Source organism: Diabrotica virgifera, chromosome 2 (assembly GCF_917563875.1).
Source record: "Diabrotica virgifera virgifera chromosome 2, PGI_DIABVI_V3a".
In the NCBI taxonomy this organism is placed as follows: domain Eukaryota; kingdom Metazoa; phylum Arthropoda; class Insecta; order Coleoptera; family Chrysomelidae; genus Diabrotica; species Diabrotica virgifera.
Window position 1 is genome coordinate 111,702,776 of NC_065444.1, and position 72,089 is coordinate 111,774,864.

The 72,089-nt window shown below is 32.5% G+C and overlaps 1 protein-coding gene across 1 annotated transcript; it reads right to left on the reverse strand.

Annotated features, from left to right (window-relative positions):
• Positions 1 to 8,679: 8,679 nt before the first annotated feature.
• LOC114329690 (uncharacterized) lies at positions 8,680 to 48,925 on the reverse strand. Its single transcript, XM_028278877.2, has 3 exons — positions 48,712 to 48,925; positions 39,524 to 39,652; positions 8,680 to 8,953 (listed from the first exon to the last, which is right to left on the reverse strand). The coding sequence occupies exons 1-3, from the start codon at positions 48,806 to 48,808 to the stop codon at positions 8,856 to 8,858; spliced, it is 324 nt and encodes a 107-aa protein (XP_028134678.2). The 5' UTR covers positions 48,809 to 48,925; the 3' UTR covers positions 8,680 to 8,855.
• Positions 48,926 to 72,089: the final 23,164 nt, after the last annotated feature.

Here is a 72,089-nt window from a genome sequence, read left to right on the forward strand (position 1 = left end):
TATGTTGTGATGTAGCCCTTTATAGGGATTTTAACAAATATACCTTTTATAAGGGATTTTATGGTTTTTTTGTTTCATTTAATACGCTTTCACCCATCAGATGTACAATTTCCTCATATGGTTGATGAAAGATAGTTGGCATGTCCGCTTCCAGGATTTAAATATTTATTAAGATGGTGCTTCAAAAATTCATCATATTCAGCTAATAACTTGAATATTTAAAATAATTTCGATTTTGTGATGAACCCGACAACTCATTTTATGCCGCAAAATGCCAAACCTCGTTCACAAATAAACTTTATAACATTAATTAGTTTTTGAGTTATTATTTTCCAATAGTTCTCTATTTCTTCACCCTGTTTTGCTATTTCAGTAACAATACGCCCCAATTATTTCGCACTACAGGCCGCTTTAACGACTGCATTAAGGTGTGCTTTAGACATTTCGTGATCCATAAGACTACTACTTACATATTTCCAAAAATCCTATATACAAAATCCGCTGTGGCTAAAATGTATACGAACACTGAAGCTAAAAAACATAACCCCGGAATGTGGGGGCCCCTGGCAGCTGCCCAGTCTGCCCCCCTTAATTTCGCCCTGATTCGAACCAAAAATGCCGATAAGGGTATCAACCGATACTCAAAAAACCATCGTACATGTGCTGCTAGGCATTGTTTGCAACTGAATAAAAGGAATGGTATAATCCAATGCGAAAGAGATCCTGTCGATAGATAGCTAAACAAACTGAAGCTTCTTCAAACCACCTATCTCAATAATATACAAGCTATACTGTATGCCACTGTGCTCACAGACCAACCAGTGGCCGGTTCGTCTGTGTATGAGACCGGATCTCATACTAGTGAATAAACTTAGTCGAAAACCAATACCAATGAATGTAATATTTAGTAATACATAACAACAATTGCGTGTTCAATATGCGAAATCCAGAATATTTTGCGATATATTATACATATAATATATTCCATTATATCATCATAATATAGCTCGACGACATGGACACAGTTGATAGTCAAGATCCGAATATGTATACGTTGACCTGCACTTATCTGCTTTCCAAATGAAACAAATTTTTTATTAAATTTTATACATACACAAATACGATTTGCATGGGTTGCCTATCAAAATCGTGTAGTGGGTATCCTAAAGGGGCCGTAGGGGTTGAAATCAATATTCAAGCACATTTTTTTAAAGTATGATAGAATTATTTTATTTTTAAATTAGCTATCCTTATTCAGGACAATTCATAGATTATTCAAGAAAAAATTCAAGGAAAAATATTGAAAAATAAGCCAACGGTGGCAAATTTTTAAGGACACCTCAAAAACAAAGAATTTTTCGGTGGATATCAGAACTCATCATTGGATCATGGTAAACATGATATCACTCAGAAATCAAAACAAAGAAATTTTTTTTGCAAAAAAAAGTCAAAAACAACATATATATTATTGTTGGACAAGAAGTAATCATAAAACAAAAAATATCTCGACAGCGTTATCTCAAAGAATGCCTAAAGAAAATATATACAAAATTTCAGGTGGGTCGGTCAATAGTATAGTATAGTTGATCCAAAAGATGGCATAACCCAGACATCCAAAGTGAAAGTTATCCTTCAACCCCAAATTGTTCTATATGGTCCACACAATGTCCAGAAAAAAGTCACACCATTTTGAGCGTCGGGTTTGGGGGGGGGGAGAGAGGGGGAGTAATCGGTAAATTCGTAGTTTTTAAGTTTTTCGCCAATATTTCTAAAAATATGCGGTTTAGCATGAACAACCCTCTATACAAAATTGTTCTACATTAAATTTGAAATAAAAAAGGTCCTATGCATAATCTTTCTAAAATGAATGGTTCCAAAGTTACGGAGGTAGTATATATAGTATAAATCAGGGGTCGGCAACCTGCGGCCCGCGGGCCGCATGCGGCCCTTTGCAACTTTTTGTGCCGCCCGCCAAAGCACTAATACAATTTTAGGAGAAATCAACAAATCTATGAAAAATAAAAAATTAAAGATAGAAACACAACAGACGATTAAGGACAGAAGTTGCATGGACCGAAATTCACTAGAACATAAGAAACTTAATAAAGCAATAAGAAAAATAATAAGACAAGACATCGTTGACCAGGGTAATAACCTAGAAATAGATCATGTTCGGACACTCAAAGATCCAGGTAGCTGACTACTTTTTTAGTTATTGTATACCTATAGGATGAAAACCTACCTGTTTCCTGTCTAGAGTTCGCGTCCGTTTTTTAATTATTAACAATTTAGTGCAAAAATCGCGATTTTTTCGATTTTTTGCACCCCCTTTCAAAAGCTAAATAGTTGACATAAAATTACAAAATTTAATTTTTTAGAACATTAAAAAACCTTCAAAATGCCGATTTTTGAAAATTACAAAGTTAATTTGTTGCTACGCAAACTGCGAAATAAGTGAAAACCGTTATTTGTTAATAACTTTTACTAAAACTACCTTAGAACTTTAGTATTTCACCCAAAGTTGGGTATTGTGGCATTTAACAAACCCTCAAACTTTGAGACCGATCCATTAATTAGTTTAAGAGATATTCTAAGTGTTTATCCCAGAGACCTTTATTTTGCAATAACATAAGACAGAAAATAATGAAGATAGGGCAATTCTAAGTATGCCAAATGAAAGTATAAAACTGATACTATCAAAATATACTAAAAAACGATAAAAAGATTATCTTATATAGTCAAAAATCCTAATGCCAAATTTGTGAAATTTTGTAGTTTAAAAACATTTAGAATAACTTTAAAAATATTGTCTGTAAAAAAAGTCATTTTACATATTACAAAAGCTGGTATTTTACACGAATTTTTAAAAATGTAGTTTAACTGGTGACTAGTCGTGGTAAGTGAAGGGGGACCTGGGAGCCGACAAATGCACGAGTTCAAAAACTAAAAAAAAAAACAACTTAAAACTACTATCATTTTCTATATCTCGGGATTTACTGAATATATTTTGATCGTTCTTTTTTTTAATTTGTATGTAATTTTTCTGTACATTACAAATATGTAATTTGTCTAGACATTTATTAATCAATAAACACTCTAATTTGTTTAAACAATTTTTGAAAAAATAATTTTCTCCCAAAAATCCATGATTTTAATCATACTATCCCTATTAATCATAGAAAAAGTTAAGGTATACTTTAATAAATAAATTATCTTCAATAAATAATTATCTAATAAAAATCATTTATTTATTAAAGTGTACTTTAACTTTTTCTGTGATCATTAATGATACTATGATTAAAAAATAGATTTTTGTAAAAAAAATATTTTTTCAAGAATTGTTTAAACAAATTAGACTGTTTATTAATTAATAAATTTATAAACAAATTGCATATTTGTAATGTATGTAAAAATTACATACCAATTAAAAAAAAAGATCAAAATCCATTGAGTTGATCCGGAGATACAGCAAATTATATTCGTTTGAAATTGCTTTTTTCGGTATTTTAACTCGCTGGATTTTTAGGTTCCCCCTATTAATCGTTTGCACTACATTTTTGAAAAATCGTAGAGGGGGCTGTGAAGGTATAATGTTTGTGCAAATTTTTTAAGAAAAAATACAAATCCCCTTCTTTAGAATGGCATTAATGAGATTTCTTAATTATTATAAACAAATTAGCTGTGAATTAAAAAAAAACATATGGCTAACTTTGTCCCAAATGAGCCCAGGCTAAATTTTTTTATTTGAAAATTCGTGTTAAAATACTATCTTTTCGAATATATAAAAAGATTGTTTCTACGGACAACATTTTTAAAGTTATTCTAAATGTTTATAAACTACAAAATTTTAAAAATTTGGCATTAGGATTTTTGACTATGTTAATAATTTTTTTATCTTTTTTTAATACATTTTGATACTATCGCTCTTCTACTTTCATTTGGCATACTCAGAATTGCCCTATCTTCATTATTTTCTGTCTTATCTTATTGCAAAATAAAGGTCTCTGGGATAAACAAATAGTATAACTCTTAAACTAATTAATGGATCAGTCTCAAATTTCGAGGGTTTGTTAAGTACCCCAATATCCAACTTTGGGTGAAACACTAAAGTTCTAAGGTAGTTTTAGTAAAACTTATTAACAAATAACGATTTTCACTTATTTTGCAGTTTGCGTAGCAACAAATGAACTTTCTAACTTTCAAAAAATCGGCATTTTGAAGGTTTTTCAATGTTATAAAAAACTGAATTGTGTAATTTTTTGTCAACTATTTAGCTTTTGAATGGGGTCCAAAAAATCGAAAAAATCGCGATTTTGGCACTAAATTGTGAATAATTAAAAAACGGACGCGAACTCTAGGCAGAAAACAGCTAGGTTTTCTTTCTATAGGTCTACAATAACTAAAAAAGTAGTCAGCTACCTGGATCTTTGAGTGTCCCGAGAAAATCCTTATTACCCTTGACTACAGGGACAACAACACCGAACAAATCGAAAATATTATAGAGAAAAACAAGAGTTTGAAAGTGTTAAAACCTCTAAATAAGTAGTAAAGACCGACAACAAAAATACACCAGATAAAAGATAAAAATGGAATCACTAAAACGACAAAAATACGATAATAAAAAATATTGTTGAATATTACTATTTATACAGAATTATAACTACTCATTCAGCGTAGCAAAACCAGAAAACCACGGTATGGGAATATTAAATGTAGGATCTGACATACTACCAAAATTACTAAAGAGGAAGTTATAAATGTCTTAAAACATATGAAAAATGAATATACAGAATGAGTTTTATGTATGGAACGCCTCAATTATCTTAGAAACGGCTTGCACGATTTTTATAAATTTTGATGTGTAAAAATCTTGTGATACGACTGATATTATGGTGGTATTTACATTGTTGTCAGATTTTCGGTTTTTCTGAAAATTTAATGAACTTTCTTATTTCAAATAGGACACCCTGCATATTTTTTGCGTTTTAAAGTCCTTAAAAAAGACTGAATATTTTTTATGTAATATTTCCTATACCGAAATGTGTCAATTTCGGAGTTATTGCTACATTTATTTAACAAAAAATGTTCTTCAAAATTCTTCTCTAAAGTTATAAACAATTTAATTCTGAAAACAACGAACCTTTTTGTACGTTTGAACATTTTTGAGTTATAAACAATTTAATACTGAAAACAACGAAAAATGACGATTTTCAATGTTCGAAAACATAAATAAAAAACATTATTTTTGAAATCACGAAGAGCCTAAATTAAATTTGAAGCCTTCTTCTATCAGCTCCTCATGAGAATTTTTGTCATGTTTTATTCTAAAATATTATTTTTTAAAAAGAGTCTAAATAAATCGCTTATGAGAGAACGCCGCATTAACAATTAAAAAACAATCTTTTAAAATTAAATAAGCCCAAACTGCGTATAATAAGGTTTGAACTTGAATTTAGGTTGTAATTACAAAAGTAATATTTTTTACGTGTGATTTTGAGCCTTGATAACCGTCATTTTTCGTTTTTCAGTATAAAATTGTTTATAACTATTCAAAAACGATCGACTTTAGAGAAAAATTACAAGGGACCTTTTTTATTTAAAATGATCCAAAGAACCTAAAATAATGTCTGGTCGGGCCGAGAAAATTAATTTTTATAGCTTGTTTTATAAATATAGCATATATATTTTGTTTAATATACACTCTGGACCAAAATTAACCGACCACCTTAAAAATGGGTTATTTTTGATGTCTTATATCTCCTAAACCTGTTGTCCGATTTAAGTGATTTTTTTAATATGTTATAGCCTTATTCCTTGACAATATCGTTATACTCGTAATAATATTGTTACTAAACGGGTAAATTTTCATTGTATACCGGGTGTACGAATCAAACTGTGTTTTTTTCTTAAAGTTGGCATCACCCTGTGGAATATTCTAGCATTTGTAGAATACTGAAATTAAAACCTAACTATAGCCTCATGCTTTCTCAACATTTTATTGTTGGATTGATTCGCTTATGTTGGATAATAAAAAAGTTAGATGCTTTAACAATTAGACATGTCGTTTATCAATACAGGGTGTTTACGTTTAACAAAATGTTGAGAAAGCATAAGGCTATAGCTGGGTTTTAATTTCAGTATTCTAAAAATGCTAGAGTATGCCACAGGGTGATGCAAACGTTAAGAAAAAAACACAGTTTGATTCGTACACCCGGTATACAATGAATATTTACCTGTTTAGCAACAATATTATTATAACGATATTGTCAAGGAATAAGGCTATAACATATTAAAAAAATCACTTAAATCGGACAACAGGTTTAGGAGATATAAGACATCAAAAATAACCCATTTTTAAGGTGGCCGGTTAATTTTGGTCCAGAGTGTATTTTGTTAAATAAATATAGCAATAACGACGAAATTATGGCATTTAGGTATAGGGATTATTACACAAAAAATAATCAGCATTTCTTAAGGACTTCAATACGCAAAAAATATACAGGGTTCCCATTTCAAATAAGAAAGTTCATTAGATTTTCAGAAAAACGGAAGATCTAAAAACAATGTAAATACCACCAAAATATCGGCCGCATCACAAGACACTTACATACCAAAATTTATAAAAATCGTGCAAGCCGTTTCCGAGATAATTGAGGCGTTACATACATAAAACTCACTCTGTATAGATTAAGAAAAACACAGGTTCATCGAATGAGCTATGTTACGAGTATCTCTGAAAAAACATATACGAAAATAAGGACATATGAAGCAGGACGAAGGTGGAGGATGTAATTGGAAGAATTGCGCAAATGAAATGAAACTAGGTAGGACACGTGACATGACAAAACAACGAAATGTGGACAAGAAACATTATACATCGGAGACCAAACGAGCAAGCCTTAGTAGTAGAAGACCACAACAACGATGGCTAGACGATATCAAAGCACAAATTGGAAGTAACTGGCACTAAATAATACAAAACAGAGAGAAGTGAAGAACTCATTGGAGGCCTTTGTCCAGGAGTGGATGCAAACAGACTGAAGAAGAAGAAGACTATTTAAGTTATATTTGAATAGGCGGCCCGCATAAAAGGTTTTATTTGGAACATGGCCCGATATTCGAAAAAGGTTGCCGACACCTGGTATAAATGGTCCAAAAAAAGGCCTAACCCAGACATCCAAAGTAAAAGTTTTCCTTCAACACCAAATTGTTCTATATGGTCCACATATTGTTCAGTAAAAAGTTACACCATTCTGAGCGTCCGGTTTGGGAGGGAGATGGGAGAGAAGCCGGTAAATTAGTAGTTTTTTTACGTTTTTTGTTAATATTTCTAAAACTATGCTTTAGCGTAAACAATGTTATATAAAAAAATGTTCTACATGAAATTTAAAATAAAAATGTTTTATACATAATTGTTATAAAATCAACGGTTCCAGAGTTACGGAAGGTGAAATTCGAGGTTTTCGATACTTTTTATATTTTTTGGGCAATATTTATGATATAACTATACCAAAAACCCAGACATGCAAAGTGAAAGTTATGCTCCAACACCAAATTGTTCTATATGGTCCACATAATGTTCAGAAAAAAGTCACACCATTTTGAGCGTCGGGTTTGGGGGGAGTGGGGGGACAAATCAGTAAATATAAAAAATATCGAAAACCTCCAGTTTCACCCTCCGTAACTCTGGAACCGTTGATTTTGTAACAATTATGTATAGAACCTTTTTTGTTTTAAATTTTATATAGAACATTTCTCTATAGAACATTCCTTACGCTAAAGCACAGATTTAGAAATATTGACGAAAAACTTAAAAAAACTACTAATTTACCGACTTCTCCCCCATCTCCCCCCCAAACCGGACGCTCAAGATTGTGTAACTTTTTACTGAACAATATGTGGACCATATAGAACAATTTGGTGTTGAAGGAAAACTTTCACTTTGGATGTCTGGGTTAGGCCTTTTTTGGACCAATTATACTATAATACCTCCGTAACTTTGGAACCGTTCATTTTAGAAGGGTTATGAATTGGGCCTTTTTTATTTCAAATTTAATGTAGAACAATTTTGTGTAGAAGGTTGTTCATGCTAAACCGCTTAGTTTTGGAAATATTGACGAAAAACGTAAAAAACTACGAATTTGCAGATTTCTCCCCCCTCTACCCCCAAAACCCGACGCTCAAAATGGTGTGACTTTTTTCTGAACATTATGTGGACCATATAGAACAATTTGGTGTTGGAGGATAACTTTCACTTTGGATGTCTGGGTTTGGGTCTAACTATACCATACTACAAGTAGTTTTTGAGTTACAAGGTCTACAGACTTTGAAAATAGCAGTTTACAACTGCATGCCATGCAACTCATGCCGCAACTAGCAACCCATGCCAGTCGTATTTGTTTATGTATGAAATTTAATAAAAAAAATGTTTCATCCGGAAAACAGATGGGTGCAGGTCGACCTATATTCGGATCCCGTACTATGATATCTGGGATAGATAAATTTTCCGGTAAATTTAGAGGAACTAGAGGAATTGAAAGCCATATGGCTTAAATATGGATGATATAAACAATTAAATATGGCAGTATGACGGTAAGTCTAAGCCAAAAAACAATGAAATAAGTCATCTATATCAATCTAAAAGGACATTATATCAGGGATACAAAGTAAAAACAATAATAGTATTAACTCTTTTTGTTATAGTATTATATTATACAATGCATTTTACATTAATTTACAGTTTTATTTTTAAAATGAAAAATCTATGCAATTCTACAATAAATATATATTTAATTGGTAACAATATTTTTGGTAGATTTTTAGTATGATTAGTAGCTCAGCTTTCAAAGTGATGTTTAATTTTCGTACTCCGCTTTGGACACTTGTTTAACTGTTGACACATCAGAAGAAGGCTTAGATTTTACAGCTGGAATAGGTTTTTTCTTGGTATACACTAAAAATTAAAATAAAAAGTATGTTCAAATTATTGAAATTAAAAAAAAATAATCATATAAATAAACGACTATTTTAAAATTTAAATTATTGATATTCTAGTTATAAGTCGGTAAGATGAAAATTATTTCTCTATTACATTAAATATTTGTAGTGAAATTAATTTTATAATTTCTAATTAACAGTGCCATGTCATTTCCGCTATGATATAAAGAGTGTTTCAATAAGTATATGTTTAAGAAACTTTATTAAAAATTTGATTTAACAGATACCATTTTAAACATAATATATTGGACGATGTCATGATACTAGAATATCTGATATTAATTTCATATTTTATGTATAGCAAAACTGGCAGGATTATCAACCGAGTCGCAAATAACAATAATAATAATTATTGTAGTGGAATATCAGGTATGCGGTCTGTTAATTGCAAATAAAACTCTTTGTCTTTATTGCTCAATATTTCGCTAATTATTTGTTAGCATCATCAGGAGGAAACTAGAATATTATTATAATTTTGTATTAAGATAAAAAGAGACAAGACTATGATTATGAATTAAGGCTCAGTTACATGAGGCTAGTAACTTGTACGAGTCACTAACACCAAGTACTGAGTACTGACTTTTAGTACTCTCCTTGTGTAAATTGGTATTTTATATTCCAGTAGAGTAGTCAGAGCTGGTTCTTGAGTGTAAGAGAGCACTGGATTATGTTGCTCTGGCCAACAGAGTTAGGTTGGTATAGGTACCGGGACATACAGGTGTGAAAGGTAACGAATGGTCTGACGCCATAGCAAGACGGGGCTCATCCTCTCTGCCTGTGGGACCTAAACCTGTGATTTGTGGGCCCTTCAGTACTGCGGGCACCAGGTCTCAGGGAGGTACTTTTGCGGAGGGGCTCCTGAACCAGTTAAGGAGGATTGAGACAGGCCAGGCTCCACGTAGTGGGGCCATCCAAATTCTTACGTTCAACTGCTTCTTCTAGATCTAGAAGATGCTCCCTGGTGGTCAGTATGCTCATCGGCCACTTTAGACTCCGACGGCACCTTCATCTGCTTGGACTGGCGGATGGCTCACGGTGTCGTCTATGTAACGAGAAAGAGTAAACCTCCTCATATGTCCTCTGGGAGTGACCGGAATTGGCCTATCGGAGGTGACAGATCCTGAGATGGGCGTCTATGCAGCCGAGCCAGGTAAGGGAGTTGCCTTTTAACAAACTTGTGGCTTTCTGTGAGGCCATAAAATTTCTGGGGGACTAACATGGGAGCCCTGTGCAGCCTGGGCCCCAGAAACGCCAAAGACCAGGTTCTTATGGACCTGGTCCGTAAGATAGGGCTGATACAATGGACTCGCTGTAGGAGGTTTAAGTGTCTGAAGGGCTCACAAGTGGGCCCTGCCCCGATGTACCATAACCATAAGAATACTCGCTGCGAGTGTTCATTACACTCGAGTTAACAGAAAGCAACTTACATGTCAGAACAGCGTCAAGGATTAAAACCGAAACCACTTTTTTTTATTTGTTTTTAAATACAATCTGTTACATCACAAAAAAGAGGTAACACTAAGCATTTTTGTTGAACGAACAAATGTGAGAGGAGGTTTAGTCCAATGACTATCAACTCCTAGTAGGTTTGTTACTAATAACTATACTAAGTCACTTATTTTCACTTAAAAACCTTAAAACACTTTAAAAACACTTATGTTCTAAATGGCAAGTCAAGAAGAGTTCTAATTTTTAGTCTATTTAGTTGTGTAAAATTATCCAATCAAATCACTGCTAATTCGTTGGGGTGCTTTTCCAGTCGTTTGAAATATTTATCACTGAATTTGATGATAATTTGCTTCACTGTTTCGATCTTCAAGTCCCTGTAAATGTCTGCATTTGGAATGAACCACGGTGCATTTGTGATAGCACGAAGAACCTTGGATTGAAACCGCTCCAGTATTGCTAGGTTGCTGTCTGCTGCAGTTCCCCACAGTTCAATCCCATATGTCCAGATGGGCCGGATTATTGCTTTATAGACTAATATTTTGCGATATAAAAATAAGGTAGATTTTCGGCCGAGTAACCAGTAGTGTTTTTTGTATTTTATTTCTAATTGCTTCCTCTTCATCCAGATGTGAGTTCTCCATGTTAGTCCCTTGTCAAGGTGTAATCCGAGATATTTTACAGTATCATCTTTAGGAATATTCTTGTTATGAATTAGGACAGTGCTTTCCAACCTATGGGGCGCGCCCCCCTAGGGGACGCGAGACTGTTGCAAGGGGTCATCCAGATGAAGACAAACCAAAAATGTCAGAATATGTGTCAAAAAAATTAATCAGCAAAATATACGTAATCCACAATTATCGCCGCGAATTTTTCGTTTGCAAATGTTAAAACATTCAAGATAAAACATATTGTTAGAAAAATTAAGGTACAAAAGGTTGGAAACCAATGCATTAGGATATTCGGTGTTTCTTTGTGACATTTAGTGAATACTACTACGTTAACTGATTTTGCTTCGTTGATCTTTATCTTCCATTTCTTAGCCCATATTTCAATTGGATGTATGTTTTAACCGAACCAAATACAAGCACAAGCCAATTGCAAATCCTTTTCTACGCATACGCGGTACGAATGGATTTGTAAGTATATTGTTCGTATATTATATTGTTCGTCCGCTATAACTTTTCCCATGCGTCACGATCCATTTTTAAACAAATTAAGTCAAAACTTAAAGTGAAACGTACGCCGATGTGTGTAGTATATAGTATACAGTATACAAAAAGGTATACAGGGTGAGGCAGATAACTGGCCTATTAGAAATATCTCGAGAACTAAAGGCAACAGAATCATGAAAATTGGAATACAGAGGTTTTGAAGGATGATCTATTAAATGAAAATATTTTCATCTCTTTGCAACTTCCGGTTATAACTTCGTTTTTTTAATGGGACACCCTGTATATTTTTACATTTTTGGATTCTCTTCGATGTCTTCTTTCTTAAAATATGAGGATTTGTAATGTTAACAGGGTATTTTAAAAGATAATTACGTTTTTTATTAATTTCGTAGCACTATTCACACCCTGTAGAATTGTAGTAGTTTGACAACTAAAACTTTACTTACGTTCAAATGATTTTTAATATAGTCTACTATTGTTAAGAATCATTAATATAGCTAAATTATTAATTTTAGTATACAAGGTTGGTCGAGACTCGGAATGAGTATTTTCTTAAGTTTTCTTAAATGGAACACCCTGTATTTTAGTATTGTAATGAAATTATATTTTATGGTACATTTTTATTTCCTAAGCATTCCCTATACCTAACTGCTTTAATTTGTGCTTAATTGTTAGTCGCACCAACAATCTTAACTACGTCGGTATTTTTATAGCTAAACCATCATTGGTAATTTTAAGGATCAGTCTGGATTAATACGTATTTATTTCTGAAAAATTATTTGTGATTGAATATTTTCACGGTTAACCTAATAAAATTTTACGTATTTGTTGTTGAAATTAATGTTTAGCTTTAATCACCAATAACTCACAAATTAAAGCAGTTAGGTATAGGGAATACTTATAAAATAAAAAACTACTATGAAATATCATTTCATTTCAATACTAAAATACAGGATGTTCTATTTAAGAAAACTCATTCCGACTCAGAAATATTCATTCCGAGTTTCGACCAACCCTGTATACTAAAATTTCAAAATTAGCTATACTAATGTAGTCCAGAAAGCCACTGCGCATCCGCTAGGAAAAATATTCTTATTCGGATTTTTTGCACAATCTTACTCAAAAAGGACTCCTATTAACAAATTTGCATGTTGCCAGCACCAAAAGGTGGTCAAAAATCTTTTAGACGTTTTTTTTGTTTTTTTCCTAAAATAATTTTTTTTGCATGGAAAAAAGTTGTTTTAGGTTTTTTGGATCATTCCAAACAGAAAAGGTCTTTAGTGACTTTTCTCTAAAAATGATAGTTTTTGACATATAAGCGATTAAAAATTGAAAAATTGCGGAATCGGCCATTTTTAACCCTCAAAAACTATGTGAAAAACTGAAAATGTGAATGTTGCCAAGGTAGGTAGATATTCTTTAAACATCGATTGATGAAATCCCGAAGAGTTTTTTGCCATTAAATTTTCAAAACTCCTTTGTTTTTTAATTGCTAATCAAGGTCGATTTTTATTTTTAAGTTATGATATTGTGGCATATATGGTATACTAGTGACGTCATCCGTCTGGGCGTGATGACGTAATCGATGATTTTTTTAAATGAGAACATTGGTCGTGTGATAGCTCATTTGAAATGTTCTTCAATTCTCTATTCAGTAACGTAAACATTTACATAATTATTTATACAGAGTGTCCTTCTACTTCTTTTTTTTTTGTCAAATTTAATAAAAAAATTTTGGACACCCTGTGTCGTAAATAAGTGTGTGGTTACTGCCTTCTAGGTCCCAATTAATTAAAACTCTCCTGTTTGGTTCAAATACATTATATTTACAATCACCTCCATCAGCCTAACCATAACAATGTGTTTACATTTAACAGTAACGACCTACTACAACAATAATAATAATGATTATGATATCATCGGGCGTTTACTTATATATTAGAATGAACTTTCCAACCTCACGCGTCGGCCTTGGTCAAGGGCGGACAATTTACTTTCAATCAAACATCTTTTGTACAGGGTGATATTATAATACCACACCTGTATAAATAATTATGTAAATGTTTATATTACTGAATAGAAAATTGAAGAAACTTTCAAATGAGCTAGTACACGACCCCTATTCTCATTTAAAAAAATCATCGATTACGTCATCACGTCCAGATGGATGACGTCACTAGTATACCATATATGCCACAATATCATATTTTAAAATTAAAAATCGACCTGTTTCGGGATTTTTCCGTAAAGTCGCCTGTTTACGAAATAACGAATTTATTCCTTTCATTTGCACCATACTGACGGTGGAAAATAGTGTCGCGCACGCTTGATTAGCAATTAAAAAACAAAGGAGTTTTGAATATTGTATTGCAAAAAACTCTTCTGGATTTCATCAATCGATGTTTAAAGAATATCCACCCGCCTTGAAAACATTCAAATTTTAAGTTTTTCACATAGTTTTTGAGGGTTAAAAATGGCCGATTTCGCAATTTTTCAATTTTTAATCGCTTATATGTCAAAAACTATCATTTTTAGAGAAAAGTCACTAAAGACCTTTTCTGTTTGGAATGATCCAAAAAACCTAAAAAAAATAAATAATCCATGCAAATTTCCATGCAAAAAAAATAATTTTTGGAAACAAACAAAAAAAAAACGTTTAAAAAATTTTTGACCACCTTTTGGTCCTGGCAACATGCAAATTTGTTAAAAGGAGTCCTTTTTGAGTAAGATTGGGCAAAAAATCCGAATTAGAATATTTTTCCTAGCGGATGCGCAGAGGCTTTCTGGAATAATGATTCTTAACAATAATGGACTATATTAAAAATCACTTGAACGTAAGCAGATTTTTTAATGTCAAAGGGTCATTCCATATCAAATCATTCAATTTTGGAGCAAAAAAAAATTTGGACCTCCGATTTGTTTGAAAATTGGTATATAGCTTCTGCGGGACGTAAAAATAAGATATTTAAGGTCAAAAAATCTTCTTCTTCTTTTTTTCTCAAAATGTTATTTTATGCGATTTTACAGTGATTTGGTGTTTATTTATACAAATTTGTATTTTCTATCGTAAAGTATCAATGGAAAACATAATATTTTAATAGAAGGGACTCAAAAATGTCATCATATGGCATTCTAACAAGTTACTTTGATTCAAAACAAGCTTTTGATCAAATTTTATAGTGTAGAAAACGTTAAAATACCGTTTTTTACATTTTTCTCCATTCCCAAAATACATTATAATCGATTTGGCTGAAAATTTGCCCACATATAGACAAAACACAGGACTTTAAGTGGTAAGAAGGATTTGAATTATATTACAATACCAAAAAAGTTACATGCAATATTATGGTCAAAAATATAGGCGTCAACTGTAAGTACAATTAACTCGAAAATATCGACCTCGAGACAAAAATTGTTAAAAAGAAATTGTAATAATTGCAAATATGATTTATTTGGAATAATTTCAGTTCCTACCATTTTTGTCGAAAAGTTAAAAATGGCGGAGGTATTGAGCAAAACAAGTTCTCCTTTAAAATCAAGATGGCGGCTAACGTAACGGAGGAATTCATTCGTGATTTTAAATTTAGGCTACTATTGACTCCCCTAAAGATCAGAAATATAAAATTTTGGGCAGCTCGGCATTCAAGGTCAAATGCTATCCCGACTCCCGACTGGACTAATATTATACTTTTGAGTCTGATATTACTGCATGTAACTTTTTTGGTATTATAATATAATTCAAATCCTTCTAACCACTTAAAGTCCTATCTTTTGGCTATCTGTCGGCTAATTTTCAGCCAAATCGATGATGATGTATTTTGGGAATGGAGGAAAATGTAAAAATGTATTTTAACGTTTTTTATACTATAAAATTTGATCAAAAACTTGTTTTGATTCAAAATAACTTGTTATAATGCCATACAATGACATTTTTGAGTCCTTTCTATTAAAATATTATGTTTTTCACTGATACTTTACGACAGAAAATGCAAATTTGTTTAAATAAACACCAAATCACTGTAAAATCGCATAAAATAACATTTTGAGAAAAAAGAAGAAGAAGATTTTTTGACCTTAAATATCTTATTTTTACGTTCCGCAGAAGCTATATACCAATTTTCAGACAAATCGGAGATCCAAATATTTTTGTCTGAGTGATTTGACATGGAATGTACCCAAACTATTACAATTCTACAGGGTGTGAATGTTGCTACGAAATTAATAAAAAAACGTAAATATCTTTTAAAATACCCTGTATAGTATTACAATATCTCATATTTTAAGAAAGAAAATATTAAGGAGAATCCAAAAATGTAAAAATATACAGGGTGTCCAATTAAAAAAAAGTTATAAGCAACTTCTGGTATAAACGGAAGTTGCAAAGAGATGAAAATATTTTCATTTAATAGATCATTCCTCAAAACCCCTTTATTCCAATTTTCATGATTCTGTTGCCTTTAGTTCTCGAGATATTTCTAATAGGCCAGTTATCTGCCTCACCCTATATACACATCGACGTTCGTTTCACTTTATGTTTTGACTTATTTGTTTGAAAATGAATCGTGACGCATGGGAAAGTTATAGCGGACGAACAATATAAATTTATGTATATGTACTTAAAATATATAATTTCAAAGTAAGTTATTAATCGAAGTAGCACAGAAAACGAAAATAAATATTGTTCCCATAGCATCAGATTGACAACAGGTGGATTACTTTCTTTGGTTACACCTCCTGAGATTTTCAAAATTTATAAATCAAACAGGATGCCGAGGAAATTAAGATGAGAGAATTTTAAATAATTCACAACTCATCTGCTCAGCGTGGTAAAAGTTCCAACAGAAAGATTCCTTAACACCCCTGCAAAAGAGTAAATGAATCAAAAATGTATAAACATTTTCAATTTCTTTGTAACACGAAAATGCAGCAGCTGCATAATACTCTGGTTAAATCGGAGAGTGCAGGAAGAGTCTATACCGGTTTCGGAGGTCTTTTCCCCCTCATCAGTAGTCCCATATTATCTTCTGTCCGATTTCTCCAGGCATCACACTTTGGATCTTTTCGATATTTTCACCTAAAATATATCAAAATTTTAATAATTTTATATATGTAATATAGGTAGTGTGACCAACTCCAATTCAGCCGAATCCGGGACAAGGCTGAAAAAAATACCTGAAATCCGGGACTTTTTAATGAAAATCGGGCCATTTTTTTTTTCAGAAGACGATAATTAAAATACAGAAACGAAAAAGAGTCCACCGTTTTAGTTTTCGTAGAACTATAATACCACGATATAAAATGCATGCGTTTTGGATGTAGTATAAGTATTACACTCTAGAAATTGTCCACTTTTTTTCATCCCACCAAATCAATTTGATGTGAATTCTTAGAAGAATAACGTATTCAAAATTTCAAAATAGAATTTTACCTAAAGCACACTAAAGGTTGAAAATTCGGATGGCCCGGAAGCCTTGTCCGGGACGCCGGGACACGACTTCGTAATTCTGGCCATGTCCCGGATTTTTAGGGCTAGTTGGTCACACTAAATATAGGGTACATTGACTCTTTCAATTCGCCGATCGTCGCAGATCTTTATATAATTATATGAAACTTCGTAAAAAGTCATGTTAGTAGATTGAAATCTTTATCATTTATAAAAACAACTTATTTACATGGAATATTGATCAATACTGACAACTAACATTTATGAAAATATCTTTTTACGTCAGATTTGATTAATACTGACTAATCTATTACATGACTTTTTACGAAGTTTCATATAATTATGTAAAGATCTGCGACAATAATTATGACTGGCTGAAGATGTTAATGTACCTATACTGGATTCTCTCAGCCAAGACACAACTGTCTAGTGACGTTGGTAATTTATTTTTTGGGAAGTTAGGTTGCTAGACGTGACTGTAAATTAGTACACAACCAAAGATACCTGTTCTTAGCCAATATTATTAATGGTAAAGAGACACCAATAATATAAACCTTACGCCAATCAGTAATTATTTATTTACACCATTATAATGTATTGATATCAAATAAGAAAACTATTTATTGTTCAAAATAAAAATATTTTGTAGAAATAAATTCCACAAAATTTTATGGGTTTAGTATACACTCCCACTATTTCTAATATAATTCTTCTTTTTTTGGTGAAAGATAAGTAGATTTGAGCAGTTAATAGTGTGAGGTAGGAATTTTTGTGCTGTATGTTTCCTATTCCGAATGTGTCAAAGTGAATCTCGGCTGAGCAAATTCAGTACACCTATATTACAGCACAATAATATATTATTCAAATTTTGATGTATTTTAGGTGAAATTATATGTTTTAAGTAGGTACTGTTATATTTCTATTTGATATGAAAATTAAAATTTGATAATTATAAACAAAATTCAATTTAATATAAAATATTTTCAATTTTCTCAACCACGGGCATATAAATTTAGAACAACCTGTATACAACAAATTGTTATATTTAATTTTAAGAAGTGATTAGAATAAGCGTACGAAACTCGGAACAATGTGCTTAGAATAAACAAAGTGAATGACGCGTACCATTATCGTTTCTTCGCGGAAGGTCGATCATTAGCCTATGCTAAATAAAACTCAGTGAAATAGATGATAGTTCATTATCGTTTTTCGCGGAAGGTTTCGATCATTAGCCTATGCTAAATAAGACTCATTTGAAAGAGAGAATAGGTCATTAAAATTTGTAAATAGTTAGAAAGTATTTTAGAATGGGAATTAAATATTTTCTTTTGAAATCCATTAAGCATATTTAGAAAGATTAAAAATTGGTTTTGAGAAATATTACGAATGAGAGTTGGTGGTGGAAGATTGATTTGTGAATTTGGAAGGGATATTTAGAAAGGAGGGGAATGAATGACAAAGTGAGAGCAGAATGTTTTGAGCTGTGGAGAAGTGAAGTCGAGTAGTAGACGGTAGTGTTCGAGGAGTGAGAAAGCCGGTGTAGTTCCGTGAGTGTGGAGTATCTATCGTGGAACGAGAAGTAGGCCAGGTCGAGAGTAAAAGAACCTCCTTGAGCCCAGAGTGTCCCGGTAGCTGATAGCAGTTTCGAAAAAGGTAGAACACAGCATCACGACAAAAGCAGGAACGAGAGCTATTCGAGCTAGTTTTTCAAAGGAGAACATCACTGGAAGCCAGGACGAGGTTTGATCGCAGCCAAGGATAGCAGGAAAGGGTTTTGTGTGAGGACATTTTCAGTTCACCAGGAAAAGGTCAGTCTCATTTGTTTGGACATGAATGTATGGGTTTTTCGTATTAAATTCCACATAAAAAATTGAATAACATAATCAATAATATCAGAAAAGCTTCATCAAACTTAAATAGAGTTGTTCCTAATAACTCCTAATAGTTAAATGTTAATAAAAACTTTCAATTGAAAACCAAAAGGAAATAAGATTCCCATTTGTAAATGTTATGTTTAAGAATAATAAGAAATAGCAAATATTAAGCATTGGTTGCCTTTTAAATAAAATAAAAAATATTTTGATTATAATTGTAACCCATATGTGTATTTTTTTTTACTCTTTTCTTTTCTATCCCGATTAGGAACCATTAAGAAATATTTAGAAGCCACGGAAGTAAGTAATTAATTTATAATTCGCCCTGAGATTGAAAACATATTGATATGTGATCTGGTTAATTAATTGGATTAGTATTAATACATTGATTAAATTAAGTAACATATAAGAATATTATCTCATATCAATAATCAAGATCACATCAGTACATATCCATAAACTTATCATAATCTATTCGTACCGCGTGTGCGTAGCAAGCTAGGATCTACAATCGGCTTGTGCTTTTAGTAGGTTGGGTTATAATCCTTGGCGTTGTACTGACATGTAATTTAGAAATCAGTCCTATTGACGGCAGTCCTATTAACTATTGTCCTTAGACTATGGTCTTTTTGTCGTTTTCGAGAAATCATTTTAAGACGGCTAATTCTTTCATATATTGCTCCCTATGCTTCCTCGAACACCGTACCGGCAATCTGGCTGCTGATACAGGTTGCGTTCATTACTGCTCAGCACACCTGTACAGGTAAACACAAATGATATTTTTCGATAGTAATATAAAATACAGGGTGATCCATTTAAAATTTCTGAGAAAAGAATGTACTTGCGTTTTGACTTACCCTGTATTCGATATAAGGAAAATGAGCAATATCAACAATTCTTAAAAATTTTCACAATCAACAAAAAAATATGGCACCAATAAACCATCGCTGTTGTGCTTTTTTTATTCATACAGGGAGCTGAACTTGTTACAATTTTCATAAAAAATTGGTTATAAGTTTGTAGAAGCCCTATATAACTTAACAAACCTTTAAATTTTTGTGATGGGGAAGTTAACAGGATTTCGAATATAAAATAAAATATAGGGTGCTCCATTTAAAAAACCATAAGTTTGGTCTGCTACTATGTTATCGAACACCCTGTAACAATCTAACTAATTTCGTAATGTGAAGCTGAAAGTTGGCCACAAGTTTTATTATTAACTTTTATTGCTATCTATTACTATAGCGGATCTACTGAGCTTTATCACACTCATCAATCACCCCCTATATTGAATTTAAATTATTTTAGAACGAAAAATATTTTGTCATTACTTTTTAAACCACAGAAATGTCTGGCAATTACAGTTCATATTTCTAATAATGTTTAAAAAGTAATGACAAAAATTTTTTCGACTTACAATAATTTTAAATTCGATATGTTTACCTGTACAAGTGTGCTGCGCAGTAATGAACGCAACCTGTATCAGTAACCAGATGGCCGGTACGGTGTTCGAGGAAGCATAGGGAACAATGAAGTTCTGATGAAATAGCAACTAACGTTGCTAGCTCTTGGTCCATATTTACTGGAACGAGTAGGTTCCCCCGCCAATAAATACTCGACTGTATTCTGTATTGCCCTCCCCACTTCGTCCTATGCGGCCGAATAAGGCACATGACAAATAACAGATAGCAAAGTGTGATGCCGCCATATGACGCACTAGTACCAGCTAGTACCGTTGAGATCGGTTACACGCTTCTAGTACTTAGTACCAATGATTAATTCAGGTGCTAAGCTAAAACATCTCCAAAGGTACTTCTACACATTAAAAAAGATTTTAACGTGTAGACGCCACTATCCCTATGAAACACTCTCCTCCAGTACTCGCATCAGTGAATCTTGCGAGTAGCTGAGCCTACAGATTTAGGGTAAAAAATCTTCAAACCTTTGTATGTTTGTTCAAAACAGTACTAACAATATTAGTTAAAAGTACAAGAATTTATAATTAGGGGTTAAAAATAGAAAAAGCAAACATAAAAACAAATAGCAACATTTAATACACAATAAAATTGATCATTTTTATATATGTTAAAAATATACACAATAATCTTCTTCTTCTTCTTCCTCTTCTTCTTAGCCTTTCCCAACTCCTTCCATCATGGCACTGGATGCGCATTGTATATCCCCTCAAAAAGTATAGAAAACATGTTTATACTAGATCATAATTTTTCAATTTTTACGGCTGAAGCCATAGCAATTTATGAAGCATTAAAGTATTTTAAGAGTTCCAATGACAGCTCCGCAACAACTGCATCTGATTCCTTGTCGGTTCTTTTAGCCATTGAGACTATGTTTTTCCCAGTAAAAACACAAATATTTGCATTCTTCTAATCAAAAAAATATGTTTGAATTACATCATGAGCAGAGAACAGTCAGATTTTTGTGGATTCAAGCTCACATAGGGCTTGAGTATAATGAGCATGTAGATATATTAGCTAAGAAAGCCACTTAGATTCTGGTGTGAAAACAGATTATAAGCTCTGCATTCCAGATATATTTATAAAAATCAAGAATGATCTATGTAATTACTGGAAACAAGAACATTATGAATATAGTCAACATTCCCACTCACAATATGCGCTGATACAACCCACAATCCCAAGTAAATTTTGGTTTAAAAATTACTCTGTCCCACGTAGATACATTACATCAATTATCAGAATGAAATCTGGACACGCGTGTTTTCCGGCTCATCTGGCAAAACTTTGAATTTTAAGTTCCAATTTATGTGAAAATTGTCAAAAAGGAGCAGATTTAAACCATATTTTCTTTGAATGTACAAAATATATACAACAAACTGATGACTTTTGCTACATTTTGTCATTAAATAATAAAACCGTATATGACTATATAACAGAATTTATTTCAAAAAGTAACCTTAACTTGTAAGCACTGTTAAACTAGCAACCTTTGTTTTAATGGCAAATGCCTGTGCCAAAAAAAAACTCCTTTAATCGGACTCCTGAGCAACATATTTCCAATTTGTTCCGGCTACTCTTTTAATATCATTAACCCACCTCATCTGTCGTCTTCTTCTCGGTCGTTTTCTTTGGTAAGGTCTCCAATATTGTATTGCTGCATTCCAACGTTGGTCTTTTTGTCTAGCAGTGTGGTCTGCGAAGCTCCATTTAAGTTTGGCAACTTTTGTTGTTATGTCCTCGACTTTTGTTTTAGTCTTACCCAGTCGTTCCTCTTTTTATCTGACAGTCGTATACCTAACATTGCTCTTTTCATTGCTCTTTCTGTTTTGGCTAGTATATTCATATTCGCCTTGGTTAGTGTCCGGGTTTGACATCCACATGTCATGATAGGAAGGATGCACTGGTTGATACAGAATAATAGAATTGATCAATTCGGCCGTTACTTGAGCCTCCTTGTGTTCTGCTATACGTTTGTTAAAGGTTCTGCCAGTTTGACCGATGTAAGTTTTTGGACAGTCACCAAACGTCAGTTTGTATACCTACACCACTATGTAATTGCTTTATCTTTTGGTTCTTATTGTTCTTAATTCATTTGCTTATGTCGTTGTTTGTTGTGAAAGCTGGTGTTATTCCTTTCTTTTTTATGTGTTTGGCTATTTTTGTTGATATCTTTCCTGTGTATATGTAATAGAACAGAAGGTACTGGGTTTTTTTGTGGTGGTGGGAAGACTAATTTAAGAACTAGGTTCTTTACGCAGTTTTTGATTTAAAATTTTGTTTATTAGGTATATGTTCGTTGTAACCATTGCTTACTGCTATTTGCTTAATATTATTCAATTATATCTAGAAGTTATTTTATGACATGTGACTTTCTGTCGATCTATGTAACATGACTGTTAATTTATGTTGTGTAGGATGGGATGATGAATTTTGTGTATAGTTTTGTCAGTATGGGTAGGTTTACAAAATACGGAGAACTCATGTTAATTTTGCAGTCTGCTAATTTTATTTCTACAAAATGTTTGGAATGATTCTCCTATGTTTGTATTTTAAATTGAATATTACTAAGGAGGGAATTCATGTATGATAAAAATTGGTCAATCAAATATTTTCAATGGGAAATAAGCTACAATTTTACCAAAAAATGATTTTATTAACGTTTCGAAGCCCAAATCGGGTTTCGTTGTCAAAATACAAAATACTACTAAAATAAACAAAAATGTCGTTGTTAAGTAAAAAAAAATTCCTCTAATAATTTATTTAATCTGACTCATTTATATTGGCAATTTAGACGTATATTATACATTTTAAAGTAGAAGACTTTAGAATGATATCGCCAATATTTATGAGTTGCGTTCCTGGGACGACTTTACTAAAAGATAGTTCATTCGATTACATGAAATCAATCCCAACTCTAGAATATCCGTCACAAAAAAATCATAGCATATGATCTGTCTTTAAAGAGACAACCAAATGCAACGATGACAGTAAAATTCTCGCGTTAGAGATTCCATAGTAAATCACGAGGGAAAACCAGGAAAAAACCTCGTGATACTATCCCGACATCGTAAGTATTTGGTCTTACATTTAAGTTACTTCCAAAAAGCTAATACCAAAGTCTGACTTTATTATGTTTAAATTGTAAATAATATTAATAATACATATTATTGTGTATCAATTTATCAATCAAAGATAGAATAAAAATTTATTTTTTTTAATTTAACGCGGGCACATAAATTTGATACACCCTGTATATTGATTTGTAACTATTTAGTAGAAGGTAGCTTTTACGCAGTGGGTTTCTCCTTAATGTATTTTTCCCTGAAGACTTAAAGACATTTGTAAATACAAATAAAGTTAAATGACAATTTATTTCGAATTATATCCGGATGGAAGGGAAAATCCACAGGTAGCTGTAATTATTAGTTTTTAGAAAAATAAAGGTAGAGAGATTTGGAATTTTAAGTCGTTTGTTTTAAGCACAAGAGTATTTGTATAATTTCCGGAAAGTGATTAGGATGAGTAGAAGTATTGCTTGAAAGAATGCCTGGTTTTTCGAATGAAAAAGAGAAATGTTTCTGATTGGCTTGGCAATTTAGAATGGGGAAAGGGAAGTTTGAATGTTGAGACAGTTTTGGAAAAAAACAGTATTGTGTGGTCGGCATCCGAGAAAGGCAGTCGAAAGTTTTCGCGTATAGTTCAGAAGCAAGTACTAGTGGTTGTTTGATAGTGGAGAGTAGCTGAAAAGTGGAACGAGAGACAAATCAAAGTGAGAAGAAAAACCTCTTTGATTCTGTAAAGTCCAAGAGAGCAAGTTACAAGAATTATCGTTATTAAAATTATTTGTGGCACCAAGTAAAAAAGATACTTGGGTCTCAGGAGATTATTATTGAGAGAAAGAGAGGAGAGAATTTTGGGAGTTTATTGAACGAGTACTGGTCAAAAGCGGCCTGGTTTGTGTTTTGGAGAAATAGTTGCTGGTATGCTGCTGGATTGATGCTGAGAACGGAGAGGGCTTTGATTGGTAGCCATGGTACAGAATCAACAAGGAAGAGCTGTTTGGGTCGAGAGGAGACATCATTGTGTGTGAATTAAAAAGGTCAGTCAATAACTTATGTGATAGATGTTCTTTATAATCAGAAGTTAAAATATTTGCGTAAAAGCATATCAATTAAGGTTCCAATATTTCAATAATTTAATAGGAAGTATAAGTAGTTTTGCAAATACCTAAATTTGTTTGTTTAGCTTATTTTATAAATGGTATCAGGAACAAAGCAATAAATATTTATTTAAATTGGATTAATTATATGGTAAAAGTTTCATTTGGACAATTATGCCCACAGGATTTAATTGATAGATTTTCAGAGCATTGCTTTTAATAATAAAGGTATTATTTGCTTATTTATGATTTTTCTATTAATTTCCTTTTCCTATTTTATCCCGATAAGGATCAACTAAGAGATACTGAAGCCACGAGAAAAGATAAATATAGCCTAAGATAATTTTAGTTAATTTTTATGACAAAAAGGCACCCTGAGATTTTTTATTAATTTTTTATGTATGATTTGCGTCAATTCAATAATTAATTAAATAAATACTCAATTAAAATAAAAGTAATAGAAAGCAGATCATAACCACATGGCGCCCAACGTGGGCGTGAAAGTATATCTGGTATCTGGTTGTGAATTTGAAAGGATAGGAAACGGAAAAACAGGTGAAGGAAAATTTATTTGCCCGTTGGAAAAAGTTGATATATTTAAAATTTATGAAATATTTGTTTGAGTTATTTTTTTTATCTAGGTACAATTTTACATTATTTTATTTTTGATTGATTTGAATTTTGATAAATTTAAAAATTTTTGTGATACATTGATTATATTTGGGGAGAGAAAAATTTTCGTATCTACAGCATACAGGGTATTTTCGAATTTCGTATCAGGCGGGGATAAATTTTAACTACATGCCGACCACCAGAAGCAAGAGCAAAGAAAACAAAAAACAAGAGGAACATTTGAAACAAGAAGAACATTTGGAACAAGAAGAACATATAGAACAAGAAGACATTTTCGAAACAACAATAATTGCATCATAAAAACAAGAATTATCAGGAATAGATAAATTATTACAACTGATGCAATTCCAGTCACAAAAAATGGAAGAAAATCAAAGGGAAACACAACGAAAAATGGATGAAACACAACAAAAAATGGGTCAGAAAATTGATGAATCACAACAAAAAATGAATCAAAAAATGGATGAAACAAAAAGAATAATGCAAGAAAATCAGAAAGAAACAAAAAAAGCAATAGAAGAGAACAAAAAGATAATGGAGGAACGCATAGAAAAGTATGAAAAGGAAGTAAAAGGATGTTTGACAATGATCAAGAACGAGATGGGACAACAAGAGACAGAGATTAAAGAAATCAAAAATAAAATGAAGGATATACAAAATTGCCAGAAAAATGACATAGAGAACTTAGAAGCAAAATTTGAAAATGCTTTGCAAGAAGACAAGAAAGAATGAGAGGAAAGATGGCGAAATAATGAAAAACTAATTGATGATATCAGAAAACAACGAGAGACGGGAGACAGGAGAGAAATACTCATCCAAAGTCCGGGTGATATAAAAATACAGTTTGGCGGGGACGTAAAAAATTTACACCCAGTAATTTTCATAAATAATTTAAAAAAGAAAGTACAATACATAGGTAACTTCGAAACAGCAAAAGAGACGATAAGGAACCATCTTAAAGATGAGGCGAGTTTATGGTTTGATAGCAAAAAAGAAGAATTGGACAGTTTGCATAAATTCGAACAAAAGTTCCTGAGTTATTTCTGGGAAAAAATACAACAGATGGAAATAAACAAGGAGTTGCAAAATGGGAGGTACCATGATAGAATGGGTATTTCAGAAAAAACATACGCACTACAATTATACAACAATGCAAAACACCTACAGTACAATTATTCGTCCGAACAGTTAGTAGAACTGATAGACAGACATTTTGAAGATACCTTAGAAGATCACATAACTTTACAAAACTAAAAATATATCGACAGTTTATGCGAATTCTTACAAATACGAGAAGCAAAAATGAGAGAAAGATAATAAGAAGATCGCAAGAAAATTATAGACATCGCGAAAATCAAGACTATAGAGATAGAAGACAAAACTTTAGGAGAGATTATACAAGAAGAGAATTTATTCCGAGGAGGGAAAACGAAAATAGAGACAACGGAAGAGGAAACTATGAACAAAGAAATCGGCAATGGAATGAAGACAGATATCGAGAAAACCAGAATAGAAATAACACCCGCACATATCAAGAAGACAGAAATGATAATAGAAGGAATGAACAGGAAAATCGTGAAAACCGATACGGGTCCGACAGACCAAGACAAAATAAAAGATCGGTAAACAATACGCAAATAGTTGAATATGAGGATGAAAGACAAAGCGACGAAAGAAGAAGCGAAGAAGAACAGCATGCGTTTTTTCACGAAGGCGCTCACTAGACACAAAAAAAAACAAACAGGAATTTTTTGTCACCCGAAGGAATTTATTAAATTAGCAGGAAATTATGATAAAAGAAATGGAGTAAATTTAAAATTTGTAGATGGTTTTATCAATGAGAAACCGATTAAAATTATGATTGATACTGGTTCGGATATTACATTGATTAACAGGAAATTAATAGAAAAGGTTGATTTAACGAATTTAATTTACAAAATTCCCAGGGTAAATTTAGTGGGCGCAAATAAACGGACTTTGGCAACAATAAATGAAGGAATACGAGTAAGGGTTCGATTGGGGAAGAAATTTTATGCACTACAATGTGTGATAATGCCGAACATGATGCATGATATGATCGTAGGAGTGGATGGATTGTCAGAAAAACATGTGGTGATAGATTTCAAAAATAACACGAAAATCACAGAGAAAAAAGAAGAAGAACAGGACATTCTGGAAATGGACAAGGAACATGAGAAACGGAAAAAGGAAAATTTAGACAAAAAACAAACGGTGGAAATGAATTTGGCAATAAAGCAAGGACAGAAAAGAAAGAGGAGAAAGCAACAGAAGATAATTAAAGAAGATGAAGCCTGGGATTCCTCGAAAGAAGAGATGAGCCCAGAAGAAGAAAAAGAAGAAAAGAGATTGACAAAGGAAAATGAAGCTTGAGATTCCTCAAAAGAAGAGATGAGCCCAGAAGAAGAAAAAGAAGAAAAGAGATTGACAAAGGAAAATGAAGCTTGAGATTCCTCAAAAGAAGAGATGAGCCCAGAAGAAGAAGAGATCAGAATAGAAAAGGAAGGCGAAAGAGATACAATTGAAACTGTAGTATTTGAAGGAGAAGTATGCGAAATGGAGGAGGCAGAATACACAATAAATATGTGTAAAGAATCGGAGGAAAAAGAAAGAAAATTGATATGTGGGGAAGAAAAGGAGAAGGAACTGCATGTAATATTGAGGGAGTATGAAAATTTAATAAATGAAGAAAACAAAGTAGCCAAAAAGTATGAACATTCCTTTGAGGTTGAAAACGTAGAAAATTTTCGATCGAAAACTTAACAATCCCATATAAGTACAGACACTGGGACAAAGGAAGCAATTGTTTTTCAGGCGGGACTAAATATTTTGACATAAGAGAAAAGTGTTGTTGTCGAGAGAAAATCATTCTTTTCGTTGCATTTATTAAAAACGATTTTATCTCAAAACAAGGCGGGGCTGTTATTGTGTATCAATTTATCAATCAAAGATAGAATAAAAATTTATTTTTTTTTAATTTAACGCGGGCACATAAATTTGATACACCCTGTATATTGATTTGTAACTATTTAGTAGAAGGTAGATTTTACGCAGTGGGTTTCTCCTTAATGAGTTTTTCCCTGAAGACTTAAAGACATTTGTAAATAGAGTGAAATGTAATGACAATTTATTTCGGATTATAATTTAAAATGATTGTTTGTTACGTGAAGGGAAAATCCACAGGTAGCTATAATTATTAGTTTTTAGAAAAATAAAAGTAGAGAGATTTGGAATTTTAAGTCTGTTTGTTTTAAGCACAAGAGTATTTTTATAATTTCCGGAAAGTGATTAGGATGAGTAGAAGTATTGTTTGAAAGAAATCCTGGTTTTTCGAATGAAAACGAGAAATGTTTCTGATTGGCTTGGCAATTTAGAATGGTGAAAGGGAAGTTTGAATGTTGAGACAGTTTTGGAAAAGAAACAGGATTGTGTGGTCGGCATCCGAGAAAGACAGTCGAAAGTTTTCGCGTATAGTTCAGAAGCAAGTACTAGTGGTTGTTTGATAGTGGAGAGTAGCTGAAAAGTGGAACGAGAGACAAATCAAATGAAGAAGAAAAACCTCTTTGATTCTGTAAAGTCCAAGAGAGTAATTTAAAAGAATTATCGTTATTAAAATTATTTGTGACACCAAGTAAAAAAGATACTTGGGTCTCAGGAGATTATTATTGAGAGAAAGAGAGGAGACAGTTTTGGGAGTTTATTGAACGAGTACTGGTCAAAAGCGGCCGGGTTTGTGTTTTGGAGAAATAGTTGCTGGTATGCTGCTGGATTGATGCTGAGAACGGAGAGGGTTTTGATTGGTAGCCTAACATAATCAACAAGGACGAGCTGTTTGGGTTGAGAGGAGACATCATTGTGTGTGAATCAAAAAGGTCAGTCAATAACTTATGTGATAGATGTTCTTTATAATCAGAAGTTAAAATATTTGCGTAAAAGCATATGAATTAAGGTTCCAATATTTCAATAATTTAATAGGAAGTATAAGTAATTTTTCAAATACCTAAATTTGTTTGTTTAGCTTATTTTATAAATGGTATCAGGAACAAAGCGATAAATATTTGTTTAAATTAGATTAATTATATGGTAAAAGTTTCATTTGGACAATTATGCCCACAGGATTTAATTGATAGATTTTCAGAGCATTGCTTTTAATAGTAAAATATTTGTATGTGTTTATTTATGATTTTTCTATTTATTTCCTTTTCCTATTTTATCCCGATAAGGATCAACTAAGAGATACTGAAGCCATGAGAAGAGATAAGTATAACCTAAGAAAATTTAAGTTAATTTTTATGACAAAAAGACACCCTGATATTTTTATTAATTGTTTATGTATGATTTGCGTCAATTCAATAATTAATTAAATAAATACTCAATTAAAATTAAAGTAATAGAAAGCAGATCATAACAATATATATGCAATAAGTAATACTCAAATATAAAATTTGTACTAACTCGATATGTTATTCACTTATTAATCGTGGTATTTTCTTTCTATTGACTTCCTCTTTCAGTATGGGTAATCACATCCTACTGCATTCTACCAAGAATTTGCGACAGAATTGGTTTCATTTAGCATAATTAGAGCCGCTTCTTTGATTTTTCTCTTTTTATTATATGATTCTTTCAGGACTATACTTGAATCTCTCTTCTGAACTCTATGTTCATTATCCCATGCGTGTTGACATATTTGAGATCTATCAAATTTTTTATTTTTAATATAAGGCTGATTCACTTATTCTAACGTTTAATGGTCTTGATGTTTCATCTAAATAAAATTGTTCGCATTCACAAGTTATTTTATAAATGCAATTCTTTGTTCTTTCTTGTTTATTGTTAGGTTTAGTTTTAGATAGAATAGATCTCAATGTGTTTGTTGTTTTGAATGTTGTTGAAATGTTGAATTTATTTCCTATTGTTTTAAGTTTCTCGGATAGTCCTTTTGTATATGGTATTGTTATTTTCCTCGTATTATTTCTTGTGAATGTTGTAGGATCCCGTTCTAAGTTGTTCTGTTCCATTCGATCCAATCTTGACCATTCCTTATTAAACGATAAAGGATAATAATTTTTTAATAAAACAGATGTTAACAATTTTGTTTCTTCTAAAAATGAATTTTCGTTAGAATACTTTTTGGTTCTATCATATAAGGATTTATTGATTCCCTTTTTATCGTTGATGTTGTGATTTGATTAAATCACATATGATTGTTGATGTTGTGATTTGATTAAATACTTACGATATCGGGATAGTATCACGAGGTTTTTTCCTGGTTTTCCCTCGTGATTTACTATGGAATCTCTAACGTGAGAATTTTACTGTCATCGTTGCATTTGGTTTTGTCTTTTTTAAGACAGATCACATGCTATGGTTTTTTTGTGACGGATATTCTTGAGTTGGGATTGATTTCATGTAATCGAATGAACTATCTTTTAGTAAAGTCGTCCCAGGAACGCAACTCGTAAATATTGGCGATATCATTTTAAAGTCTTCTACTTTAAAATGTATAATATACGTCTAAATTGCCAATATAAATTAGTCAGGTTAAATCAATTATTAGAAGAATTTTTTTTACTTAGTAACAACATTTTTGTTTATTTTAGTAGTATTTTGTATTTTGACAACGAAACCCGATTTGGGCTTCGAAACGTTAATAAAATCATTTTTTTTTTGGTAAAATTGTGGCTTATTTCCCATTGAAAATAGTTGATTATAAAAATGCCACAAGGAAATAGCTTCAGAACAACCAAAATTGGTCAAGTTGCCTGTTAGTTCCAGTAAATTATCCTTGTGTATCATCCACGTATCTCCATCAACATATGATCTGTTTAAATAGGGGTATTTTGAAATTGTTGTTTCTAGATGGTTCTTAAAAATATCTGATAGTAATGGGCTTAGAAGATTTCCCATGTTAAGTCCTTCACTACTGTTGTTTTTGTTAAATTCAAAGTAGTCCTGATTTATGCAAATTTCAGTTGTGTAAAATTTCAGATGTAATGATTGTGTTTATAATATTAAAGTCTTAAACATTTTTTACTAGAACAAAAGTTTCTGTAGGTGGAATAGAAAACAGATTTAGTGTAATAAATATACTTATAAAAGATCTTGAATTGATAATTTAAATAAATAAGGGTTATTCATAATGTCTGTAGATAAAATAATGTTATGAAATATTCCCTAATTCCCTATAAACTCATAACTAATCGGCAAAATTACAGAACTTGTAATATTTATTATACATTGAAATTATTAGTCTGATATTCAGAATAATAAATAAAGTATCCAATATTTACGATTATTAAAATATAGTCTAAAAACAATACCAATCAGATTAATTACTTTAAAAGGATTGATTTATCAAACCTTTTGTACAGTAAATATTTATAATGTATTTATGTAAAATAAACAAATAATAGGAAGGATTAATCATTCCAGAGTATAACGTTCATATACGTGGATTGGTTTTGAAAATCAGATATCAGTTTTTAGCCAAATTATATCCTCCTATAATGATTTAAATGTTACAATGTCTCTCTACAGTTAGTACTCACGCTAATACAGTCACTGAAGGTAAATATGAACTATTACATCCGATTTCGTTGAACCTCCATCAATTTTCATGAAAATTGGTAAGTGGTTAGAGAATACCTCAAGAAATAAAAGTGACATGGTGTCAACTTGCGCTTTTGCCCTGGTGGTAGATGCCACCAGGGCAAAATTATTTTATTTTAAATAAGTAAGTCGGTATAGAAACAAATTTTAAGCAAAATTTGTTCTATAGAGTTATTAAAATAAATCAATACTTTTTCAGTTACTTATTTCAATATTAGGGATCAAAGATTTTAATTTTTAAAAAGACTAAGTTTTCACTCTAATGGCATATAACATATCCCACCAGAATGAAAACAATGGGAACCTTCTCTGGTTACACCTCCGAGGCTTCTACAATTTGCAAGCCATACGGATGCTGAGACTAAGGAAGATGAGGGAATTCTAAAATTTACAATTCACGTCACATCTGCTCAGCGCGGTAAAGTTCCAACGAGACTGGTTCCCTTCATACTCCACACAGAGTAAATGTAAATCATTGTGGAAATTGAAAGTGGTTATTCATTTTTGATTTTAATTTTTCTTGAAAAAATGCATATTTTTAAGCAGTTTTTCATAAATAACTCAAAAATTGTCTGTAAGTTTTTACACAATAATTACCAAAATTGAAGCTAATAAAAAAAATGAATAAATTCATGACATGAAAAACCTTTTAGTATTAGGTCAAAGTGAGTTATAGGTAATTGAATTTATATTTTTTTTCGGTGAGTTTTTAAATCTAATTATTATATATAGCCTTTTTTTCTATTCGAAATGTCAAATAAAGGCCTCTCCCATTGCTCGCCATTCATCTCTGTTGTGTGTGAGGCGTTTCCACATTGGTCCTGCGACTCTTTTGATGTCATCGCTCCAGCGCATTTGAGGTCTTCCTCTTGTTCTCTTCGCTTCGTACGGTCGCCAGTTTCCAACTTCTTTGCTCCATCTACCATTTTCGAGACGTTCGTTGTGTCCAGCCCATTTCCATTTTAATTTAGCCGCTTGTTCCACGGCATCCCTCACTTTTGTTTTGTTTTGGGTTGCTTCGTTTGTTTGCCGATCTATGAGTGAGATACCAAGCATCTGTCGTTCCATGTCTCTTTGAGTTTTTCTAATCTTGTCCATGTTCATTTTTGTGAATGTCCAGGTTTGAGCTCCGTAAGTGAGAACGGGAAGGATACAAGAATCGAACACTTTGGTTCGAAGGTATTGTGGTATCTTTTTGTCTATTAGTATATATGAGAGTTTTCCGAATGCAACCCATCCCATTTTTACTCGTCTGCTTATTTCGGTAGTTTGGTTTTCTTTGTTTACCTTGATATTCTGACCCAGATATATATATTCTTTTACATGTTCCACTTTTGTTCCTTGGATGGTTATCGTTGGTTGATCATCTTTGTTCGACATTAGCTTAGTTTTGCTCAAGTTCATTTTCAGTCCTTTTTTAAGGATTCTCTATGAAGCTCATCGATCATCACCTTCAGTTTTTTCAAATCTAATTATTCATGCTTAAATAACAGGAAAGCAAATCGTTTTATAACAAATACCTACTCATTAAACACTTGTCAAAGTACTCAAAAATACCTATCAAACGAGCTGCAAACAAAGTTGATAGCATCAAAATTTATGCTCGAATAATTTATAATTTTTTCAAAAAAATATTAACTCCGTTAATTTTTATGATATCGGGTTTACCTAAAAACCATTTGAAAGGTTATTTCAAGGGCTATAAAATCGTATTAAATATACAGGGTGTAACGAAAATACAGGTCATAAATTTAATCACATATTCCGGGACCAAAAATAGTTTGATTGAACCTAACTTACCTTAGTACAAATGTGCATATAAAAAAAGTTACAACCCTTTGAAGTTACAAAATGAAAATCGATTTTTTCCAATATATCGAAAACTATTAAAGATTTTTTATTGAAAATGGACATATGGCATTTTTATGACATAGCATCTTAAGCATGATGGTAGCATCTTAAGAAAAAATTATAGTGAAATTTGGACACCCTATAAAAATTTTATGCGGGTTTAGTTCCTTTAAACCCCCCCAAACTTTTGTGTACGTTCCAAATAAATTGTTATTGTAGTAACATTACTTAAACACAATATTTTTAAAACTTTTTTGGCTCTTAGTACTTTTTCGAAAATTCAGTTTTTATCGAGATATTTTAAATATTTGTCAAATCCACCACATATTTGTATGTAATGGTTAAGTACGATTATGGAGACTTGGTAAAAATATGAAAATTTATGTATGATTTACATTTTTAGGTATATTTTGAACCGTATTAAAAAGAAGACATATCTCGATAAAAGTTGCCTTCTTGAAAAAATACAAAGAGGCAAAAAAGTTTTAAAAACATTTTGTTCAACTAATGGTATTGCAGTAATAGTTTAATTGGAGCGTACACAAACATTTGGGGGGTTTAAAGGAACAAAACCCCCATAAAATTTTTATGTAAACATATTAAAAAAGAAGCCGCAACTAGATAAAAACTGCCTTATCGAAAAAATACTAGGAGCCAAAAAAGTTTTAAAAATATTGAGTTTAACTAATGGTACCACAATAATAATTTAATTTGAACGTACAGAAAAGTTTGGGGGGGTTTAAGGGAACGAAACCCACATAAAATTTTTATGGGGAGCACAAATTTCACTATAATTTTTCTTTAAGATTCTCCTGCCGTAAGAACGCCACATATCTATTTTCAATAAAAAATCTCTAATAGTTTTCGATATATTCGAAAAAATCAATTTTCATTTTGTAACTTCAAAGGGCTATAACTTTTGTTATGTGCATATTTGTACTAAGGTAAGTTAGGTTCATTCGAACTATTTTTAGTCTCATAATATGTGATTTAATTTATGACCTGTATTTTTGTTACACCCTGTAGTTTTATAGATCCCTTATTTTTTAAATATAAAAAGTTAATGGGCACCGGTTACATGGTTCTCGCAGATAAATTTAGGTTTTAAACGTTTCTATCCATGTTATTTTTTATCTTACATCATAAAAAAAGAAAAATCTTTGTTAAAAAACTAAAATTTGGCACTGTATCATTTTTTAGGCATATTGAGTATTTTTGGAGTTATAATTTAAAAAAAATTAAATTTACCAAAATTTGAAAAATTCTGATTTTATTTTCTAAAAATATGAATTTTTAACAGGTTGAAATTTTTGAGCTCATTACTTATGCTAAAATAAAGAAACCTTTTAGTACATATATAGGGGATTAATCTAAATTTTAATTTTTTGGAAATGGCGTATTTTTTTATTTTTCTCTTTTCTCTGAAAAATTCGTAAGGGTTCTCTTATTTTTCTCTAACTTGCTTAATTTTCTATTGCTATCAACTTTTTCTGTGTTTGATAAGTGTTTGGTAAGTGTTTGATAAGTGTTTGATCAGTGTTTGTTTGATAAGTATATGTTATAAAATTCATCGTTTTCCTATTACTTAAGCTTGATTTAGCAAACGGTTTTATAACAAATACCTGCTCATTAAACACTTGTCAAAGTACTCAAAAATACCTATCAAACGAGCTGCAAACGAAGTTGATAGCATCAAAATTTATGCTCGAATAATTTATAATTTTTTCAAAAAAATATTAACTCCGTTAATTTTTATGATATCGGGTTTACCTAAAAACCATTTGAAAGGTTATTTCAAGGGCTATAAAATCGTATTAAATATAGTTTTATAGATCCCTTATTTTTTAAATATAAAAAGTTAATGGGCACCGGTTACATGGTTCTCTCAGTTAAATTTAGGTTTTAAACGTTTCTATCCATGTTATTTTTTATCCTACATCATAAAAAAAGAAAATTCTTTGTTAAAAAAACTAAAATTTGGTACTGTATCATTTTCTAGGCATATTGAGTATTTTTGGAGTATAATTAAAAAAAATGAAATTTATTAAAATTTGAAAAATTCTGATTTTATTTTCTAAAAATATGAATTTTTAACAGGTTGAAATTTTTGAGCTCATTACTTATGTTAAAATAAAAAACATTTTAGTACATATCTAGGGGATTACTCTAAATTTTAATTTTTTGGAAATGGCGTATTTTTTATTTTTCTCTTTTTTCTGAAAAATTCGTAAGGGTTCTCTTATTTTCCTCTAACTTGCTTAATTTTCTATTGCTATCAACTTCTTCTGTGTTTGATAAGTATTTGGTAAGTGTTTGATAAGTGTTTGATAAGTGTTTGTTTGATAAGTATATGTTATAAAATTCATCGTTTTCCTATTACTTAAGCTTGATTTAGTAGGAATTATCTATAACTCACTTTTAATTAATACTGCGAGGTTTTTCGAGGAAGGAATTTATTTGATTTTCATTGGCATAAACTGTGTCAATAAAAATTTGTCTCTAAAAACTTATAGATTTTGAGTTATTCATGAAAAACCGCTTTAAAACATGCATTTTTTCACGAAAAATTAAAATTTTTTTTCTTTAATATAACCTAAAAATATTGATTTATTTTAATAAATTGATTTAATAAATTTTGCTTAGAATTTGTCCCTCTATAGATTTATGGGGTTATTTTTAATAAAATAATATTCACCCCCGAGAAGGGGTAGCATCCACCCCCTAACCACTTACCAATTTTCTTGAAAATCGTTGTAGGTTCAACAAAATCGGAGTGTGATAACTAAAAATTGAAATCCGTAATAATTAACATTTTTATCATCTAAAATTTGCAAAACTTCGCATAAATTATTTCAAATTTAGACTAAGAAATCTTTTAATCGGTTTATACAGGGTGATTATTTGGCAGTTCTTATTAAACGCTTTAGAGAAATTTGACATAATTAACATCTGAAAATTTACAATGTAGAGTTTTTGGATGTGCGTAATTATTCTAAAATATTTAGAAACTTCTACCACTTTCCGGTTATACCGGAAGTTAACTACCACTTAGTGCTAGACACTACTGAGTCTTAGATCAATTTTCAGCTTGCCACCATGGATTGTCACGTGGATTGCTTAGATAAAAATCGAAAATTATGGTGCAACGTAAGTGACACTTAAAGCGGCTTTATCTGTAAGATTTGTTGGTGCAACCAGGCATAAGAAAACTATTAGAATACCATAGTGAAGAAAAATAATAAATATGTAGACCAATACAAATATAATAAACTTGATGATAAACAAGTCTAAGAGCGAGAATAGAGGTAGCAAAGGCTTTATCAAAATGAAAAGTTCATTTTGTAATACTAGCATTAATATCAGGCTTAGATGTCATTTTCTGAATTGTTGAATTCTGAAGTGAATCTTAAGAAAAAGGAGGAACAGAAAGCAGCAAGAAAGGCAACTGTTCAAAAATTATTTGTTAAAAATCGCTAGATATCTAGCCACAACGAAAAAAATTGAAGAAAAACAAAACAAGAATAGAGTGCAAAAGGAGCTAAAATTAAGTTTCATTCCACCAACAGAAAACTAGCTGCACCTAGGGACATGTTGTATTTGCTGGAAAACAGAAAAGAACAATATTTAAAGAATATTATAAAAACATTATTCAGGGCGCATCATTTACCAATCCGTGCGCATGATTACCTTCATGGATGGGGAATCGTGCGCAAAGGCACTTCTTTTCATTTTTTAATATTCTGCTTAAGGCTATGGGTACATAATTCGCAAATATTTTACGTGTATCCCTACTTTTTCTGTCTTTACACGGCAAATTACGTGTAGTAAAATTCACACTGGTGTGGATATGTAAACATTACTAGAATGTCATTCTACTTGAAAATGTCATAATTAATTTAAAGAGATGGCTTTTGAATGTTCTTGGATAACTGTTATTTTTATAATTGCAAATTATTAATTCAGTTAATAAATGTGATAATTTTTTCACTAACTATGTTTTCAGTGATTGTAATAATTTATTTGTACAACAAAAACTAATAATCAATCGAGAAAAGAGGAAAAGTGTTAAAGTGATTTTTTAATAATATGTTGTTATTTTGGAACGCTTACAATTTTGAACATCTCTAACAACAAAATACTTGGATCACAGGATATATCTGATGTATTCTCTGCTTGGATCTTCCACAAATAATACACAATAAATAACTTTTTATTAAGTTCACGTCTTAATTATTTATCAAATACACTATATCAATAATATTTAATCAATTTCTCAAAATATTCCCGATGCAATGTCAAATATTTAAAATTGTCACTGATTGTCAGTGTCTGACTGACAATATATGCTGACAATATTATATTCGGGTTGAGTGCGTTGTAAGACAAAGACAGATTTGGAAAATATTACCACGGCATTGTGTTCATTTTTTTCAAATCCTGAAAAAACCAATAAATATTTTTGAAAAATTTAAACGCAGAATGAAAGACTAAATTATTACCGAGGGCCGAAAGTCCCTTAGAATAAATAAAAAGTTTATTTTGAATGAGATATTTGAAATTAAAAATCACACTAAATTTTCTCTTAGTTTTTTCACCCCTGTAACTTATTAAAATAAACATTATAGAAGTTCTTAGGGACTTTCGGCCCTCGCTAATAACGTAATCTTTCATTATGCGATTAAATTTTTCAAAAATACTTATTAGTTTTCTCAGGATTTGAAAAAAATGAATCCCCATTTGAATAGCATTGCAGTCGAAAATACGTACCGATCCTCTTAAGTACTTTGTATTTCTCTAAAACCTATTTTAAATATTTAAAGTAGAATAATTAGAGCTATATCGTACTAGCCGTTATGATGGATTTAAAAAATTTACAACAGAATCGATTTCTGCTTAAGTGCGCACCATTCCCCCAATTTCCCTTACTATTGTATGGAACGGAGGCCTGAACGCCCAACATAACGCTGATGAACAAGTTAGACGCCTTTGAACTCTGGCTGTATTGAAGAATCTTGAAAATATTTTGGACAACCCACACTACCAACGAAAATGTCCTGAGGAGAATAGGTACAGATAGGGAGCTACTAAAGATCATCAAAGTACGAAAAGTCGGCTACCTAGGACATATAATAAGAAACATAAAAGTACCGCCTCTCTCAACTGATCATCCAGGGGAAGATTGAAGGAAAAAGGGGTCCCTGTAGGCGCCAGATTTCATGGTTAAAAATATCAGATATCAAAATATCATAAGATGAACATCCTTGATGTCCAATCCATTCTTTTATTCCGGCCTTGATTCAACATTTTTGTTTAGAACAGCATTGGACATAGACAGATTTGCCAGTGTAATTGCTAACCTCAACTAAATTAGACAGCACCATAAGTAGAAGTCAAGAAAAAAACAATTAAATTAACACGTGAGCTGACTCCTCACTACAAAGGAATAGGAAAAGTCCAAACAGGACAATAACGCCCCGACAGGAGTGTAGATACCATGAAGATGATTCCCTTTTTATTTCCGACTAATTATGTATATGCTTTGATAATATCGAATAGTTTTGATAATAGTATAAACGAAATAAATCAGTTACATCCGTGACTGTGGACATGAAACAATCAAACAGTTTAATACTGTCGTCAAAGTCTATAGAAAGTAGTTCTGAAAGTTAAAATGTAATGCATAAGGAAAAATGTAAAATATTCATGTTTGGGAGATACGGTAAATAACTAGTTGATGTAATACTGCAAGCATTTCCCGATGTTATACAAGGTTAGTTATATCATAAATTGACTACCTATTATGGTTTACTCAAAAAAATACAGAAATGAAACTGTACCTGTTTCTAAATATATAGGTCCTTCTGGTTTTGCTGCATTACGGTCTTTGTGAGATGACAACACATCTATACCATAACCAACTTGATATACTGGAAGGGGTATAACTGTTGATGATATAGGTACTAAGTCTAAAACATAATTAATAATATTTAGTTCAATAATATTATATATGGGAAAACTCTAGTAAATAAGTAATCATTATTTATACAATTGGTGCAAATGATGAGAATGATATCTCAAAAAGGAAATATTAGTAGTTGATATTTTGTGGTTTCTGAAAGCCGTCTGTTTATACTCTGGTAGTACTACAGCAAAGTGGTTTATCATACTTCTTCCATTTATTCATAATAACCCTTCTACAGTTCCGGAATCGAGTACCAGTTTAGTGAATGGAAAATGTATGCTTGTGAGATCCACTTACTAGTCTCCCAAAAGTTTTTGTCGCATACGATCTAGTACCTCGCTTTCGTACAACTAAGGCTGGCTTGGCTATTCCAGATTCTATGCTACAGAGTCTGAGGCGCTTAATTCTCCATGAAACATCGTCATCGTTTGCACGTATTCCTTGACTGGCGCATGTGAAATAAAGAAGCTTGTTATGATTCTGAATTAACTTATGCTCCGCGGTACTTCAGCCCTGTTAACATGTATCTATCTGTCTAATCTGTGGTTGTTCAGGTTTTTCTCCGCGTTTAATAGTTTTAGTTTTTAGAAAAACCAATATTTTGGCGACGTTTCTGCTAGGTAACACTTGTCATTGTTAGAACTCGGATCTCCAGTCGAACATCGTAAGGAAGAAGAAGAAAAACTAATCTGACTTGGCAATGGTGATCTGGTTTTGTTTCGGAATTTCTGTAAGATCTTCGGTAGAAGAAGAAAAAAAAACAATTGGAAAAATTATCCTGCTCTATATTCGCTCCGTGCATAACTGACGCGACACCTAGCGTAGTTGCCTGACATTTTTTGTGACCACAATTTAACGTTAAACATTTGAAACACATATGACAAAATTGACGTTAATATGTAATGTTTATTTACCATTTTTGATCAAATTTGTTATACAAAAAATAAGTTTGTTCGCGGTGACAGTCAGGGACTAGTCCACGACAAGTAGAGCATTCGCACTTTAAAATAATATAACTAATACCGTTGATATATAGAGGCCGCCGTAGCTTAGCGGTAGTGTGCTTGGCTCGTGTGCTGGTAGGCCGGAGCTCAAATCCTACCGCCGGAAAGAACAACTAGACAGTTTTAAAATGTTTATAGGCCCCAGGTCGACTCAGTCTTAATAAAATGAATACCTTGGGTAAAACCAGGGGTATTAATAGGCGGTTGAAGCGTAGCACTGGCCCTGTTACCTTCCTTGTATACCGTAGGCCCTAGATATAGCAGACTACCCTGCTCTACTCCCAAAGCCACGTGAGCGGTATAAAACGGTAGACTATTATTATATACCGTTGATAGATAAACATACAAGGTATATTTACTATTAATTAATTATTAATATATTGGTATATTCATCAATAACCAATAATACATTTAATGAATAATATAATACGGAATTAAAGTGCCCATGCGTTGTCGTGGACTAAAAGTCACCGACAAGGCCAGCGAACGAACATAATGACACTGATATTACAAAAATTCGAAAAATTTGTCATATTTCGAAGCTACGGACGCTGACATAGTTTCATGTATTCCCACCATCACGGAGGGAATAAAGGACAGACAAATACATAAAATTAGCACAGTTTTAAGGAAAAAAATAAAAGATATATTAATCACCGACAGGAAAACCTTAACGTTATTACAATCCGCTAAAACAAAAATTTAATTGGAAAATCAAAGAGTACAACATTCCTTGTCAGGACTGCCACAAATCATACATCGTATGGGCCAATCGAAAAATACAGATTAGAGGAGTAGAATATAGAAATGCCATCGAAAGAAAAGAGAAGACGTCATCCCTTGTACAACGTATCATAAACACAGGACACAAAATAAACACAAAATAAACTTAAATGAAACAACGGTGCTAGGTAGCATTAAAAATAGGACCAAACGTCAAGGAAGCAATAGAAAGTGAAAAACATTCAAAAAAATTTAAATAAAAAATATGATTCTCAAGGACTCCCATCCGCGTAGACATAAGGCCAATCGAAAGAAGCGCTACAAGGTATTAAAGCACAACATTCAGAAGTTTAGAAATCAGTTATCCTTCAGTATCAGCGGAAAACGTCGTCAAAACAATGGTAGTTCTAAAAACCAAAATTATTTAACCCGGAGTCAAATTCGGAAAACCACAGATGTGACAACCATGCCACCACAACTAACTGAACTGCGACAGTTACTTACTCAAAAATATCATTGGCGTTAAAAAAATTGTTAGACATTTAATCCACCAACAAACTATACAGTGCGTCCATAAAGTAACGCATAAATTCATTAATTCGTAAACCGGCGACTTTAAGGAAAAATTCCGAAACAACTCGATTTTTATTTTTAAATTACAATTTTTTGGCATATATATCATACTAGTGACGTCATCCATCTGGGCTTGATAACGTAATCGATGCTTTTTTAAATGAGAATAGGGGTCATGTGATAGCTCATTTGAAAGGGTATTTAATTCTCTATTCAGTAATACAAACAATAACATAATTATTTATACAGGGTGTCCAAATTTTTTTTTAAATTAAATTAATTGAGACAAGAAAAAGAATGTATGTAACCCATTTAATTCAAAATTCGTTTTACTTTTGTCAGAAAACAGGAATACATGTTTATTTGACAAATAATAAATATTGCTTTTCGCTTAAATTCAATGTTAGAGCTGCCACCCACCTGCCTCTTGGAAGTTTAACATTACGCTTAAGCGAAAATCAATGTTTATTTTTTAAATAAAACATTTTTATGTTTTCTGGCACCAATAAAATATATTTAGAATTAAACAAATTACATACATTCATCTTTTTGTACCAATTAATTTAATTTAAAAAAACATTTTTTGGACACCCTGTATAAATAATTATATTAATGTTTATATTATTGAATACAGAATTACATACCCTTTCAAATGAGCTATTACATGACCCCTATTCTCATTTAAAAAAATCATCGATTACGTCATCACGCCCAGTTGGATGACGTCACTAGTATGATATGTGTGCCAAAAAATCGTAATTTAAAAATAAAAATCGACCTGTTTCGTGATATTTCCTTAAAGTCTCCGGTTTACGAAATAATGAATTTATGCGTTACTTTATGGACGCACTGTATAAATATAAAACTTAATTAATAAATGTTTACTAATTCCAAACTTTAAACCACTTTAATAACACAACTTTAAACCTTCCAAAATTTAACCATAAATAATAAGCAAGTTGAAAGAGTTATGTCCTACAAATATTTAGGGATTTAGTTCACTGTTCACTGATACTAATGACCAGACAAGAGAAATTAAGAGGCGAATAGAAATAGCCAGACAATCATTTATCAAAATGAAAAACTTTCTATGCAGCCGGGACATAAATCTAAACTTAAGAACGAGAATGTCAAGGTGCTATGTTTTCTCCGTTCTGCTCTACGGTATGGAACCTTGGACATTGAAAAATATAAACATCAAAAACATTGAGGCATTCAAGATGTGGTTCTACAGGAGAATGTGGAAAATACCATGGACAGAGAGAATAGCAAATCAAGATGTTTTGCTGAAGATGGGGAAGGAATGCGAAGTCATAAAAACCATACAAACGTGAAAACTGGAATATCTAGGCCACATAATGAGGGGGGAAAAGTACTCCCTGCTAAAACTCATATTCCAAGAAAAAATCTCGGGAAAGAGAAAAGTGGGACGTAGGAGGATTTCCTGGTTGCGAAATTTAACACTAGAAAGTCGGAGGGGCCAATTTGGCCCCTGTTGCGAATTCAAGTTTTTGTAGTTTTTTAATTTGAGGCAATAATAATTTCATATTTTATGACTTTTAATATTTTGATACAAAGCCTTATTTAACACAAAAAATATTGTTTACTAAACTTATTAAATGGTTTTTTAACAAATCTACCATAGAAATCTGAAGGTTCCAATTTGGCCCTGTGTAAGTTATTATCGTTTTCTCGGAAATTCGACTAGTCTTTCTTTAAAATTCCTCTCGAATGGGTAAAATTATATTTTTGTATGTTTGTTGTTTGTTTATTGTAAATGGTTACCCTTATACTGGTACTGATCATCTACTCAATAAAGATACAATTAATTTTTGGTGAACACGCTGTTTTGAGGATAATGGAAAATCAACTGGGAAAGGGCAAAAATGTGACGATAGATAACTACTTAACTTTGTTGAAATTGACCAAGGCATTGCAAAAGAAATCAACAAGTCTTGTGGGTACTTTGAATCGCAACAGAAAGGATGATTTTCTAAGCATAAAATGTGAAAATAGAGAATTGTAATATGTTACCCTTATATTCCAGAGCGACGAAAAAATAATGCTTACTGAATACCAAGGAATGAGTGAGAAAAATATGATTTTGTTGAGCTCGTTACATAAATCAGTGTATGTTGCTATCTATGGAAATAAACTTCTTGAAACAGTGAATTTTTATAAACAAACAAAATATGGCTTGGTGTAGAGTGTAGAGGACCAAATGCCGCGTCTTTATACTACAAAAGTTGCTTCAAGGCGATGGCCTATTCACATGTTTTATAATACTGTTAACTTAGGAGCAATAAATGCATGAATTATTTTTTAAAAAACTAACTTGTAAGTTTATTCATCGGCTTTGTGAAGAATTATGGGCTCCTGCCTTGCCTGCCGAAATCTTGTACTACACCCAGCAACACCGCGACCGGTTCTACCAACAACCAGCATTGTTACTGTCCAAAAATGAAAAAATGTCAGTTGAAAATATTTTGTAAAGGGCATAAACATACTTCCAATCAGTGCCAGGGCTGTAATAAGGCAATTTGTGGCAAATGTCAAAAACTGCAAACTGCATGATGTTCCAAAGGTTTTTGGTATGCAGAAAATGTGTTAAACAATGCAACTAACAAATAAAATCAGATTCTATTGTCTAAAATTGATATAATTCCTTTAAACTGAGTTTTCATTTATTTAAGACCTTGGGGCCAAAATGATCCCTTCGGGCTTTCTAGGTAGGTATGCTAAGCCAGACTTTCTAGTGTTAAGGGAGTGGTACGGGTGCAGTTCAATACAATAATTGTTCAGAGCTGCAGCCAACTGGAGACGGTACTGCAAGAAGAAGAACACCAAACTTTTTGGTATTATGATCATGTCATCATCATTGTTAGCAAAGGATTGCTAACCAATTTCAGTATAAGTATAGAGCCACTCAAATTGTTCAACCGAAGCTGTTGTACTAACAAAGTAGTGCTGTTTGACGTATTATACTAGTTGTAGCAATTCAAAAGTATTGAAATTACTTGTGCAACTATTGTGTCATGCATGGACATCGGTGAAATGTTGCACAATAATGCCAATTGTTTAGCAGATTCAAACTAGTGTCAAATTTTTGTGATGACTTAAAATGGGTTACAATAATACAAATTAAAAAATGTAAAAATCTTGAAATAAAAAGAACTTCTTCTTTTCCCCTCTCGGCATGTCCCTTTTAAGCGGTCGCTTTTCCTTACTCTTCTTCGCCATTCATTTTTGTCCATCGTGGTTTCTTCACCTAAACTTTTCTCTTTCAAGTCCTCTACCACAGAATTCCTCTATCTTCTCCTCGGGTTTCTTTTATTTCTCTGTTTATATTTTCTAGCAGCTCTATCCTTCGTCCCATAACTGTATCAAATTTTCTGGAGGCCTAGGATGACGGCGAATAGCTTTTTTAATTCATCCCATAAATGCTCAATAGGATTGAGATTTGGGCTACATGCAGTCCATTCTAATCTTATCAAACCAACCTCTATTTTATGAGTTCATCAGAGTTTTTAGTTACAAAAAATGGTACAGCTCTTACAAGAAAAGAGATATTCAGATAATTCAAAAACCAAATTTTTAGTGATGCCTCTGAGATAATATGACAGGACTATGAAACAAAATCAGCTCTTCCATTTTGCCACAGAATTTTTAAAAGTTAGGAGGAAATACAACGTTTCCATTCACCCCTGTATAATGCCATGCAAGCAAAATGTTTGTGTTATTATATGTACCTACAAACTAGTGCAAGAATGTTGAAAATCGGTGCACAAATAATAAAGTTATAAATTGTCAAACTTTATCAAAAATTTTGGGTGGCGGAATTTTGTGCCGGTGAGTGTATAATTGTATAACATTACTGAACTAACGATATTTCCCTCATTTCTGAAATCTTCCTGTACTTCAAGTACAGGAAGATTTCGTTTGGGTCTTCTTTTCCTTCTTTACGTGACTGGGCTTCTCTTAGGAACACCTTTCGCATCCTCTTCCTTTCCATTCTCATTGCGTGTTCAATTCATCTCACTCTCTGTGCCTTTATGAAGCGACTGATGCTTGGTTCATTATACAGTTCCTCTAGCTCTCTGTTTGTTTACGCATCTAACCTTCCACCGTGTTTTAGCTTCCATATATAGATCTGAGCATTTCTCTTTCCCTTCTTTTTAATTTCTTAGCATTTGCTTTTTTCATTGTCCACACTTCGCTACCATACGGCTGTGGGCCTGATTACAGTTTTATATACACTTATATTTGTTTTTCTCGATACATATTTGGATTTTATCAGTGGTCTCAGGCTTCCCATCTTTTTATGCCCCTTTGTCAATCTGTCATTCAGTTCTCATTCTTCCTGACCTTACTCGTCTATAATAACAGTCAGATAGTCAAAATGGACCACTCTCTCTAAATAATATCCTCTTGCTTCATTAGATATGAAAGTAAACTGTCAATCTTCTATTTGCTCTGTATTTTATCCAGATAAACAAGTTCAAAATCGTAATATTTCTTAAAAAAATAATTAAACTATTTTTTTTTCATCCCGTGGAATTAAAATAACCGTCAATATATCGTAAAGAATAAAAAAATAAAAATTTAGTAGAGGTTTTTTAGAAGTTTATATTAAGCGAATATACGAAGCAACCGTTAAAAATTCATATGGATCAGAAAGATCAAATCCACGATCGCACCTAATAATCTGGAAAATAATATTTAATGATACATTCTGCACATTCATTTATAGAAAATGTGCCTTATACGCCAGTCAATGAGAGAAAGAACAGGAGGTTACCTCAGAATTCTATCCTACTTCATGGATTATAATGAAATTTTGGGAATAGCCTCTACTTATCTCCTAATTCAAAGTCTACCCTATATACTATGCCGCTTTCATCTTGGGAACGGTTCCCACCCCTTCTCGCTGGTGGAACCTAATTCTAAGCAAACACTTTTCCATAAGTTTTTTTTGAAAACTCAATACTTTTTGAGTTAGTCGTCGTTCAAAATTGGCGATTTTCATTGAAACATAACACCTTTTTGAACGGTTTTTTGCGAATACATTAAAAACTATGCATCTAACGAAAAAACTACATAAAACATTTTTGTAGCTTACAAAAAACAAAGAGATTCGTTCCTTCATAAATTTTCTAGTTATAATACAAAAAGGGATATGGTAGGTGAAAATACTTTGTTTTTTTGGTGCATCCTCAAATCGGTGTATTCAACTTGAAATAATAGCCAAACGGTCGATATTAAGCTTATTATCGTAGTGCTTAAAAGACATTTAAAATGAGCAATATTAAATGTCGATTACATTCAAACTAAGCTAGATATGCTGCAAAAAAAATTGACTAATATATTTTAAGACAAAAATGAGAAATGTATTTTCAACCCTCATCTATCAGATTTTAAATGCATCGTTTTCTTTCTACAATACGTTTTGTTATAGTGTTATTTAAATGTTCATAAAGTTGAACGGGTTTAAAATTAATAGCTTTTGAAAGAACGCATTTTTAAATTATCTTAAAAATCTTCCTTTTTCTCAATGTCTCTTGAAAATGATAAGAGATACAGTAATAAAAAAGAAAACAAAATTTTAATCCAAAAAAACTCTATATTTTTGTATGGTATCTTTTTTTCGTATCTCTTATTATTTTAGAGTTACATGGAGAAAGGGAAGATTTTTAAGAAATTTTAAAAATGCGCTTTATGATTTATCTCATTTTTTTCAAAAACCATTTATTTTAAACCCGTCCAACTTTTTGAACATGGTAATAACACTATAGTAAAAGGTATTGTAGAAGAAAAACGATGCATTTAAATCCTGGTGGATGAGGGGTTAAATTAATATACTTCTCATTTTTTCCTAAAATACATTAGTCATCAAAGTTTTTGCAGCATATCTTGCTTAGTTTAAATGTAATCGACATTTAATATTGCTCATTTTAAAGGTCTTTTTAAGCACTACAAAAGGTATTGGTAGCATTATACACATAAAGTCGACCGTTTCTGTGTTATTTCAAGTTAAATACACCGATTTGAGCTTGCACCAAAAAAAAACAAACTCTTTTCACCTACCATATCCCTTTTTGTATTATAAGCAGAAGATATATGAAGGAACGAATGTCTTTGTTTTTTTAGAAACTACAAAAAATGTGTTATAGAGTTTTTTAGGTATTCCCAAAAAACCGTTCGAAAAGGTGTTATGTTCCAATGAAAATGGCCAATTTTCAACAAACTACGAATAACTCAAAAAGTATTGAGTTATAGAACATATACAAAAACAAATTAAAGAACAGTTTTTGCTTAGAATTAAGTTCTCTAGCTACTTGCGTGGTTATTTTAACCAAAAAAGTTTCCACCCCCGAGAAGGGGTGGGAACCGCCCCCAATATAAAAGCGCCATAATATATAGGGTAGACGTTTTTTTCTTGAGCTATTCCCTACTTACTGTGAAAATATTAAATGAATCGATATAGTAGGATGGAATTCGGAGCCAAATACCCTCATTGACTGCCCTATTATACAGACTTTTTCAAATCCTTTTATCGATCGATTAAAAACAGTCGGATAATAGTTTATAGGAGGTAGAAGGGAGTTTTCTATATTTTACTTGTAGAACAACTACAGCAACTATACTTTTGAAAATTATCTGCCTTCGTTTAGTGTTATAACACCTGTTTCTTTAAATCTATAGAGCATCACTATAAATAAAGCATAACTACATAAATTAAATTCAAGTTGTGACCGTGACCTACCTGCTTCTAATACATTATTCTCATTCATTCGGTACATCGTTGGATGGCATTTCACAAAAACCACACACAAAACTATACACAAAAATGGCTTTAACATTTTTAAATCTAAAGATCAACTTCACTTAAAATCTAGCTATTGAAATAAAAGCAAGAATTCTACTAAAAATATTAAAAAGGAATTTGCAAGAACAAGTGGGTGGACCAGACAAGTTTTGAGAATGATCTTATTCATAAAAAATTCATTTTAATTCAGGATATAAGAGCATCTGTCAGTATGTTGTTCAGGTTTAAAAATCTGTGGGGGTATTCAAAATATGTCTAGGACATTTAAGATCTAGAAAAATATACAAGGTGTCAAATATTAGTTGAAAGACTAATAAGTTTGTACATACTTGAATGAATGAAGGAAATGAAAAAATAGTATATCAAAGTGTGTAAATAATATATTTCCTTAGCTGAGCGCTTTCGTCATAAACCCCAAGAAGCACCGAGTGGGTTTATTAAGTCTTTTTAGGATGCTTTAAAACTGTAGAGTAAAACTAAAATTAAATTCAATTGGTTTTTAAGTAAACCTTAAGGTTGCAATAAAACCGCTTTCAGCATAAAAGGGCCAACACTGAAAGAGGTCAACAAAACCAAAAATAAAAACTTTTTTAAAACTTTGTTTTCTTAAGCAACTGGTTTTAAAGCTGCTGTGAAGGTGCTTTTAAAACCATGTTAAAAGTCACTCTAAGTGCAGGCAGTTTTATAGCAAACTTAAAAAGGTTTCTTAAATGGAGACTTTTAAAAACAATTTACCATATTAAATGGTTCTTTAAATCCATATACTCCATATAGACCAACAAATTTTTACATGTGTTATGATAGGTAGATACGTATTTGTAACCATAAAATAATAAAAAGTACCTGGTTATTTCGGACTGTCAAGGTAGAAAAACACTTGCGCACCCAACTTTATTGATAATGTTAACAAGAATAGGTCTAAATAACTCACGCGCCATACAATTTCTGACTTTTGGCGATTAAAAAAAAATAATAATAAAACAATTTAAATCCGAAAAATATTAATTTGAAAGAAAAATTTTTATCCGTTGTAACTTTACCAAGCGGCAGACGGGGGATGTGAATTGCATAGTGTAGAATTCCTTCCCTTTGTCTTCACTGCAGCATCCATGTGCTTGCAAATTGTAGAAGCCTTGGAGGTGTCACCAGGAAAGTGTACCAATAAGTTTTCAATTTAAAAATCTTTTAGTAATGTTTTTAATATTTTCAATATTATTAATTTTGCTATTAGGATTGAAAACTACTTCATCTTTTAAAAATAATTTTATCTACAATTTTAATGTTTTAATGTTAAAATAAATCGAATTTATGTCTTTAAGTTGCTTTTTATCATTTTTATGTGATATTGTAATCTATCCAGTATCTCCACAAAGCAATATGGCTGAAAACCAAATGAAACTTTTTAGTCTATCGACAGAGATTTGTTAAGATCAAATGGCTTTTTTTGTACCTTTCCAAGAGCATAATATATCTACATAAAAGCAAGGTTGTCTTGGAATTAAAACCGTTTAGTTTTAATGCTGATGTCGATAATGCCACTCGTTTTTAATGTGAATCTAACCTTGAAATCGAGGCGTCGTAGTGCTGTGTGTGTTGTATTCTTTGAACAATAAGCCGTAATGACCAGTTCGTTTATATTTTAAGTACTTATTGCGACTTATTTCTTGCATACTAACTGTACTCCCACTTTTTACAACACACTACACAACTGTTTCGCTCTAAAACAAATGGCCGATCATTTTGGACATGAAATAAGAGGGGATGAGTTTAGTTTTATTGTTTCTAACAGGAACCATAGTTTAGCCTTTACGATAACCAAATTGATTCAGTTAAGAGCGTTTCGTTTAATATAGCCTAATAATTGCTTTTAAGAGAGCAACTTTAAAGAAAACTAAAAAATAGTTTTAAGGCATATGATTTACTGACATGATAGTCTTGAGATCAAGTAGTTTTAATAATAGGTTTTATTAGTCATATTAGATTGTTTAAAACTGAAATAAAATAAAAAGTCACAAACTAGAATCTAATAAAACCAAGTAATCCGGAAGTCCTTCATAAAAGTGAACTGTTAAATAAAGCATTTTAAAACTACAATAAGACAAATTATCCATTAAGAGTAATTAGTCTTATTTGATACTCTTATTAGATACTTTAAAACTAGTGATAAAGCTTAACGGTTTTAAAGTTCTGGCAGTATATCTACAAGGTAACTTTAAAACCATTATCTTCTTATTTACCACAATAAAACCTTCATAAATCTTAAATAAAACTGAAATGTTTTTATTGTGCCACTTGGGACGTCATCATCCGAGCTAATGAACAATTAGTAAAAAGTACCACTACATTGAGGCATATATGTGAGCATCTTGAATATGTGAATCTGCATTACAATGTGCAGTCATGTATGCTTTTGTTTTACTTGTCCACTGTGCAACCTCAAACAGGAAAAAACAGAAAAAACGGATAAATAAACGTTACACAAACATATAAAAACCTTTATCATGGTATGGGTATATCATCCAACCATTTTGGCCTGGTGTCAGTCACCTGTCCCTACCAGGCCAAAATGGCTGGACGATATAACCTACCCATACCCAGATAAAAGTTTTTATGTGTTTGTGTAACGTTTATGTGGCCTTTTTTTCTGTTTTCCCTGTTTAAAGTTGCACGATGGACAAGTAAAACAAAAGCATCCATGGCTGCACATTGTAATGCAGATTCACATTTTCAAGAAGCTCACGCATATGCCTCAACGTAGTGGTACTTTTTACTAATTATTGACCATTAGCCCGCATAATGACGTTTATGTTGAAAGCGCTCAGCTAAGGAGATATACAGTCGGAAAAATGAAAGATTACCCATGAAACGATCACATCAATCACTTATTGTGTATTTGCTGTCTTTTTCTATAACAAACGTTTGTTGTTCTTGGGTAATATTTCATTTTTTCGGCTGTATCTATTATTTACACACTTTAATATAATATTTTTTGACTTCCTTAAGTCAAATATTATCTTCCCAAGGAGAAAACTTCAAATTACCCTGATTACTTTGTATTTTTGCAGTAAATGGGATGTTCCAATGTTCTAAGGGAGATTTCAAAATGCATATTTTCTGTCATTATTGCCGTTTGTTAATTTAATTTTGTGTTTAGTTTTTGGTTTAGGGTTTATTTTAAATTTATTTAACTTAACTTACTTAACTTAAAATTTGCTGAATATTCTTTAATTTCTTCAAAAAAATTGTTGTCATTACTAAGTACCACCTTACATGCGTCGTATACTAATTTCCTCTAATGTCTAATTTTTATCTATCTATCTAATAAGCAAAGAATATCCATATTTGAACATAGTCTCATTTTTACAGATTTTTCTATATTGTGTCATTTGCATCCATCTCGATCCAGCATCTTGTTTCATGTCATCTGGCTACGTTGTGGTGTTTTCATGGACGTTTATGATTCCAAGGTCTCCATTATATAATTATTTTGTTCCACGCCTTCTTTCTTACGGTAGGTATGCCCAGCAAATTTCCGTTCAAGTTTTGCTAAAAAAATGGATTAAAACAGTGAAGAGAAAGCGGAAACAATGGATGATAGAACGCAATGGGAGACAGTACCAACTAGTCAGAAAAAAGGAAGTCTAGAACTTCCAGTAGGTACGAAATTTACGTTTAAAAAAACATTATCTGATTTACTTCAGAAAACAAATCACCATAACCGATTTTAAGCACTTAACGAAGAGATCTTGGAAACTGAACAAAGAAGCAACAATTAAAGAAAGAGGTAGCAAAACTTTACCAATCATAATAATTGTTTCCAATGTACTGAATGTTATTGAGTTTACAACCTTAATAAACTCTGTTGTTAAAGATGGCTGTTATTGTAAAATAATTGGAAATAATCAATTTAAGTTTTACCGAACGAAAATAGCCGCTTTTGAAACAATAAAAATAGTAACAGAGAAATTAGTTGAATTCCACACATATCAATCAAAGAAAGAGCGTAGTCATAGAGTGGTCCTGAAAAATGTGCACTAAATGTAGGAACACATCAATCATCAAACACAGAATTTCAAGAAATCCATTATCAATGTTCTACATTGACCACGAACCTAATATAAACAATAAGGATATGTATGACCTCAAATTAATGCTAAACATGACAGTCCACGGGTTAAGTACACGGGTTTATAACCTTAAAAACCCGTGTATTTGATCAGTGCATCCTTTTTGTTCTGACGTATGGCTCAGAAACATGGACATTAATAAAGGCCAACATAAACAAAATAGAAATAACTCAGAGAGAAGTGGAAATATCTCTGTTGGGAATAAAACTGCAAGACAGAAAATCAAACAAATGGATAAGAGAGAAAACAAAAGTAAAAAATATAACTGAACATATAACAGGATCCAAGTGGAGATTTGCAGGCCACAATGCGAAACAGGAAGATAAAAGATGGAATGCTGAAATACAAAACTGGAGACCGTGGACAGGAAGAAGAAGAGGAAGACCTCAGATGCGATGGAAGGAAGATATTGTAAAAGCTGCAAGAACTCACTGGAAAAGCGCAGCCAAGGACAGACATATATGGAAAAATTTGGAGAAGGCCTATGTCTAAAGTTGGATAGAAATGGGCTAAAGAAGAAGAAGATGACAGTTCAGTTTGAAGCTCCACACTTAAAACGTAACCTAGCACAATGTATTTGTATTAGATCTCAACTTTATGGTCACACAAAATTCTTTTGTAACAGACTTCCTGGATGTATTAGATGTGGCAAGGGTCATCTTTCTAAGGATTTTATGAAAGGTAGGTAAACCCCAGAAACTTACGCACTATCTAAAAGAAGTCATCTCACAAATTACAAGGCAACAGGTAGCTAAAGTACCGCACCTGCAGGATACAAACATAGTAATTGAAGACTAGAGTGGTCCAATCACTAATGATCATTACCCTGTCCTCCCAAGCACAAATTGAAATCAATTTTCTGATTTTTTAAATCACTTGAATCAAGATTCCGAGCCGGTGTGGTGATTACAATGCGAAATATTCGTTTTGGAGCTTTAGATTTGGTAACCCACGTGTCCGACAAGTAATACAAAACTTCCAGATCTTCTTGATTTCTGTATAAGCCAAGGTGTAGCTACATGACAATAACTAATAAAACAAACATACAAACAAACATACATTTGGGAAATGTACCGATAGAAAGGGTTGATAAATACAAATACCTAGGAACCTGGATTTCAGAGAAAAATGATCAAACAACAGAAATAAGGACCAGGATACAAATAGCAAGAAATGCGTTTGTAAAAATGAAAACAATTCTCTGCAACAAAGACCTTCGCTTAGAACTGAGAGTAAGAGCTTTGAAATGCTACGTGTTCTCGATATTGCGATATGGACTTGAAAGCTGGACATTTAAGCAAAAACACATAAATAAGCTACAGTCATTTGAAATGTGGTGTTACAGAAGGATGCTTAGAATAGCATGGGGCATGGACACAGACGAAAACGAACACGGAAGTATTGCGAGAAATGGGTAAAGAAGGCGAAATAATAAACACAATAAAAATAGAAAATTGCAATATCTGGGACACGTAATGGGGGGACAGCGATATGAAGTGCTAAGACTGATAATACAGGGAAAGATAAGAGGCGGAAGGAGTATAGGAAGAATAAGAGTGTCATGGTTAAAGAATTTAAGGGACTGGTTTAAATGCAGTTCTATAGAACTCTTTAGAGCAGCAGTATATAGAGTAAAAATAGTGATGATGATAGCCAACCTCCGATTAGGAGACGGCACTTAAAGAAGAAAAAAGGTGTAGCAGATAATCGTCTACCAATTTAGTCATGCTTCGAATTATTTATTTATTTACCTAGTCTTCCTACGCTTTATTCATCAAAAACTAATTGAAATGTATTTAAAGAAACTATTCCTAATAACTTAAACACTAATTTATGTCTAAAGACAGAAAGTGGCCTGGAAATGCGGTGAAATTACCACCCAACAACAAACCTAAGAGGGAGTTCTATCATGACGAAATTAAACAAAAAATTGGAGAAAAGAGGAAATTTGAAAAGTCATGGTAAGATAATCAGGCGTATAATTGTCATCAAATTATTGCAGAAAACCGTACCTATCTTCATCCTATTACAATGTCATTTGTATTTGAATGGCTTCCTTAAGTTTCGAGAGGTAAATATACTGAAAATCAGGTATAATAATTAAAGGGGCAATAAATTAACATTTATTACTTTCTACCTGTGCCCGAAAATTAACCACACCACTTAAATACAAATGACATTGTAATACGCTTAAGATTAAGATTTGCTGCAATAATTTGATGGCCAGTATATGGTAATAATGACATTGAGACCTATAAAGTCCGTCGTACTTCAAGATAATGTGCTTGCTCCACTCTTGTACCTGATATACACGGCTGACCTACTTTCTTCTGATCGGTGCTCCTTTGTTTCTGATCAACAACATTTACTGATGAAACCGTTATCCTCTGGTCCACAAAAATCTCTTGAAGCATTTAGAAGATTACAAAACGATTCAGATGTGATTAAGAAAATGGCGAATCAGGTTAATGAAAGTAAATCATCCCATGTAACTTTTACCAATAAACGTCAGACATTCCCACCTATTATAGGTACTTCAATAGTGCAAAATACATCGGTATTCATCTTGATAGACGACTTACTTAGAGAGTATTTTCGGAATATTATTTCTAAATTTTTCAAATTTATTGGGACACTTTGTAAAATAAATTAACACTTCTTAATTTTTAATTATTAAACACAACAAATTTAAAAATACACCTGATTATTTGTTTGGTCGATTGTACCCCTCTTAGTGAAAGTGAATCAGAATCAACTTGTTCACATCACGGTAGGCGTGGGATGTTGACTTTGATGTCACTGTCGATTTCTTTTTATTCTCGCAGTATTTAAGTGTGTGTCAGACAAAAACAGGAGATTAGGTAGCCGATTATCAACAATGGACAAGAAACAGGTGCTACATTATGAGTATTACGGATCACGTTTACGACATTTACAAAAATGTAATATCTTTGTCTATCAAAAAATGGAAGGATAACGTAAAACCATATTTTAAATATAAAATAGAAATTCTTGTATACGAGATTTCTTTTATAGATTCTTAGATTACAAATAGCGCATAGCCGATAGCTTACAATACCTGGAAAGACTCATGAGTAAAATAGTAAGGTGTAGTAGGGAGTTCAGACCAGTGGCGGCTAGTCAGGGTCGGCAGGGTCGACAGTGCCGACCCACACATTTGTGGACTTTAAAATATTTAATTTAATCAGAGTTGATGATATTCGTTTCAGTGAAATAAAAAAATATCTGTGAGTAATACAGACTAAATTTTATTCACTGTTTTTAAAAGAATTCGATCGATCCGATACGCTAAGTGATCCCTGTGCGCTGTGCGTAAGAGACTTTTCAAATTATTGATTCTATAGCCATGCACCCGATTGCGATTGTGTGAATACTTATTATAAAGCCCGGCTCGGCAAGCCGTCCCCAGATTGACGATTTGCTTATAATAAGAAGCTATGGAATATTAGCCGATAGGCAACCCCTATAAATACATTCCCCGTATTTTTTATTTGAATGGCAAGTACTCAGTTTGAAATGCGTAACATTGCCCCCTCCTTAAGAGATGATCCTCCTGGAACCCTATGAAAACTCGAACTTGTGCTGGTATCGGCAACTGGACCCTCTTTTACAACTACCGGTTGTATAAAAATGGCAAGGGATGGTTTTCGCTTCCCACCAGCAACTATGCGGGTAGAAACAGACTAGTACCTGGGCTTCAGTGTCTTTAAAGATTTCTTTCACCATATTTCGGACAACCCTCCAATCTAATTGACGGCATTCTAACTTTGGCCTGGCTTACCTTTGCACGTCAGACTCCAACACGTGCTCTCTCAATTGGAATAATGCATTCCATACATCTTGGTAGGTAGGTTGGTCATGGACAGTACATTTTTGTTATCAGATATAAAAGGTAACGTGATGCATCTTGGAGTTTCAATCCTTTACCAGGAGCTGGCAGTTGGCATTGAAGTTCTGCAACTCAACCAAACTTCCTTCAAAAGGCGGATGCCAACCCTCGGGCCTCTTTGATACTGGCCGGGATGGTATGGGCCAGTGAACAGTCATCGGAAAGTGCAAGTAGATCTTGCTTTTCTTCAGTGGTAACACCATGTCTCGCTTTACCGGTACCTCCATAGGCCCCCATGAACTCTTCAAACGTGAGGTCAGGTACTTCTCGGACTTGGTTTACTTTCACTTCTTTATCTACGTCGTGGTCTCACTCGTATGGCGCCAACCGGTTATGGTGGACTATCATCGGCTTTCCCCCAGGAATCTTGCTTATTCGGTGGATAACGTCATTAATCTTCTTCACAATGAGGTACGGGCCTATCCAGAACTGCTGCAACTTGGGAGAATAACCTGTTCGCTTCTTTGGATTATAAAGCCAGATTTTCTCGTTCTCCTTGAAACTTCCCTTCACGGCTTGGGTTTTGTACCGTTTATTCATTCGGTCGCTAGCGATGTGAAGATGGGAACTGACCAACTCCTGTATATCGTCCATTCTTCTTCGCAATTCATTGACATAATCCTCACCAGCGACATCTTCTCCAGGTCGACATCCAAAGTCACAGGTTACACGCATCTTACGTTCAAATTTGGCCATAGTGTTATAAGCAACCACTTGGGGGTCAGGATTTCCTTGCCATTCCCACCACATGTTGGTAGCCAGTCTAAGAAATATCCGAGGCAGGTGTGATGTTAGAACTTCTATACTTTTTTTTCGGAGGCAACAACTATTGTATTTTTTTTTTCAAAAAACGTTTATTAACCCTCAGCTACAGTCGGAAAAATGAAAGGATACCCATGAACAATCACATCAATCACTTATTTTGTATTTGCTGTCTTTTCTATAACAAACGTTTGTTATTTATAAAAAAGAAACAGCAGATACAAAATACGTGATTGATGTGATCGTTCATGGGTATTCTTTCATGTTTCCGACTGTATATTTATTTGTTACAATATGTTCACTAGGACGGCATAAATATCTACACCATCATCAGACAACAAGAATAATTCTACGGTGAATGAATAGTTTCCAATTTATATACACTACATGTTTATATTTCACGAGTCACACGAGTTTTGGGATATTGTAGTTTTAAATTATGTAGGCACTGACCGTGAGACTGAATGTGTGTCAAATAAACAACTTACTTTTATAACTTCTTCTTCTTCTTCTTCTTCTTCTTCTTCTTCTTCTTCTTTTTGTGTAGCTAGGCATGACTCTCTGTTTTTTTCAATGTGTCTTCAGTAAGTTGTCGTTCTATTATTTTTATGGTCTTTCCACTGATCGTCTTCCTATTGGTGAACCGTCTCTCGCCGTCCTTGCTACTTTATTTATTTTCATTCGGCTTGTGGTTCTACTCTTTTGTTTATTATCCAGTTATTGATGTTTTCCACATTGCATCTCTGTCCCATTGTGAATTACCATCGATTTTCATATCGCCTGTTTCTAGCATTCTTTTTGCCCTGTCTGTATCAGGTCGTTTCTGCTGCGCTTGTCATTTTTAATCTGATGACTGTTTTGTTGTAAATTCTTCCTTTCATTTCTTTTCGATATTTGTATTTCTCTATATTGTTTCATTCCGGCAACCTGCATCTCTGTGTGCTGTACTTTTATAACGAAGGAGTTATTTTAAATTCCTTGGTCCCGATTCCGGGAAGGCACATGGGCTGCCACCACACGGTACGAAAAACTCTGGAAAAAAGTTTAAATCAATTTTTAAGTTTTTATATTATGCAAATTCATTAACTTCCTATACAAAAAGTGTTTATTGTCAGTTTTGATAAATCTCAGTCAAACTGGTCACTGTTTTCTGGTAGCGATCGAAATTGTCTGATCTGATATTATACCGTAATCGATTATTCTACCGATAGCGGCATCAACCTAACGTACAAAAGGGAAATTGGGGATCGCTTTCAGATAAACTATTTACAAACAATATCCATGTCACAAAAGGTAGATAGGTTGTTATACTGTACCTGATGCCATTGGCGTTACAAAATTTGCGCACTACACGCTTTTGATAATAAACCAATTATTATCTAGACCAAATGTGTTTGAAGATTTTTTCTTGTTCACTGCTAGTTCAAAATATTAGCCGTGGCATGCATATTTATATGCAATAATAGATAAACTTCTTCTTCTTCTTTTTTTATATAGACATTACTCTGTCTGTTTTTCAATGTGCCTCCAGTAAGTTGTCATTCCATCTTTTTCGTGGTCTTCCCACTGATCGTCTTCCTATTGGGGAACCGTCTCTCGCCGTCCTTACTACTCTATTTGCTGTCATTCGGCTTATGTGGTCGTTCCATTCTACTCTTCTGCTTTTCACCCAGTTATTAATGTTGTCCACCTTGCATCTCCTTCGTATAGCTGCACTTCTAGCTCTATCCCACAGCGTCTTACCATCGATTTTTAGCAATGTTTTTATCTCTGCTGTTTCTAGCATTATTTTTGCCCCTTCTGTATCAGGCCGTGTTTCTGACACGTATGTCATTATTGGTCTGATGACTGTTTTGTAAATTCTGCCTTTCACTTGTTTTCCGATGTTTTTATTTCTCTATATTTTGTCATTCAGGCAACCTGCGGCTCTGTTTGCTTTATTCACCTGATCTTCCACTTCTGTTTCGAGCTTTCCGTAGCTGCCTAGTGTGATGCCTAGATATTTAAACTCCATGACTTGTTCTATTATTTGACCCTCCATCTCTAATTTACACCTTATTAGATCTGCTGTTATAACCATGCATTTAGTCTTTTTTGGGGAAATTAACATGTTATATTTTCTAGCGGTTATATTAAATTCGTGCAGCATACGTTGTAAATCATCTTCACTTTGAGAGATTAGTATTGCGTCGTCTGCATAGCAGATTATTTTAAGTTGTTTTTCTCCCATTTGGTATTATCTAAATTGGTATATATAAAGGGGGTATATCCCCCTTTTTTTTTCTTACTTTTTTTATTATTTCGTCCATGATCAGGTTGAACAACAGAGGACTCAGGGAATCTCCCTGTCTTATCCCATTGCCAACTTCAATTGGATCAGTTAGTTCTTCATCTACTTTTACTTTTATTGTGTTGTTCTGGTAGATATTTTCGATTGTTTTAATTATTCCTAGAGGTACCTTTCTTGCGTACAATAAATGGATAACGTCCTTTAACTTGACTCTGTCAAATGCCTTCTTAAGGTCCACGAAACATAAGTATGCCGGTTTGTTTTATTCTAACGATTTTTCTTGAATATACCTCAGTATAAATATAGCGTCGGTGCATGATCTTCCGACCTAAAATCTTGTTGTTCTTCTGCTAATGTTATAATTTTATTCAGTTTGTTTGTTATCACTTTGGTCGTTAATTTTAGTGTTGTGTTTAATAAATTAGTTCCTCTGTACTTTTCCGGGTCCGATTTTTCTCCCTTTTTGAAAGGAGGTATTAGGATGCTTGATCTCCATTCTTGTGGTATTCTGTTTTGTTCTATTATTTTTTGAATTAGTTTTAATAATTGTTTGGTCATGTCTTGTCCTCCATACTTTAGGAGTTCATTCGATATTCTGTCCTCTCCTGGTAATTTTCTATTTTTTAATTTCCTTGATGCTTCCGTTACCTCTGCTTCTTCAATATTTACTTCTTCGTTTGTTGTCACTTCAGGTGTTGGTTGTTCGTTATCGCTATCTTTAGCAAACAGAGATCGAAAATAGTCTGCCCAAGTTTCCTTCTGAATGTGTTTCGTTTTATTAGTTCGTTCATCTCTTTTCTTTGTCCTCTGATCATTCTCCATATTTCCTTTTGTGTTCCGTAGAAGTCGTGTTCCATCTGTTTTGAGAAACTCTCCCAGTGTTTTTTTTTATTTGTCTGACTAAAGTGTTTGTTTCGTTTCTAATTCTTTTATAGTGGTTGTATGCCTGTTGTGTTGGTTGTGTTCTGTATTGTAAAAAGGCTTTCTTCTTTTCTTCACATTTTATCTTCACTTTCTCTCGAAACCATGGGGTTTTCTTTTTTGATATATTGGTATTCGTTAGATAAACTGTACGTTTGAAATATTCTGTACCCACAAAATTTCTGATACATTAATATTAAGATAATCAAATTTTTTCTTACTTGCCTACTTATTCGTGGCTTTACACAGCATATTCTGTTTGTAGTTTACTACATCCCAATCTCCATTTATTCTTGTCGAATATTATGTCTCCTTCACTACATATTATGTCGTATATATTACACAAGAATAAAAAACCGCTAAACGCCGTAAAAATGAGTGGCGCATACAATATTCCAGCTACATAAGAGCTGATATGAATATTACGTGGCGCGAAAAAGTATTTTCATCTTGATGGAAAATAAAATTGTAGTTTTATTTTGAAAGATTTTTTCCATAATATTTGCTAAACTTGAAGTAAAACGCGCCACACAACGGTAACTTTAATACAGTTTGCATTTTGAGGCTCTTTTGTGGCACATTATACTTCAAGTTTAGCAAATATTATGGAAAAAATCTTTCAAAATGAAACTAGAATTTTATTTTCCATCAAAATGAAAATATATTTTCGCGTCACGTAATACTTATACCAGCTCTTTGGTAGCTGGAATATTGTATGCGCCACTCATTTTTACGGCGTCTAGCAGTTTTTTATTCTTGTATCAGGAGTTTTTCCAAAGTTTTTTTATAAATTAAATGTATGAAGTTAAATGTCATTTTTCTCGATTACACGTTAAGCGTTAAAAATGGTCACCTTTGTTGGATTCTCTCCCAAATGATCTAGTAGGTACGACACCAGACTTGTGATAAGACAATCCGAGTTTATATCCCAGCCATCCTAATAATTATGGCTGGCAAATGAATTCGGATTGCACGATCAATCTTAGCGTCGTAACCACTACAACTACATAAACCATTTCGGTGATAATGGTTAAATTGATTATACTTTTGGAGCTCGATTAATTATGAACTACTTAACCGATTTTAATCATTTATATGAGTTTGAAACAAAATGACAAGTAGTATCTGAAGCATCCAAGGTTAAGTATGATAACTGAAGGTATTACAGGAATTATTGAACTTGAAAAACCGTTTTCCCCATAAGACATAGATTTGATCATACTTATGAAGCCTATAACTTAAGAATTCTAATTGTCGCAGATATGAGGTATACTCTGTTAGACACGTCTAGAGTCCTCCTACAAATGCTCAGATATTGGCGTAATTCGAAGCTTGAAATTTTGAGTAATTGTCAAAAAACCAAAATTTTTAAAGTTTGGTTTTTCAGTTTTTCGGCCAAAATGAGCAGTGTGTTTGTCTGATCCTAACCGCTTAAGCACCTTTTGAAGGCTTAACTCAATGTTATTGATTTGGTGTATTTGCGTTTTTCCTGTCTTTCCTTGAATCTAAGATATATACGCCCAAAATATGCCATTTTCTATCTACCTAGCCCTATAGATGGCTTATGGGTGGTAAAACGTCACAAACTACACCGGTTTTGAATCGGCCCTGACCCCGTATTGAAACAGAAAAAAATTCAGATCGGTGTAACTTTTCCACATACGTACATACATACATATCCACAAACATTTTCCCGTTTTTAAATAAAAATTGAATCATAATTCTGAGTTCGGTGACTTTTGAATGGTATAACCGATTTCCAAAATTAGACATACGTTGGAAAGGTAATGATCAGTACCTACTATCAGAAGCCGCAAAGGCCGGACTTAAATTATTGAAATTATTGAAACAGACCCTTAATGGGAGGGCCGTAAAATCCACAACCTTGAACCAAAATGGAGAGTTGACATATGGATGGACGAGTCTTTTCCTAAACTTTAAGATGGGATCTGGTATGGTATCAATTCAGTCAGATTTAGAAAATCGAAAATTTCGTGTATATATAGTGTAGCATGTAGGGATATTGTATGCCACTGACGAGAACTGCCGTTCTTTGGTAATTTCTTTCCATTTCTGTTTCTCCTTCCATTGCTGTTATTATTTATCCTCTGTAACCAAGGACGTCCTCTTTTCCTCCTACTATTTGGTTTCCATTTTCAAGCTCTTAGCGGTATTCTCGTCTCGTCCATTCTTTTCATATGTCCATATCAGAGTAATTTTTGTCTTTCTATTTTTTCATTTAGTGTCTCATTCACACTTATTATTTCTCTAATTCGTTCATTTCTCACTTTGTCCATTAGTGTTAATCTGCAGGTTCTTCTCCAAAAAATCATTTTCACTGCATTTATTCTGTTTTCCATTTTTTTATTTGTGTCGTATCTCAGTCATACACTGAGCAGCGTTCCACTATTGTTTTAAAGATTTGTTTTTTAGTTTTGCTTGTAATATCGTCGCTCCATATATTAGGGGAGTGCATATATAGATTTTCACTTCCGAAAAAATCAAACAAGATAGAACATTTTGCAATTTCATTGTTTAATAAATGTTTAATAAACAACGTATCAAAAAGTTCTACTCGGGAAGTGGGTGCTTCATTTTTTATTAAACAAATGAACTACGAAATTAGGTGTTTTTTTAAATAACTCCGAAAATAAAAATTTTAGAAAAAAACTGACTTGACCATTGAAAAATTCAGAAAATTTTACAAAAAAAACCTTATATAAAGAATTTTTTAAAATTAAATCTGTATCTTCTATAATTTTTTATTTATAACGCTAAAGTCACCCTTCTCACAAACATTGGCGCACTGTAAACTAGCGTACGGCGAAGTGCATGGTTGAGTTATTTTAATATAATTCTTTAACTAATAGATCAAATGAAATTTTACAAATTGAACATAAAAGAAAAGTATTTAAGCTATCTTATGGTTATAATAGAAAGAAATAAAATGGATGGTCATAAGGGGTCTAGGACATTTCGACGTCGCCGTTTCACCGTCACCATCTCGCAGTCGCCGTTTCGCCGTCGAGCCATTTCGCCGTCGCCGTTTCGCCGTCGAGCCATTTCGCCGTCGCCATTACTTGTATATAAGTTTTGAATGGTTTTCGAACGATTATATTTCAAACACTTTTGCATAGTGAAGTTTTTTATTTTTGATACAGTAAAAACAATTGAAATTGAAGTACCTTCTCTCAATATTGTTTATTTCCGGGAATCTGATAATAGTCATATTTTTAATACTGTAAATATTTTATTTTTCAGACGAAAACAATGTATAGTTGAATACGAAAATATAACTTGGTTTAACTACCAACATCAGCATTTTATTTACACTGACATTTAGTATAAAAAAAGTTAGTATGTTATCACGTTCTTGTAAACTTAACCAATGCCGGGATGGCGACTGCGAAACGGCCGACGGCGAACAGGCTCGACGGCGAAACGGCCAACGGCGAAGTGGCTCGACGGCGAAACGGCGACGGCGAAATGGCGACGGCGAAACGGCGACGGCGAAACGTCCCAGTCCGAGTCATAAGTACGGTGTGGGCGGAAAGTGAGCCTTACATGAATTTTGTTTAAAAATGATTTAAAAATGTGTAACTATTACAATGTTTCTTATTAAACTCTCAATTTTGCACAAGTTACCTTTCAAGCATCTTACTAAATCGTCGCCTTAATACTATAACTTGATAACTCGAAATGAGTAGTTTTGAGATAAACGAGTTTAAAGATTTTAAAGATATTTGTGCTGCTACCATGATGTTGGTAAATACGGAATTCACTCTGCAGCTCTAAAATACTGTTCCTTAACTTTTTGGCAACTGATCTATTTAGGAATACGGTGTAAATTTGTTTTCCAATATGGAAAAAAACATGAAAAATTAAAGTTATCAACTTTTAGCACTACCATAATGTTAACATTTGGTAATGTCGCATGTTGTGCTAAGTCGCATATAAGTGAACTTTTTAACACAACTAATATTTTAAACATTATTTTGTTGAAAATTAGCCTTCTGCCATGGGGGTTGCCAGATCTGCTAACAATTCTCGAATTCTTGCATTAAAATGAACCGAATAAACAGATAGCAATTATGTGGTAAGTTCAATGGTTTCAGAGAAACACGCGCTAAAACTAGATAACTCGAGTTATCTAGTTATAGCATTCAGTGTATGTCGTATTTACGATTATTTCGATTAAATAATAGCTTGATAACTTATCTTGTCAAGTTTTAGCACTGAATATTAGTGGCATTTGAGTTTTATCAACTTTCGTCAATCATAAATAAATACTTAACCAGTTTGAAGTGAGCTATCAAGTTTTTACAAAATATGGAGGCAAATGAAATACATCTTGTGAACTAGTTATCTCAAAAACGTCAATTTTGGAGTTATCAAGTTATAGTACTAAGGCGACGAAATGATGTTTTATTAAAAAAAATCTCAAAAATTTATTTCAAATAATATGACGTCTCAAAAATTTAATTTTTGAAATCTTGGTAGTTTTATAGAATTACCACCACTTTAAGACGGTATTACTAAAGTTTAAACAGATCTATAACAGTTTTATAAGTACTTTTTTAAAGATTACGATGTAGTATTTAAAATGCACTGAATATTTTACTTTAGAAATGAAACAAACTATTTCTTTTTGGGAAAATTAAGAAAGATAACAAAAATGTAATAAAAAAACCGAAAATTACCAGCTAAAAAAATGTATATACAAAGTGATCAAAACTTTTTTCTGTAAAACTTACCTAAAATACATTTAATAATAAGCTTCAACAATAATAAATGTTCAGTAAAAAAAAAATTTTTTAGCTCTTATACCGGGTGTCCACTTATATTTTCCCCCATTTTAACTGCCTATAACTTCTAAACGGCTCAAGATAGTAATATGAGGTTTTCGCTGAAATGTTTTATTTTAGTAAAAGTTTTGTCTTAATTGATTGAATTTTTTATATCGCTTTCAAATACGTAAAACAAAATGGCGGATTTTTGAAAAAACGTTGACTTTTTTTAATGGAACGCCCAGTATATTTTTTTGTAAATTAAAAGAAAGGTCATTCACCTATTCAGCGATAAAAAGTTTTTTAAAATCGGTTGTCAAATTACCGAGTAATTAATTTTTAAAATGAGAGGTGCAACATGGATATCACATAATATAATATCAATTATGTGATTTCCACATCGCATCTCTCATTTTAAAAATGAATTGCTCATTCATTTGACAACCGATTTTAAAAAAATTTTTATCGCTGAATAGGTAAATGAACGTTTTTTGAAGTTTTTAGGTAAATGACCATTTTTTATATCGCTTTTAAAATCAAAATGGCGGAATTAAAAAAAAACGTTGTTGACTTTTTTTATTAAAACACTCAGTATATTTTTTTGTAACTTGAAAAAACGGTTATTCACCTATCCAGCGATATAAAATTTTGTAAAATCGGTTACCAAATGGCTGAGCAATTAATTTTTAAAATGAGAGATTCAATGTGGAAATCACATAACATATTATCAATTTGCTTATAATGTTATTTAGAGGTATGTGATATCCACGTTGCACCTCTCATTTTAAAAATTAATTACTCAGTTATTTGACCACCGATTTTGAAAAACTTTGTATCGCTGGATAGGCAAATGACCTTTCTTCCAGTTTGCAAAAGAATATACTGGGTATTCCATTAAAAAAAACGTGTCAACAACGTTTTTTTTCAAAAATCCGCCATTTTTTTTCGTATTTGAAAGCGATATAAAAAATTCAATCATTTTAAACAAAACTTTTACTAAAATAAAACATTTCAGCGAAAACCGCATATTTCTATCTTGAACCGTTTAGAAGTTATAGGCAGTTAAAATGGGGGAAAATATAAGAGTGGACACCCGGTACAGTATGTCTGCGTAACTTGGAACCTATTGATAACTTTTTATTGTCAGTTTTACGAAAAAAAGTTATTCTTTATAAAATACTCTGCATGGTATATAATCTAAGATGCAATCATCAAATATCAAATTTAATTTTATACGAGGTATGTCAAAAAATATGAATTTCACTCAAGAGTAAAGTACCTTTACATTTCACAATATCGAAAAGTGTTATTAAGAAAAGTTGTTTGGGATTAAAAAATTTGTTTTAGTGTTCAATTTCATCCTTCTAATTAAAATATTCTAATAATAAAGGCACTGAACCCTTAAGAAAAATTCATATTTTTTACATACCTCGTATAAAATTAAAAAAGTTTGATATCTGATAGTTGTATCTTAGATTTTAGACCAGGGAGAGCATTTTATGAAGAATAACTTTTTTTCGTAAAGGTGATAATAAAATAGTTATCATAATATTGTAATAAAATGATGAGTATCCGTAATTTAAGAAAAAAAAATTTTTTTTCAATTAGAATGATGTAATTATATATTTAAACATAGTTTTCAATTTCAAACAACTTTTCATAATATCATTCTTTGATATTCTGGAATATTAAGGTAGTTTACTCTTTAACGTAATTCATATTTTTGACATAACTCGTATAAAATTAATAAAATTTGATATCTGATGGTTAAGTTTTAGATTTTTGGCTATCCAGAGGATTTTATGAAGAATAACCTTTTTTTCGTAAAATTGATAATAAAAAAGTTTTCCATGTGGTTCCTAGCTACGCATACATACGCTATCAGAGCTTCTGTATAAGAATTTTCAAATTGCAATGCCATATTCGGATTCAGCATAATCAAAAACAAAATATAAAACATATTTGATCAAAGTAAAATGATGAATTTAACGATATTTTTAAAATTATTTATACAAAACACTTGTTATTTTTTAAACAATTAATAAACAATTAGCGGCAAAATCTGCGAGTATAACTTTTTACTTTAACAATTATATAAACTAACAAAACAAGTTTTAGAAAAATATAAGCTTGTTTGAATTTTTCCGAAACAATGCATATTTTCGTTCTAATTGCACTCCCCTAATAACCGAGTGTAATTGTCGGGTTATTGTATTGCCTTTTTTTATTTTATCTATTACATCCGTTACATCTGATCCTGTATTTGTTACAGTTACTCCCAAGTATTTATATTAATTTGTTTCTTTTGTGGAGTTGTTATTTATCTCCAGGTTTTCTGCAATATTTCTAATGACCATGTATTGCCTTTTATCATAATTGATTTTCAAACCTCAGCTCTCAAATTTTTCTTAAAGTTTTTTCATAGTGTAGAGAAGACGATGTCGGCCTTGTCTTCTGCTAAAATTATTTGATCAAGGCCATGGATATAGTTGTCAATTTGTACTCCCATCTGTCAACATTTCTTGTACCAGTCTTTTAGTGTTTCATCTATATAAACTTTATCAAATATTTATTAAAAGAGGCAGCATCCTTCCCGAAGTCCTTTATCGACTTTAAATGGATCTGAGTAGTATTATCCGACTTTAGTTCCACTATTATAGCTTTTTCTTTCAGTGCGTCACAGTTTTTCGATTTCATTCTAACGCATTAAATTGTATGTGACAGAAAAAAACGCACGTCGGTGATTACATTTTATCGGTGACGTTTATAACATTTATACTAGTTGTCAATAGATGGCGCTATAATCGAAAAAAAATTATTTACGAATTATATAATACATCTACGAATATAATCTGTACAATTTATAAGACTATACAAATCAAAGAAAATACCATTTTATAAATGCAATAAACACAATTGATTTCTTTTTATGCCAAATTGCAAATAAAATGTGACAACTGTCAGATTTAACTAAAATGTCACGTCACGGATATATATTATCACGGACTTACCTTTTTTTCTATCATTTGTGACGCACTGAAAAATGCTCATGAAAAGAAGCATAATCATTTTTTTTGCTAACTAAATTCGAGCAACTTTTCATGCTCTTTTCAATGACGTACTAATAAAAATGGTGGGAAGCCTTATTAATTAAAATTATTTTATATTATGGTAATATTAAAAATAACACCTCATTTGAAAGCTCGTTTTCAGTTTTATGAAGTAGTAATTACACCATTATTATCAATTTCAATCAAAATTGTCATAATATAATTTTAATTTTAAATCATTATCGCATTTTTTTATTGAAGAATTTACCAAATTCACCATGAGGTGATTAGCGGGAATACAGTGTAGATATACAATTCGAATATTTTAAATTGTATAATACCAACATACCTACGTTTTAAATAATTTGCAGTATCCACATAGGTACATAATTAAAATCTGCACTGAAAAGTTTAACTTAATTATTAACATAAGTATTTATACAGGGTAGCCAAAAAATAATTAATTTTGTTAGCCAAGTCATTAATTATTAGCCTAGTCATTAAACAGATATGTTTGGATGTTAACCGTCCTCTTTACGTCTGTTTTATAGACTACAATAAAGCGTTTGATAAAGTAAAACATGATCGACTTATGGAAATTCTGAAAACTAAAAACCTAGATTAAAGAGATTTAAGACTAATAACACACCTTTATTACAATCAGCGAGCAATAGTAAGAATTGAAAAAGAAACATCTGAAAAAATGGAAATAAAGAGAGGAGGCAGGCAAGGCTGCATACTATCCCCTCTATTATTTAACGCTTTTTCTGAAGAGGTAATGCGAGAAACTCTGGAAGAGGAAACAGTTGGCATAAGAGTAAATGGAGTCTAAGTTAACAACATCAGATATGCAGATGACACAGTAATAATAGCCGATAGTTTACAAGACCTCCAAAGACTCATGAGTAAAATAGTAAGGTGTAGTAGGGAGTACGGACTCTCTCTTAATATCAAAAAGACGAAGTTTATGAAAATTAGTAAAAACAACCATAATACTAACGAAATCTTAATAGCAGAGAGCCAACAGATCGAAAGAGTAAAAAAGTACACTTACCTGGGAACCCTTATAACAGAAAATAATGACTACACTGCAGGAATCAAAGTCAGAATCGAAAAAGCACGTTCTAATTTTATGAAAATGAAAAAGGTCCTATATAGCAAACATTTAACATTAGCTCTTAAAGTACGCCTAACAAAATGTTACGTATACAGTGTACTATACTATGGAGTGGAATCATGGACGTTAAATGTAGAGACAATGAGACGACTTAACGCCTTTGAAATGTGGACATATAGAAGAATTATGAGGGTTTCCTAAGTAGATAGAGTTACGAACAACGAAGTACTGAGAAGAATAGGTAAAGAGAAGGAAGTTGAACTTACAATTAAAGAAAGAAAACTACAGTATCTCGGACATGTGATGCGGGGCGAGAAGTATGGCACCCTGCCACTCATAATGCAAGGAAAGATAGATGGCAGAAAAAGCATCGGAAGAAGACGAATATCATGGCTGAAGAACCTGTGAGAATGGTTTGGATGCAGCTCAAAACAACTATTTAGAGCTACTGCCTCAAAAATTAAAATAGCTATGATGATTGCCAACCTCCGTAGAGGAGATGGCACCTGAAGAAGAAGAAGAAGAAGAAGTCATTAATATCATCGCTAAAGCTTAACAAAGAGGTGAAGCCACGAAGTATGCAAATACATCTTTGATCACGGCATTTTTATAATAAGATATTTAGCGTAAAACGTGCCTCTTGGTTCCCATGGCATTTCTAAAACATTGTGTTCCTTAGGTACTGCGACAAAGATGAACTTGAGCCAGTCTGTGGATATCTCTACGGTGTTATAAATATATTGCATTAAAAAGTACCATCCACTTTGTTCATTCTTACGCCTGGCAACATAATGAAAAATAAATATAGTATCACAAGTTTCTTTACGGAGCAGTTTCGGTTCTGTGAGCCAAAATATGTCTTCTTCCAGGCAGGGGGCTAACCTAACCTGGAGGCCCCTACTCTTTTATTCTTGCTTGGGACCGGAAACATGACACTGAGCTACTCTTATTCTTCTTCTTCTGGTTTCTATCCGTTTCGGTTGTTGGAAATCATATTGGCAATCATAACCTTGCTCGCTGGGGCTCGAAACAGTTCCGTTGACGTTTTCTTAAACCATGTTCTCAAATTCCGCAGCCATGATATTCTCCATCTACCGGGTCCTCGCTTACCTTTGACTTTACCTTGCAATATGGGCTGCAGTAGGGACTAACCAGATACTGCAATCTTATACGTTTGATGGTAAACACAATCTCCGGATCCTTCTTCATTCTTCATAGAACTTCCTTGCTCGTGATCCTGGCTGTCCATGATATTCTCAGCATTCTTCTATAAAGCCACATCTCAAATGCTTCAAGTATTTTAATAGTGGTGTCTGTAAGTTGGAGTGGAGTGACAGTAGCTCGTAGGAAGATCTCCAATTTAAGATTTGCTGATGACACTACACTTATAGCAGCAAATTAACAAGAAATGTTTGATCTTCTGCGAAGAGTTGAATACGAAAGCAATAAAGTTGGTCTAAAAATCAATAAGGCTAAGACAAAAATAATGGTGGTCGACAGATTTGACACTATTCAACTGACTAACATATTAGAGGAATACCAGATAGTAAACACCTTTGTCTATCTCGGGTCTAGTATAAGTAACGATGGTAACTGTGAAGCAGAAGTTCGGAAACGTATTGGTATGGCAAAAAATGCGATGAGTCGCCTAAAAAAAGTTTGAAAAGACAGATCTATCTCTTAAAATATCAAGATGAGACTGGTGAATGCCCTTGTATTCTCAATATTTCTATACGGAGCAGAGACTTGCACTCTTCGCGCATGCGAACGCCAAAAAATTGATGCTTTTGAGATGTGGTGCTGGAGAAGAATGCTGCGCATACCTTGGACAGCTCATAGGACAAACGTTTCCATTCTAAACCAACTCAATATTAAAAAAAGTCTGTCCACAATATGTCTGCAACGAATTCTGTAATTCTTTGGTCACGTGGTTCGCAGAGGTGACGATAGTTTGGAGAGATTAATTGTTTCTGGAAACGTTCCGGGGAGAAGATCAAGAGGACGATCACCAACTAGATGGTCTGACCAAATAAAGCATTCAGCTGGAAACTCATTCTGCGAAGCTCTTAGAGCAGCTGAAGATAGAGACCAATGGAGAAACATTGTTAGGAATATTGGAAGAAATCACGATCCTCAGTAATGGGGAAACGACAGGAGAGAGAGTCTGTAAGTTCGACAACGGCCCAGACATAACAGAAGATGAGGTATTAGAGGCGATAAAGCGAACAAAGAAAAACAAGGCAACAGGTCCTGACCAAATACCTGTAGACATAATACGGTTAATAAAAGAACAGCAAATTGGACTATTGGTCGACTTATTTAATACAATACACAGTACAGGAATCATTCCC

Coding starts and splice junctions, on each gene's coding strand:
- LOC114329690 (XM_028278877.2), bottom strand. CDS start 48,808: ATGTTAAAGCCATTTTTGTGTATAGTTTTGTGTGTGGTTTTTGTGAAA. Junction 39,653..48,711: donor GAATAATGTATTAGAAGCAG/GTAGGTCACGGT, acceptor ATTATGTTTTAG/ACTTAGTACCTATATCATCA. Junction 8,954..39,523: donor ACCTATATATTTAGAAACAG/GTACAGTTTCAT, acceptor TTTAATTTTTAG/TGTATACCAAGAAAAAACCT.